The sequence below is a fragment of the Littorina saxatilis genome, linkage group LG1 (assembly GCF_037325665.1).
Source record: "Littorina saxatilis isolate snail1 linkage group LG1, US_GU_Lsax_2.0, whole genome shotgun sequence".
Lineage (NCBI taxonomy): Eukaryota > Metazoa > Mollusca > Gastropoda > Littorinimorpha > Littorinidae > Littorina > Littorina saxatilis.
In genome coordinates this window covers 80824775-80896863 of record NC_090245.1, presented here as the reverse complement: position 1 = coordinate 80896863, position 72089 = coordinate 80824775, and the positions used below count along the sequence as shown (strand labels likewise).

Here is a 72089-nt window from a genome sequence, read left to right as displayed (position 1 = left end):
GTGTGTGTGTGTGTGTGTGTGTGTGTGTGTGTGTGTGTGTGTGTGTGTGTTTGTGCGTTTGCAAATGTGTCAGGGTAGGTACAAGTGTACAGGAGAGTCCAGGTGCGACAACCGATTTCAACCAGTGTCATAATGTTTATGGTTTGGAAATGTTTTCTCTTGTTCCATTTATTATCTCTTTTTTTCGCGCTCACCCGCATATGTGCGTTCGTGAGTGTGCGCGTGCATGTGAGTGAATGTGTGTGTGTGTGTGTTGTCGTCTATATGTGTCATTAAGTTATTGTGTGTTGCTATTAGGGTGACCAGTAGTGATGCGCAGAAAAAGAAGGCCTTATTTTTGTAAGGCCATAATTTTTTAAGGGCTTATTTTTCTTAAGGCCTTAAAAGGCCTTATTTTCAAAATAAGGGCTTATTTTTTTAAGGCCTTATTTTTGGGATTTTTGACACGTTGTGCCAAGGATAGGTTTCCCCGTTTGTATTTGTAATTTGTACGTTTTCTTGTTCTCTTCTCATCATTACATATAGTCGCGGTGTTACCTATAGGGCATTAAATTTTCACCAAAGCCGAGGTTACTAAAAAAAATATGGGAAATTCTGCGGAAATTGTCCCGCTTTCGTTTCTCTCTGTGTATCGTACTCAATTATGCAACTTTTTTTTATTATTTCGATTTATTACATCATCCAAAACGTTTGGAATGAAGCAAATGAATAAAATACGAGTTCAGAAAAAAAAATTTAAATAAAATTGCCGTCGAAGCGGATCGAACCCGGGACTACAAACGTTTAGACTAGCGAATAATCGGGCGCTTTACCATCTGAGCTACTCTGTCAGCTCTGTAGGCGAGGGAGATTTTAACTTCAAATATGACACGTACTTGAGTTCTCGAGTTTCCGAGTCTCTCCTTTCGTATTTGTGTACTGTTCTCTTTATCTCACTGTTCGAGGCAAGTTCAGCTAATAACTGACCCTATGCTCCCGGTCACTTCGTAAAAGTTTGAAAGCAATATCGAGTAGCGATAATTTCAAGCGTGACAGACATTATTGCTACGAAGTGCATTGACCAATCGCCGAAAGGCGCTGACGTTATTGCATGAAAGGATTTCCCTACCCAAAATCTTCTATTCTCGATGACATACTGAGGAGTTAGTTCGGGAGAACGACGATGTCCGGGAATTTTGATGTGCTGCTGACATAATGGTCCGGTGTTTGCTTTTCCGTGTACGGGGTTTCTACATTTACACACTCATTCACACATTTTTTACTCACACAATCATACACAGACATACTCGTGCACACGGGATGGTGACAACACGCACTCGAACAACACACACGGCACACAACGAACGAACATTTCAAACATTTCGCTATTAACTCAAATTAAAAGATGATCATCGTACAAATACATAGGTAATAACCAAATACCTCTCGTCACACAGAACACACCGTTCGGCACTGTACCAACACACTTCCTTCTGAATCCTCCGAATGTCTACAACACAGTGAGGAATCATAACACTGCCGAAAGTCCTTGAAGTTACACACAGTCCGAACCGGCGAAGCACACTGCTTTACTGTCCTCCGACATGCACAAGATAATGTCCGCTTCCATGTTCCTCTTGCCGCAGGCACTAAAATAAAACCTAATTACTCTAATTGATAAAAACACTTTCATCCCACACCACAACAAACACATCCGCTCGCATCAGTCATCAAGTCAAGTTCAAGTTTTATTAGTCCATAACCCATGGGGGCATTTTGAACAATAAATACAATCAATACAATCATGATATATGCTAATATAGTAAATTAAAAAAAATTAAAAATATGAAAAACTGTTACAAATTCTATTAATAAAGTCCAAAATATTCTTTAGCAATTTCTTTTTCTTAGTAGCAAACAACTTTTTAAATTTAAGTGCATTAGGTTTTTTCCAATAGTAAGGTGGTAACAACTCAGCTCTTTCTTCTTTGAAAAAATCACAGACAAATAAATAATGGAATTCATTACCTATGTCTAGTGATACACATTTGGTGCAAGTTCTTCCTGACCTCCGGATGTTAACCCTTACACTGGTGCAATTCTGTAACACATGTTACATAGCCACTGGTGAATTAACAGAGAGAAAAATAACAAACAATGGTCATATAGGTTTTTGCATCCATGGGGAGGTAATCGGAACCGACCAAACAGACTGAGCCAGTAGCGCGACATATGTCGTGACAACCAGGTGACAGTATACGTAAAGTAGCGCGACATATGTCGCGACAACCAGCCTAAGGGTGATAACGTTTTTTTCTGTACAGGCAAATTGTTGTTTAATGTTCTAAACTTCATCATTGAAACACATTGCTGATATGGCAGGTGTGTGACATAGTCTTCACATGCAAACCGCCACATTGTGGAGATTGGTTATATGGAAGTACAAATTTGGTGTCGGTCTCCGCCACAAGTTGCGGAAAAGTTTTGAAACAAATTTGGAAAAAAGAACATATAACGTGCATGCATACAAATAATTATATGGTATGCAAAAGTCGCTGAAATAAAATTCAGCGGCACGAACAACAACTCCAGGTGTGGGCTACATGATGTGTGTGATAGCGTGAGGAGTGTGAACAATATGTTGACGTGTGTTAAAACATCATGTACAGGTATCAGCATTGCCAAACTAAACTTTGAAACCTAAATGACTTTATGACAAGTCATAAATATCTTTAAACATTCGATAATTCCAAAACATTTTTTTTTCAATTTCTGTAAACCATTTATGGATATACTGGTCATACAAGCTTCTTTTTACTTTCTTTTTAAACCATGCGCTTGAGTATTGGACATTTTCTTGAGAGAATGCCAGAGAGACCAATTTCATTTAAGTTTTTTTCAATAAATAATTAGATTCAATCATCTTGTTGATATACAATTTATAAGTAAAGCAATACACAATACTTGAAAATTTATTTTTATGAATAGGACTAATCAGTTTATACCAATAGCAAAGCATTCTACATTTCATATTAACATCTAGTAGATATCTTCCAAGTTCACCAAATATCATAGCATTTGGAGTTGATTTTTTTAGTTTGAAAACAATTTTATAAAAACGCAATTGAAGTTTAGTAGCATCCCATCTCTCTCTGACGTATCACGCTTGCACGGTCAACCTCTCGACCACCGCATTTACACAGAGGGGTGACAACATACAACGCATCGCACAGCACAACTGTCCCTCGCTAAAACAAAACACTGATTTTACCTATTCAAATTAGGCGAGTCGGCTATTCCGCCAGAACATTTCAATAGGGTTTTAGAGGCTGCTCGGAAATAATACTTATTCTACGATAGCTCAGGGGTACCGTGATCAGAAAACTATACCACCAAATTTTCCCTTGACAGACGATCTATGGACGGTTTATCATAAAGGGCGTCGATAAAGCCAATGAACTGCAGTGATTTCTACTTGTAGTATTTCATTCACTTGTGGGTGGGCCTATTTATCTCACAGCGGAACCGGATTCCTAGCTACATAATTCAACTTTCATTTCATCGATGTTTCGCCTTATCCAAGATGTGTTCCAAACTACTGCTTCAATGTGTGTCTTTCTCCTTTTGCATGTGTGTGTAGTTAATGACAGTAGACCAGCACACCTCAGCAAAATCGTAAAAACAAATCGAAGCGAGAGAGGTTAATTTTAAGACAAATGTTCTCCGTTTGCCAAACTTTACAGCAAAGATTTATCGGGATTAACTGACCTGGCCGTATTAAGTCACCTGCGGCAGAGGGTTTCCTGTGCCTCAAAAAGAGACACTCATCCATACTGGTTGAACTTGCTTTTCTGGGACAGTATACCCATATAGCACATAATGTACTATAAATTATTCTCTTCCATGGAAAGAAAGACAATGTCAACGACAGGGTGGCTACTCATCCCATTATGGGTTTGTTTGTTTGTTTGCACGCCCAGCCGACCACGAAGGGCCATATCAGGGCGGTGCTGCTTTGACATTTAACGTGCGCCACACACAAGACAGAAGTCGCAGCACAGGCTTCATGTCTCACCCAGTCACATTATTCTGACACCGGACCAACCAGTCCTAGCACTAACCCCATAATGCCAAACGCCAGGCGGAGCAGCCACTAGATTGCCAATTTTAAAGTCTTACCACTAGGCCAACCGTGCCGGTTCCAATTTGGGACTCTACTGGCATTTAAAACAAAAAGCCTTGAACCCTCACATAATACACACACATAAAAAATATTAAAATCTGGGGTGCTGTACACACACAAAATGTATAATTAAGTGAGAACCAAGCGCTTGGTCGGATTCGTTGTGTCAGTGAAATATTAGGTTTGCATATCTGTAGTCCTGCATCGGACCTTCGTACACGCGGTTTGCATCATACACACACTTAGTCACACATGTCTATAGGCTCCAAGCCAGCTAGGCCTACCGTGCACCCCCCTCAGGATCCAGCTTCATTAGGCTAGAGATATTCATTGGGGTCTACTGAACACGTTTTAACAAGTTCGCCACGAGTAAACTCATTCCCACTACTACTTATGCCCCTTTGTTTAAGGGTACCCCCTCGAACGCTAAATGTATCTGTGCAATCACAACAATGCACAGCTGCAATGAATGAACAGAGAACCACTTTTTTGAAATCAAAACAGTTAAGTTGATCATTACTCTTGTAAAAAATACCTGTTACAGTGTTCAATGTTTGATAGGTTGGCTGTAGTGATGCTTGATAGGCGCGAACCGTCATTTTCACAGTGCGCAAAGCTTGTCAACTTTGATGAGTAAAAGGTTTTAACAAATTTGGGTTTTTTGTTTCATTATTTAGAAACTACAATGCCTTTGGATAATTTCAAGCCCCATTTGGAATTCCTGAGAGGATTTGTTGCGACACCAGATGAGATATTTCTCCCCTACCCCCTAAACGTGAAATTTTAGAAAAATGTCAAAAAACTTTTTTCATCAAATATTCATTATAACTTCTCACTGTTTTCCAATCAAATAACCAAAGTAATCACATTGGCGACCAAAATAGTTCCTTTGTCCATCTTTTAACAGAACTACAATATTATTATTCTCTTCTCAAGACTGAAATGTAAAAAATAAAACAAAATGTTCAGATATAGATAACTATTCTAAACTGTCGCTTAAATATAGTGCTCTTGCTTCGTAGTTTCTATATTAAAGGTAGATTAACATAAGAAAGACAATCTAAGAACTAATGTTTCTTCATGTAAGTGCAGAATGTTTGCTCATAAATGCAAATGTCTTATGAATCAATTTAAGCTGTATAGAAATAACATAAAAAAAGTAATTGCAAAGAACTATGTCAACATTTCTTTCCAAAACAAAACACACACACACACACACACACACACACACACACACACACACACACACACACACACACACACACACACACACACAATCTTAGACTGTTTTTGGAGCAAGAAAGTCAAGTTCACAGGATAAGTTCGTCCGATTCACAGTCAGATTCAGATTCGAGTGAATCGTCCAGTCCATTTAGGAACAGTGGTGCCTCCTTCTCCTTCTCTCCTTCCTTGTGAACCTCAGTGAGCAGGCTATCAATAACTGTCAGTGAGAGAACCAACTCTTCATTTTCCCTCAGTCCAAAGAGGCTCAAGGATTCAATTGTTCAGCATCCTTCCATGACCATCAGTGGGGTTGGGAATCTCTGGGAGTGGCAGGTGAGCGGCGTCCATGTGGCTGTCTCACAGTCTGGTAGTTGGCCCTTCTTGCATGTTGTTTGAGGCTCTGGTGGCATAGAAGGCGCTGACTGAGTCACAGTCAGTAAAGGCGAAGAGAAAGAAAGACAGAACAGTGAGGTCGCGTGAGTCCTTCTGCAAGGGCAGCAATAATGAGCAAACGTTTCCTATTTGCTTTGCCCGTGTCAAAGAGCAATGTGATTTCTCCTTGCTGGCCAGCATAATGCAAGAGAATGAAGAACACGTCGCTGTCTGGGCTCTTTACTTTGATAGTTTGGTAGCCTTTTTGATGGCCATACTGACAGTACACGATGATTCTTGAGTCCGTGTTTTCTTGGCTGGATGTCAGATCATTTAGTAGTTCCCTTTCTGTCTTGATGCCACTAGATGACGTGAGCTGACCAGAACAACATTCCTTCTTTTGAGGTTGTCTGCCATGGCGTCCCTGCTCCAAACCTCCAACAGAAAGTTTATGATTTGCGACTTCTTTTCGTCATTTGACAAGAAGGCTGTCTCCAGAAAGATTTTTTTTCTCACCAGATTGAACCCCTCATCTGTGCTCAAGACGAAATCTGTTGTCTTTGCAAGAACTCAAAGACTTGCAAGCAGATCTGTCGAAAACTTGTTGGTACCAGAGCCTTCACAAAGGCTACAAGACCGTCAAATAAAGAGCCCAGACAGCGACGTGTTCTTCATTCTCTTGCATTAGGCTGGCCAGCAAGGAGAAATCACATGGTTCTTTGACACGGGCAAAGCAAATAGGAAATGCTCAACATCGCTACCCTTGCAAAAGAACGAACGCGACCTCACTGTTCTGTCTTGCTTTCTCTCTTCGCCTTTACTGGCTGTGACTCAGTCAGAGCCTTCTATGACAATGGAAAGGTATCCGGTCACAATCCTGCAGCAGAAACCCAAGTTTGTGAAAACGTTCAGAAGAATGGGTGAATCATGGGAGATGAAGAAATAGCTGCTGGATGTGCTGTAGTTCAAATGCCCAATCTACGGTGTCACAGTGTCGAAGCAGTGCGCCACCATATAGTGGTGGAGAAACGTGACTCAGGTGGAGTCATTCGAGCGGATCTGAACATTGACCTCGCCACATTTCCGCAGAAGCAGCTTCACTCAGCAGGGGGGGCAGCACTGGTTTCCACTCAAAACAATATCCGGCTTTTTGTGAAAGTTGAGGAGAAAGTTGAGGGTTGATACCCTCATTTGTTGATCAAAAGACCATCAAATAAAGAGTCCAGAGAGCGACGTGTTCTTCATTATCTTGCATTATGCTGGCCGGCTAGGAGAAATCACATTGCCACAAAAGCCTCAAATAACATGCAAGAAGGGCCAACTACCAGACAGCCACATATGGAAGCTCACCTGCCACTCCCACAGATTCCCAATCCCACTGATGGTCATGGAAGGATGCTGAACAATAGAATCCGTGAGCCTCTTTGGACTGAAGAAAATGAAGAGTTGGTTCTCTCACAGACAATTATTGATAGCCTGCTCAATGAGGTTCACAAGGAAGGAGAGAAGGAGGAAGAGGCACCACTGTTCTTGGAAATTCACTTATAATGAAGAAACATTAGTTCTTAGATTGTCTTTCTTGTGTTAATATATCTGTAATATGGAAACTATAAAGCAAGAGCATTATATGTAAGGGACAGTTAGAGTAGATGAGCCTATGTGGACTGAAGAAAATGAAGAGTTGGTTCTCTCACTGACAGTTATTGATAGCCTGCTCACTGAGGTTCACGAGGAAGGAGAGAAGGAGAAGGAGGCACCACTGTTCCTAAATGGACTGGACGATTCACTTGAATCTGAATCTGACTGTGAATCGGACTAACTTGTCCTGTGAGCTTGACTTTCTTGCTCCAAAAACAGTCTAAGATTGATTGTGTGTGTGTGTGTGTGTATGTGTGCGTGTGTGTGTGTGTGTGTGTGTGTGTGTGTGTGTGTGTGTGTGTGTGTGTGTGTGTACGTGTGTGTGTTTGAAAGAAAAAGTTGACATAGTTCTTTGCAATTACTTTTTTTTATGTTATTTCTATAAAGCTGAAATTGATTCATAAGACATTTGCATTTATGAGCAAACATTCTGCACTTACATGAAGAAACATTAGTTCTTAGATTGTCTTTCTTTTGTTAATCTACCTTTAATCATGAAAACTAAGAAGCAAGAGCATTATATGTGAGGGACAGTTAGAATAGATGTCTATATCTGAACATTTTGTTTTATTTTTTACATATCAGTCTTGAGAAGATTATAATAATGTTGTAGTTCTGTTAAAAGATGGACAAAGGAACTATTTTGGTCGCCAATGTGATTACTTTTGTTATTTGATTGGAAAACAGTGAGAAGTTATAATGAATATTTGATGAAGAAAGATGTTTTACATTTTTCTAAAATTTCACGTTTAGGGGGTAGGGGAGAAATATCTCATCTGGTGTCGCAACAAATCCTCTCAGGAATACCAAATGGGGCTTGAAATTATCCAAAGGCATTGTAGTTTCTAAATAATGAAACAGAAAACCCAAATTTGTTAAAACCTTTTACTCATCAAAGTTGACAAGCTTTGCGCACTGTGAAAATGACGGTTCGCGCCTATCAAGCATCACTACAGCCAACCTATCAAGCATTGAACAATGTAACAGGTATTTTTTACAAGATTAATGATCAACTTAATTGTTTTGATTTCAAAAAAGTGGTTCTCTGTTCATTCATTGCAGCTGTGCATTGTTGTGATTGCACAGATAAATTTAGCGTTCGAGGGGGTACCCTTAAACAAAGGGGCATAAGTAGTAGTGGGAATGAGTTTATTCGTGGCGAACTTGTTAAAACGTGTTCAGTAGACCCCAGTGAATATCTCTAGCCTAATGAAGCTGGATCCTGAGGGGGGTGCACGGTACGCCTAGCTGGCTTGGAGCCTACTACACACTGCAGGCACGCACTGTCGCACACCGACACACTGGGCGATGACGTCACGCACCCATACGGCCACAAACACTTTGGTAAACAAATAAAACTTCGAAGATTTTGCTTTTCAATCAAAGAACAAAAGGCAACAACAAAATCATGGGTATAAAACAAAATCACAAGCTACTGTACTCATAACTGAAATATCCAATTTCAGCACAAGTATGTGTTAAAAAAAATAACTAGAACAGAATAACTGGGGTTGCGCAAGATTTCAGCCGTTATCGGAGATACAAGTGGTTGGCCAATACAGCTGCTGATGATATTTCATTAAACGGGTTACAATCCAAATGCTTCGATCGACTGCTGACGTCAAGGAAACGACAGTGTATGCGTGAGATTTCTTCACTTGAAGCAAGGGCAAACAAAGCATCTAGTCTGCACTGAGGACTATTTGGGCGAGTCCACGGACAAAATGTGTAGCAGTGCATGTTGCCTTGTGCCAGGTGTTCTGGGTCGTGCTCAGTTATTGTTCCTTCGCTGCATAGAGCTTGATTAAGCTGATCCTGTGCAGAGATTAGAGATCCTTGCACACACACACACACACAGACACACACACACACACACACACACACACACACACACACACACACACACACACACACACACACACACCACCACCGAGCGATTAAGGCGCGATATCTGAAAAAGAACTGGGTATAGAGATGCATTGTTCACTTGGTCAGGTACTGTTCAATGCCGTCAACGCCTAGCATGGCACAGAAGAAACTGCAGATGGCGTTGATTTCAGTTTCAGTGAAATACAAAGAACCGCTTTTCGGCAGGCGGGACACAAGCTCTGAAGGACACAAAGAAAAAGGATAACCGCACAAAACTCGAGGTAATTGACTCCCTTGTTGGATCTGAACAACGAACAGCCTTGGAGCTTTGTCTGTTTGAAGTGAGGTGGGAGAAAGACATGGCGCCAGGTAACCACAGAGAAACTCTTCCGATGGCTCTGTGTTTCCTAGAACCACCATCAGCAGACGACAGTTGTCGGCTTGTTCCAACACGCCGAACAGTTCGGTGCAGCCAGGGTGAACATCGTCTGACATGCAGGTGACACGCAGTCCGCAGGCCTTCGTCAGAATGACCTTGACGCTCTGAGCTGCCTGAGCAACGTCTTTGTCCTGGGGATCGTGCAGAATGGTCACGTGCCAGGCGTCACTGTCACGTGCACCCTTCGCGGGCTGATCAGCGAGGGTTGCACGAGGGAACATGTAGTCAAATGCCCACAGGAAAGAGTTCTGAGCCATCTGCCAGTAAAAGTCGAAGTTGATCCAATTACCGACCATCATCAGTCTGCGCTGACCAGCAAAAACGTAGACCAAAACTGGCAGGTCTGTTTTTCCAGTCCCTCGGAAGTTTTCAAGTTTCCCAGTAGCATCCAAGTAAGCGACGATGTACAGCGCGCTCATGTAGTCTTTCGTTTTAATCAAGCAGCGGAGATCCATTTCTAAGATATCAGGACTAGCCTCATTCAACCGCTCCTCATCTGGGACTTTGCTCAACTCGTCTACAGCTTGCTCTTCGTCGCCTATGATGTAGTACAATCTTGCTTTCCTCTTCAGTTTCTCTACGGGAGACAAAGAAGAGTCCTGACAAATGGCATCTAGTAGTATCTTGAAAGAATATCCACGACTTTGCAGGTGTCGCGTTAGCTCCGGGTTTGTGACAGAATTGTGGCTCTGCATGTACAACGCCTGTTCAAGCAATTGCAGTCCTTTCTCCTTTGTGTTCGGCTGAGATGGACTGGTGTCCATCTGGAGGTAAACCAGACCTGCCATTTCATAGGCTTTAATCTGATCAAGTGGACTGTTCAGTGACTTGTCCTGAATGAGGATCTGTTCGCACTCATGAAGCGCTTCTAACAGATTGTTTTTTCGTTTGTGCATTTTTGCAATGAAGAATCGAGCTTGTGTGCTTTCTCCGTAGGAAATTTCAACACATTTTTCAAAGTGACGTAGGGCATTTTGGTTCTGCCGTGAGGATTCACAGAGTTGACCTAACTTAAGAAGTGCTTTTGCTGTTGGTCTAATATCAACGGACTTTTGGAGCAGTCTGCGTGCTTCATTTTTATTGAATTGAAGATAGAACTGTCCACACTCTGTCAAGACAGAAACATTCGTCGGTGCCAAACTCTCAGCAATTTGAATACATTTCCGCGGAAACTCCGGAGACTCGAAGACACCACCAAGTTTTTTCTTCAGATCCAAGTGCCGGTAGATGAGCAAACATCCGAGTTTTGCTGCTGCTAGTGCCTTTACAAAATCAGGCGCGTTGGAACCTTGGACTTCATGCAGCAACATTGCTGCCTTTTCTCCCATTTTCAAAGCATTGTCTGTGTCAACTGCATGACACATTCTGGAATTGGTGTACAGTGATCGCTGCAACGCGATAGCCATTCCGAGTTTCCAGTCCATCTCCTCAGGCCTCTGTTCCACCACTTCTTCGAAATACTGTACGGTTAGCTGATCGTAAGCAGGTCCGAGGCGCGAGCAGCAATACGCAATCTCAGCTATGCCCTCAACTTCCCTTTCTCCGAAGAAAGCTTGTTCTTTCAGCTTCTTCAGATGCGCAATCTGCTCTCTAGCTGTGGGTTTGTCGCCCATGTTCCACAGTAAGGTGGATCTGTTCGCATTGGCGACAAGATTGAGACCATCCATTTCCAGCACCTCCTTTGTTTTGTCCAGGGCCTGCTGGAACTTCTTAAGCTGGAACAAGGCAAAGGCGACGAGATTGGCGTCTCGAGACAGCTCCATGACGGTACCCCCTCCCTGCCCCCTCTCGGCTTCCACTCTGTCTCTGACGCTGCACCAGCGGTTTGTGTTGATGTTTCTGTAACCTGGCACATTAAGCATGCTGGGGAAGCACTCCAGCTGTCTGTAGAAGTCTTCGTTTTCCAGCTGGACACGGTCCCGCCATGGCAGTGGCGCAACTTGGTCTGCACAGACAATTCAGACTTTAATGGCTGCGATATTTTTATAGGTCATTTGGGACCCTCTAATTCTTGTTCTCCCAAAACATTCAAAAAGTGTGCATATGCTGCCTTGTGTTTCTCTAAGAATCAATACACCAACAAATTAAATGTCAACGCATGTTTTACACGTTCACACAGGGCGTGTGTCCATATGTTCCAAGAAAAACTGTCATATTAAGAATGTCACGTGATTACCTGGCGACCCAGTATAATATATTGCATTAGACTCATTAGACGCACATTTTTACTATCAAATTTGGTAGCTTTTAAGAAGACCTAAATAATATGCTTTCAGACAAAATTATTCATTTCACAAATGTTGATGGAACAAAAAATGCAAGCCACTAAAATTTGGTATATCAAACCAACAATGTACGTCCTTCTAAAAAGAAAAGATGACAATTAAACGAAACGCTCGTACTTAAAGCGTCAACTCTTGACAGAATTCTTTAATGATGGAACCATGACAGGGTAATATGAAATATGGAAAAATAAACTGGAAAAGAAAAGGGTTGGGCGCATCTTTATGGCTATAAAAATTACAGGTTAAACTTGTTCAACTTAAAGGGATATAACAGACCGAAACACTGCCTCTGACTAGGAATACTTTGAAAGTAATGTTTTAACGCGTAGGAATTCAAATTTAAACCAGCAGTGTTTGAGTTATGTTTTCACACGGTGATTTCTCCCAAAGTTCTTCCGCCGTACCTCGGCTTTGTTTTTTTGGTTTAAAACTTGATGACACCGGGCTCGAGGATATGCCTCAGAATAAGTAGTTTTATCGTTCGTTGCATTATTCAATCAAAATACTGTGTTGGGTAGTCAGTGTTGAGACAGCCTATTCCAAATGTGTTTGTTTACTTTGTGTCACTAACGTGTCGCATCGAATGTGCGTGCGCTTGCAAGATTACCGATTTGACTTCCTGAGTCCAACGGTTTTCATCTGTCTAGGCGAATGCGTACCCGCCAGCACTGAATAAAATATGACGACGAAAGAAGGTCGGGGTTTTTTGACACAGGAGAGTTTGCTCGACTACCCGTTCTCTGAATAAAAATTATTTAATCAATTAGCATTGTTACGGACCACTTTGGAGCTAATTACTGCTGGTGTATCTAAATTACAGCACAGCAAATGTTCCCTAAACTTTGAAAGGTCTGATTCGCCAGAAAACTGTCCTAAAATGGCGCCTTAGGTGTAATATCTGCATAGAATAATGTCATGTCATGCGCGCTGGGCCGTATCTCTTCCTCTAGTGTTCAAAACAAAAAATAGTGTGTGAATGGATTGTTATACGTATCAAATCAAATCCATACCCTTTAAAAATGACAAGTTACAACAATAACAACAAAGGTCACTTACAAGAAGTCTGCATGCTGATCAGCGACTTCTGGACAATCGCCCCGGACATCAAGACTACGACATTCCTTGTCTTCTGGATTCAACGACAGAAGAAATCTCGAAAGAACATGCAGCAAATTTAAGCAGAACGCTTATGTCTGCGTTCCTCCGAACTACGTCGAACTTTCTGGACACCCGTTCACTCAGTGTAAGGTATCTCTGTGTTTACTGTGAATCACAAATCAATAGCAAGCCAGGTTTTGCTAACCAGCGACAAAAATAAAGGTGTGGGTTCTTTTCTGCTGCAGCCGTCCATGACAAAATCAATCTAGTCACAGGTAAGGCTGCATTGGGTTTTTTTCCACACAACCCCTTATACTGGTGCAATTCTGTAACACATGTTACATAGCCACTGGTGAATTAACAGAGAAAAAAATAAAGAAAAACGTTCATATAGCGGGTTGTCGCATCCATGGGAGGTAATCGGAACCGACCAATCAGACTGAGCCAGTAGCGCGACATATGTCGTGACAACCAGGTGACAATATACGTGAAGTAGTGCGACATATGTCGCGACAACCAGCCTAAGGGTTAAAGGCACAAAGAAGCCTATAGAATATTAGTTCCGTGTTCGGTGTTGAACTTCAAAGCATAGCCCCGGTTACAAGGGGTGGTGTTCACGACAAAGTGGTCTAATCTGTGTGCATATTAAATGAATTTGCTTTTTTTATTAACAAAAAACGTCATTACTCTTACACAACTGTGTATCCATGTGAAAATTGCTGTAAATGTCGTACCTTTTGAGTTTACAGTTCGACACACCTGGGTGTTTGACCCCTGTACGTTCAGAAGCTCGGAATTAAACAACTAAGAAAGAAAGAATAAATCTCAGTGGTTCAGTGCGTGTGTGTATGTGTGTGTGTGTGTCGTTATATTTTTGTTGTTGTTGTTCTTGAAATGATGTTCATAATGATTTGCTCTTAAAATTACACTTTGTTAGAAAAAAATCCATTGTAAAGGATTGTCTGGCTTACTGCCACATAAAGGTATTACTCAGAACCAAATTAAATACAGCATATATCCTTCTTCTTCTTCTTCTTCTTCACGTTTATGAGGAAATCCCTTTACAGGGCAACGATCCTCATTTTGGTTGGTGCGCCTAATTTCCCTAGAGTGAAAGATAAAGTGGATAGTGTACCTACGAAAATCAAAACAGTGGTGGATTGGTAGGCAAGCTATTGCTTTTCGCTATTTGCCGTGGCGCCCAATTTCAGGCCCTGGGCTGAGGGGCTAGCCTATACCACCCAGCGCAGCAACTGGGCCGCGACGAAACAATCCATCAGGTTCAGGCGTAAAACCAAGAGTCCTGTTTCATTAAAAAAAAACACTCTTTTTCGTGAAAATAAGTTCAGCTCACCATCTCAGATCTGGCCAAGATTTTACAAGGGAAAAAAAAACATCTCTCCACTTGGACTCATACTAAATATCAACACCCGACTGCTTGCTATGGTGATTCTGATTTTTGTAATGAATAATGTTCTTAAAAAGCCACAATTCAGTGGCATTTACGAAATTAATTCGTCCCTTAAAAAATCCCTCGTGCACAGAGAGCATCGACGCTGTTCATTTTTTGTATGTGTGACCAAGTGGAGGGGTGTTCTTATCTCCTGTAAAATCATGACCAGATCTCAGATGGTGAGTCGACAATATCAATAAATGATGCTTCATGTCCCACAGGTACACGTTTACACGGGAAGGTCTGTGCCTTTAAGTCAAGTTCTTTCGCTGGTGTCCTTCACATCAGTCTTCGAATGAGCATTTCATTATTTTCTTAGCTGGGACCCGATTACAAAATGTCACGGGTGCCGGGTTTGGAATTTAGCCAACACGGAACCGAATTCTATATTTTTCCCTTTGTATCTTTGTCTGCACAAAGGGACCATGTATCTGCATAAAGAGGTGGGTCAGTGTGCATGTCTCGGTGGGAATTCCTAATAACACACCTCAAGTTCTACTTTCATTTCATACGATTGAGCTTATTTTATCCCAATTGTGTTCCATATATATGTCTGCATGAAGGCGTGTCTGTCTGTCTTATTTATTTGTTCTCCCTTGCATGTGCACATGTGTGTGTCTGTGGTCAAATAGAAGTGACAACACTCCGCAATAATATTGTACAGAGAAAGAGAGAAGGGTCGTGTCTAAAATAGATGTCCTCTGTTGTCCAAACTGCCTTTACGCTATTATTATTCTCAGGACTGAGTCGAAGGTGTGATCTCTAGCCTGCGTGCATGGCGGCTTGCAAGTCCTTTTGTTGGGTTACATTTGCACATCAATCTCGGAGGAGTATTTAAATTATTTTGAGCTGGGGCACGATGAAAAGTCACAGTTTTACAATCTGGGATAGTATGCACAAAGAAGTGCTCAACCGGGCGGGAACCAAGCCCTTGGTCGGATTGGTTGCAATTGCTATATGTTGAGGATTTCAACCAATCCAACCTGGTGCTTGGTTCCCCATCCATTCGGGAACTGTGCCGTGAGCACTACCCCTGTTCTTTATGCTTTGAAGTTCAGCCAACACCAAACACGGAACTGATACTCGGAACTGATACTCTATAGGCTGCTTTGTGCGTGTCTTGTCATAGTCCTGTTGCATATCAAGTGCTGTGTGCTGAGGTGGTCCTATTTGTGTCTCTTAGCAAGAATTCAAGGTAAACAGCTCACGACTACTTTCATTTCGCCTTTACCTAAGATGCGTTTCATATGGCTGCTTGGACGCGAATCCACTCGAACTTTTCTCCGTTGCATGTCTGTCGTAGAACAAACGACTATTAGCCAGCAACGCCACATCTCGACAATGTTATAGAATGCAAGTAGGAAAGGAACAAAGTAAGAAAGAAAGTAAAGAAAGAACAAAGCAAAGGTACAAACATTTTGTGAAAAATAAAATGCAACAACAAAGTGGTGCTCACGAGTCACCAGCTTGAAAGCAGAGTGACAGACAGCCATAAATAAAATAACAACTGACAACAGCTTTTTGGTATCATTATTTTATTCTTCTGTCAGGGGGATGTTTGAGTTGCTTGCACAGCACAATGTTAACACTAAACATTTGTTTGTGTGTATCCTGGCAAGTAGTTTTATTTTGAGAGAAAAACAAAAAAACAAAATCTGTTTCTTTGATGCACACATCATCAATCATTCCCTCAGCAGTCATGGCTGGTAGCATAAACATGTTCTTTGAACATGGTGTTATAACTTTTTACATGCAAATGTACAGTCCTAAAATGAGGCAAAGCAAAGCCAACAAAAATGTTAACCCTTAATAAACTATAATGCAGCAAATTAACATCAGAATTGCTGATCTGACAAATTGAAATTACCTAGTTCAATACACAAATGTATGTAAGCCTGATGGCTTCCGACACCCTGTTCTTTAAAAACTATAGTCCAGCTTTTCTGTCATCTTCAACTCATTAACTTAAACAGCAATGAATATGTTATAAATATATTTAAAGTCAACTGCACAGAATGTTACCAGTACTCACAGCAAGGTCTGTGTCCCAAGTAAGGCCAATGTGGCTGACAATTCAAAATTCCGAATGAGCCTTGTTCTACCTGCTTATATGAACGCGACAGAAAGAAATACACAAAGCCTACAGAAAACAGACCTCACTGTCACTCGTGCAAATGTCACAGAGTGGGTGGTGCTACACTTTCAGAAGCATAGAGTCATTCGAGTCTTCAAAGCTATTTCACACTTGCTGCTAAAAAGGTTGCATGCATATGATCTATGAATATACAATGGTATACATTCTGAACAATTTAATCTGTAACAGTGGTTCTATTCCTGAATCTAAGACTTTGCAGTCAAACATCACAGACTGTAGAATATATTCCTGGGAAAAAAAATCTCTCAGGTATAGTCTTATTCCAACAGATTAAAAAGTTGTCAGAAATTGTGTATATATGCACTACTAAAAAAAATACCATACCCCTGAACCATCTAATGTCTGATAACTGTACGCTATCCATATCACCCTTTGAACCACTTTCACCGTTGATGCTTTTGTGTTTTATTTTGTTGGTCTGTAACAAACATCAATGGAAACACACTAACTTAGCACATGATGCACAATGAGCACATAACAGGGAAACATCTTGAGAAGATAAAAAAAAATACAATTGTGACTTTTCTGTAGATGAAACAAAGACATTCAGCATCATCTTGTGTCTTGGGTCTCCTTCTCCTCTTTTTTTTTGTGCTTCTTTTTTTGGTTTTGTTTCATTAACCTGCCTCTGATAACACCACGAACTCATAATGCCAACTGTTTAGAGATTCAGGCAGCATGACGAAAGAGAAGTCTTCAGGCGTTCCTTCAACAGCATCTAGGGCTTGCAGCGATCGACGAAGCGAGGGTATAGGCAGGCCTCGCGGATGTGGTATCTGTTTAGAATCCAGCACATAAAGCGCTCCACGCCCAGGCCATATCCACCATGAGGACAGCTTCCGTACCGTCTCTGATAACAAAAGATGAATCATATAAATTAGCCATACCAAAAGTATAAATCTATAAATCTCAATTCTGGTTTACACAAAGAACACATGAAGTTTAAATTTGAGGATATCATGATGAATAACATTCCATCTTTTCCATCGACTCAGAACTGGCAAAAGCAGATTCAATACTCAAGTCATCTCTATTGAGAGGTCCAACAGATCAATGCGTACAAATACACATTATGGGAGTGCAAACTAAAAAAGTTGTACCGACCTGATCGATGTACCAATAGTAGTTGGCGGGGTCGATTCCCTCTCGCTTGAAGCCAGCCTCCAGCTGCTCCACATCCCAGATCCTCATGGAGCCTCCCGTGATCTCGCCCACGTTGGGCATCAATAGGTCCACCTGTAATCAACACAGTTCTCCTTCAACCTCCGCCATACCCACTGACTATTATCAGTACTTGACAATGATAGTGCTTGTTCGTTCAATGTTTTTTGGTCTGAGGTGCAATGAGATTGATTCAGCATAACTGTTTTATAATACTGGTGGTATTATGAGCGGTTGCATCCCTCTGGTATTTCTTAATTTAAACTTTGACCAGGATTACATTTTGTTTCCTTCATTTTCTGAGGAAGGGAAAGAATTTGACTCACATAGATCATTCTTCAGCCACAACTCTGATATCAACAAAATTACAACTCACTCTCACTCTCTCTCTCTCTCTCTCTCTCTCTCTCTCTCTCTCTCTCTCTCTCTCTCTCTCTCTCCCCCCCCCCCACTTTTAATATGCTATTTTACCTGTATAGGAGAAAGGGGTATCAGATTTTCACACCTCTAAGATTCATTTTCAAAGCTATTGGAGAAGGGTTTCAACCAAAACTTGGACAAATGTTTATCTCAGTGACAGATTCCTTTAATGGTCTCAAGCCTTCTAAACACGAGAGGGTCTTAAGTGTTGTTGTACCTCACAGACGTACCTAAAAAAGAGAAAATGTGAGGAAACGTCAGGTCATATAAAAAGCTGCTGAAGTAGGATTGACTGTGCTACCAGTATTAGCAGTACAGTGGACCCCCCAGTTTAAGACCCCTTCCTTTTTAAGACCCTGTTTTCTCAGATCCCATTTTCATAACCACTGTAATTTGACCGCCGTTTTAAAACTCCCTCCTTTTTAAGATCTGATTTTCTGATTTTTCAAGGGATTAAAAGGGAGTTTCCACTGTAGCAGCGACAACGAAACCACCGACATCACTAAATGCACCACAGCTGTTCACAGTGCTTCATTTCTGCTACTTTAGCTGCAGGCAATTTTTAGCACCCATTCTTTTCCCACAGCAGAGAATACAGCAGCTAGTATAGCTCTCTCAGCGCTATGCACTGAGAAGGCCAATCTCCCAGTATAGCGCGGAAGCAGTTGGGTTAAACAGGTAAGCGAGTCTAACGGTTTGCTGGCTGCAGCTGTTGGTAGCCGAAACTATTCTCTCTGCTGGGCTATTTTTAACTCACACTAAAACACAAGCTAGGAACAGCCGTGGCACAGCAGTACTTACGGACTCAGTGAGGCGATTGTCTTCCGGGCAGCGAGGCATGTAGAAAGACTTAATCTCAGCAGGAAAGCGGCACAGAAGGATGGGTTCGTTGATCGCATCCGTCATCTTTCTCTCTGGAGCTTCAGGAATGTCCTGCAAACATCAACAACAAGAAGGGCAAAGCCCATACGACTCACATGCTTGACCTTGACCTTTACATGACCTTGACCTTCAGGGTCAAGGTCAAATAACTAAACCTAGCAATGACATCATACACTAAGAACTGCTTTACACATTTTTCCTACCAAAATACATGACCTTGACCCAAGGTCAAGGTCATCCAAGGTCATGCAACACAAAGCTGTTAATTCAAGACATAGGAAGTACAATGGTGCTTATTGGCTCTTTCTACCATGAGATATGGTCACTTTTAGCGGTTCACTACCTTATTTTGGTCACATTTCATAAGGGTCAAAGTGACCTTGACCTTGATCATATGTGACCAAATGTGTCTCATGATGAAAGCATAACATGTGCCCCACATAATGTTTAAGTTTGAAACAGTTATCTTCCATAGTTCAGGGTCAAGGTCACTTCAAAATATGTATACAATCCAACTTTGAAGAGCTCCTGTGACCTTGACCTTGAAGCAAGGTAAACCAAACTGGTATCAAAAGATGGGGCTTACTTTGCCCTATATATCATATATAGGTGAGGTATTCAATCTCAAAAACTTCAGAGAAAATGGGAAAAATGTGAAAAATAGCTGTTTTTTAGACAACATTTATGGCCCCTGCGACCTTGACCTTGAAGCAAGGTCAAGATGCTATGTATGTTTTTTGGGGCCTTGTCATCATACACCATCTTGCCAAATTTGGTACTGATAGACTGAATAGTGTCCAAGAAATATCCAACGTTAAAGTTTTCCGGACGGACGGACGGACGGACGTCCGGACGGACGTCCGGACGGACGGACGGACGGACGGACGGACGACTCGGGTGAGTACATAGACTCACTTTTGCTTCGCATGTGAGTCAAAAATGTAAATGCAAGAACGAAATAAACGGCAATGACACAATGCTTCAAAGATGTGAACTACAATATAAAATAAAGCTCTTTGAACTTCGGATAAGGCGCTATATAAATAAAGAGAATAATAAAAAAAACACACACAAAAAAAGAAGAAAGAAAACAAGATAAAAATCCACAAAGTTAGAAACAAAGTTTGCTATCCTCCTTATTGTCTAAATAGCATTTTAGTGCAAATATGCCACAGAAATAGCTAAAACACAGAGCAAGAACATCTTCATATAAATATTTTTTCTTCCTGTAGCCATTTTAAAATAAACCGTGTACCTCTATTCATTTCAAACATTCAAATGACATGTACACACGAAAAGATAAACATGCTTTTTAAAATAAATTCAATACATATGAACAGGATTTTATATGTCATACAATTTTGTTTAAAACAAGAGCTAGTACTACTTTACTTACATCACCAAACTCGTAAAATGTGCCGTCATCTTTTGTGACATTGTTTTCTTTGAGCCACACAATGGCGTCTGTGTAGTTCATTCTCTTAAATGGTCGCTTGGGTGGTTGGAATTCCTGTTGAAGAAACAATAAAAAGAGAATAAATAAACAAAGATTTCCAAGACATAAACCCACATGACACGTATAAAAAATACTGAAAGTCTCACTGTCTATTTACACAATGGATACACACTGCTCATAAACCTTTGAAAAGTGTTTTTTCAGGTTCAGAAGCACAACTGGTTGTCATCAGCTTTCAAACTGATGACAACTATCCCACATTTTTTTCAGATACACATGGAAAACAATAATAATGATCAAGACACAGAGGTCGCACAGCCATCTGCAAATTTGACTTGCTGCATTAAAAGTACAAAGTATAATACACAACTACAAACAAAGATGTCTGCCCCTTCTTTATGTGACTTTCTTATCTCTCTCTCTCTCACACTCTCTCTCTCTCTCTCTCTCTCTCTCTCTCTCTCTCTCTCTCTCTCTCTCTCTCTCTCTCTCTCTCTCTCTCTCTCTCTCTCTCTCTCTCTCTCTCTCTCTCTCTCTCTCTCTCTCTCATGCAAGCACACACACACACACACACTTAGTGCATACTTACAGGGTGCAAGTCTTTGACGAAGGAGGCGAAGGGAGACTTGAGTATTCTGTCGACCACGTCGCACACAAGATCCTCAATCTTGTCCAGCAAGTCGTCAAAGGTGATGAAGGGACATTCTGCTTCACAGTGAGTGTACCTGATGACAGTAGAGAATAAACACATCAAGACATGCTATGGTCAAATGTTGCTATACAGGCTCCGAGTTACCACCAACATGATAGGACTCAAGACCTAATGGATACAAAAAACCGACAGTTTTGTCCACACACACACTGGTAGATTTTCTACAATGATCTGTTAAAAACTTCTTTTTATATTTAGTCAAGTTTTGACTAAATATTTTAACATCGAGGGGGAATCGAAACGAGGGTCGTGGTGTATGTGCGTGTGTGTGTGCGTGTGTGTGTGTGTGTAGAGCGATTCAGACTAAACTACTGGACCGATCTTTATGAAATTTGACATGAGAGTTCCTGGGTATGAAATCCCCGAACGTTTTTTTCATTTTTTTGATAAATGTCTTTGATGACGTCATATCCGGCTTTTCGTGAAAGTTGAGGCGGCACTGTCACGCCCTCATTTTTCAACCAAATTGGTTGAAATTTTGGTCAAGTAATCTTCGACGAAGCCCGGACTTCGGTATTGCATTTCAGCTTGGTGGCTTAAAAATTAATTAATGACTTTGGTCATTAAAAATCTGAAAATTGTAAAAAAAAATAAAAATTTATAAAACGATCCAAATTTACGTTTATCTTATTCTCCATCATTTGCTGATTCCAAAAACATATAAATATGTTATATTCGGATTAAAAACAAGCTCTGAAAATTAAATATATAAAAATTATTATCAAAATTTTTTTCCGAAATCAATTTAAAAACACTTTCATCTTATTCCTTGTCGGTTCCTGATTCCAAAAATATATAGATATGATATGTTTGGATTAAAAACACGCTCAGAAAGTTAAAACGAAGAGAGGTACAGAAAAGCGTGCTATCCTTCTCAGCGCAACGAATACCCCGCTCTTCTTGTCAATTCCACGGGCACTGCCTTTGCCACGGGCGGTGGAGTGACGATGCTACGAGTATACGGTCTTGCTGCGTTGCGTTGCGTTCAGTTTCATTCTGTGAGTTCGACAGCTACTTGACTAAATATTGTATTTTCGCCTTACGCGACTTGTTACATTTAGTCAAGTTTTGACTTAATGTTTTAACATAGAGGGGGACTAGAGACGAGGGGTGTGAGTGTGTCTGTGCGTGTGTGTGTGTAGAGCGATTCAGACCAAACTACTGAACCGATCTTTATGAAATTTGACATGAGAGTTCCTGGGAATGATATCCCCGGACATTTTTTCATTTTATTCGATAAATACCTTTGATGACGTCATATCCGGCTTTTTGTAAAAGTTGAGGCGGCACTGTCACACCCTCATTTTTCAATCAAATTGATTGAAATTTTTGTAAAGCAATCTTCGACGAAGGCCGGACTTCGGTATTGCATTTTAGCTTGGTGGCTTAAAAATTAATTAATGACTTTGGTCATTAAAAATCTGAAAATTGTAATAATTTTTTTTTATATAAAACGATCCAAATTTACGTTCATCTTATTGTACATCATTTCCTGATTCCAAAAACATATAAATATGTTATATTTGGATTAAAAACAAGCTCTGAAAATAAAACAAATAAAAATTATGATCAAAATTAAATTTCCGAAATCGATTTAAAAACAAGTTCATCTTATTCCTTGTCGGTTCCTGATTCCAAAAACATATAGATATGTTATGTTTGGATTAAAAACACGCTCAGAAAGTTAACACGAAGAGAGGTACAGAAAAACGGGCTATGCAGCACAGCGAAACCACTACCGCGCTGAACAGGCTCGTCAGTTTCACTCTGTTATGCACAAGCGGCGGACTACGGTCATTGTGAAAAAATGCAGTGCGTTCAGTTTCATTCTGTGAGTTCCACAGCTTGACTAAATGTAGTAATTTTGCCTTACGCGACTTGTTTTTAATGTGGTTTCAATTTATTTATGACAGACGCAGAGTCAAATTAAACACAGCAATTCCAATTTTCTTATTTGAAACCTGTCAATACAGAAGTTAATCCACACTCCTTTTCGTTTCTGGGCACAACTTACTCTGCTAGATGTCGCCGTGTGCGTGAATGTTCCGCTCTGTAAGACTGTGCCATGCAAAACACGTCTCCCATTGCTGGCATGGCCGTCTCCAGATACAGCTGGGAACTCTGGGTGAGGTACGCCTGACAACAAGACAAAGATTCACACTCAAACTCCTCATGTTATTCATTTTCATTTTCATTTTCTTTTTCATTTTCATTACTTTATTGTCCCATCGCTGGGAAATTCGGGTCGCTTCCTCCCAGTGGAAAGCTAGCAGCAACGGAGTCGCGCTACCCAGGTGTCTGCGTGTTTAGGTGTATTCAGCCACCTGCACTTATGGCAGAATGACCAAGGTCTTTTACGTGCCATTGTGATGACACGGGGGTGGGACATGGCTTCCGTCTCTGGGTCTGCACATAAAGTTGACCCGTGTCCGTCCCGGCCCGAATTCGAACCTGCGACCTTTCGATCACAAGTCCAGTGCTCTACCAACTGAGCTACCGGGCCCCTCAAAACGCATGTGTGTGTGATTGTGTGTGTGTGTGCATGCGTGTTTCTGTGTGTGAGTCTGTCTGTGCGAGTGCAAACACATCCATGCAGGCAGATCAGCTTTTACTACACACACATACATACTGTACTTCCTCCCACCAACAGGTATGCACATGCCTGTATGCACTCGCACAAACACAAACACAACATAGTTTTCAAAGGAAAAACGACAAAGAGTTCTCACCTCCTGTCCAAAGTAGTCCAGTTTGAAGAGAGTAGATCCTCCTTCTACCTGTGTCTGTACCAAGGTTGGAGGATGCACCTGGAAAATGGAGAAGACATAAATAAAACCATTCCAGCAGTTGGCAACTGGGGCAAAGAATTGGGGGCAGAGGTTGAGTCACATTATGGGCTGAGGGCAGGAGGGAAAATGTGTCCTTATACTTGTTCTTTTCTGCAAATGAGGGTGTTTTTTGTGTGTAACATGTTCATGATCGTTGTCTTTGTAAGAAAATGTAAAAAAAAAAAAAGCGTACTTGAATAAATCGTTTTGAAAAAAAGCTAGGCAGGAGGGAGAATATATATTCATGAACATCTCACCTCAAAATATCCTCTGTCAAAGAAATGTTCCCTGAAACACTGGATGATGACAGACCTCATCTTGAGCACCTTGGATGTCTGAAACAGCAAAACAGCAAAATATGGATAAAACACACAAAAATAGAATTACACATTAACTCTACATTAGAGAAGTGTTTATCAAGCAAGATAAGGACCGAAAATCCTCATTCTACCATCCCAAACACTGCTCCTATGTGATACTTATCATGAATCTTTAAGTTCCTGTTTTTCTATCTTCTTCTGTTTCTTCTTTTGGAGAGCTACATAACTGAGTTATTTGGTTCCAGAAACTGAATTTTCATGCATTTTCTCCAGGGGAAAAATACAATAAATTTAACATGCTTCATCACAAAATACAATTATGTATTTCATACCTGGCATACAAAGGATGGGAGACAATCAGAACATAGATCAAAATACATATTCTTCAAAATAACTCATCAACTCACGTTTTTGCCTCGGATCATCATGTGACGGTTGTCCAGTTGAACATCTGGATGAGCATCCTGTAAGACAAAAGAACCAACATAAAACGCTGACCATTACAACAAGCGTAGGCTTGAGCATAAAAAAACCTTACCTTATTTCCTGTGAATAAGATGTCTAAAATAAATGGTCACATGGTAAACTTGCCATTTTCCTAAAAAAAAAGGAGTAAATCTTTTAATCGCCAGCAAGTTATTGGCATATTGTTTATATATATATGAATCTGAAACACAGGCTAAAGCTACACTTCCTCTCCAAAACTTCTAGTTCAAATGAATCCATACACATCACAATTTCTTTGTCCTCTACAAAGGATCTAGCTTGCATAGTCTTTTATAACTTTCACAACCAAAGAAAAAAGCTGTTTCACAGATGGTTATCAATGATATCTTATACATGTATATCTAAATCATTTCCACATAAAATCAGACTCCTGTTTTCCCACAGCAGGGAACATACGTACCTTACAAGAATAACATCAGAAATATGCACACAAAAGAGTGTAAAATGCCAAAAGCGCAGCATATTAAATTATTTGAAAAAAAAGGTCAATATGTCCTGATTGCCTGACCTCGTTGAGCAAGTTTTCAGCGCCCCCTGGTGGAGCGGCACCAATGACCTCCCAGAAGTCCACCTTCATCTCATGGTTGTCAGGGGCCTGAGGAATGCACAACACATCTTACTACAGTATTACTGTACATACAAGTGTACATGCAATCTTATTTTTCTTCTGCATTCGTGGGCTGCAACTCCACAGACACTTGTGTTTTTGCACTAGTGAGTTTTTTTGTACAGGTTTGCTGTCTCTTTTCTCTGCCATTTTAGCGGTCATACTACATTTTCGTGGGGAAGTAGATATATTAAAACTGAAAATACTCAAAGCACAAGTTATATGTTCATTTTTCCACACATCAGAACCATTATATCATATCTCATTCTGAAAATACATTTTTATTTTAAGACTTTCTCCCTTTTGAGACTTTATTTTCTACAACGTTTAGCAATTTTTGATTTTAAAAAAGCGGGTACCACAGTAGTAACCATACGGTGGCATCCTTCAGACCAGCTTAAATTGCCCTTAGGGTAATTGTTCTCTCTGGACACACTTTGGCCAAGCCAGAATACCACTAGTAAATAGCAACCTTACACATGTACATGCACAACTGGAGAGACCTCACACTGAAGGTACTGCTGCACTTGCAAAGTTACTGTTTATTCCAAATGACGAGTCACTATAAATAAATAAAATAATGTTCACCTACCTGCTTTCCTTCAGGCAACTCGCTAATGACACCGTACACAGCAATGGCAGATTCCAGAGCCAAGGTCAAGGCATCGTAATTCTGACACTGTAAAACACAGAGAAATTAATGTTTATTCAGTTATTCAAGAGTTGGTATGATGGGTCTGTTAATTTTGGACTGTTATGTGTCTCTCTCTGAACCATGATACCAAGCATCGGCACACAATGCATACATCTCATTAAATACTTTCAGTGTATTCACATAATTATCATTTTGAATTAAGATTCCAGTACTGAGCAACAGAGACACCAATTTGTTTTTTCTGCTTACCAGTTTGTCCGTAAGAACACATTGTAGGTACCCTGTTCCATCCCTGAGAACTACGAACATCAAGTTCTTGCCTGTTGAGAGAGTGACAAAGAAATCCAACTTTAATTTGCAAATCAGTACAGACATAAATGATCGCAGTCCTTATTAAATTAATTAACAATTATTCTTTTACAAAAAAGAACCTTTGATACCAAATCATAACTACACACGCATGCAAACCCACACACACAAAAGAAAAACATGTCTTCACACACCTTGGCGTCTACACTCATGGACCCATCCAAAGACCTTGACTCTGACTTCTCTGTTGGCCACACTGTCTCTCATCTTGATCTATAAATAGAAAATTTCACACTACTACACGACCACACATACATCCATCCACCAACACACCAAAAATCACAATACATTCAATAACTGTCCATGTGATTCTCTCTCTCTCTCTCTCTCTCTCTCTCTCTCTCTCTCTCTCTCTCTCTCTCTCTCTCTCTCTCACACACACACACACAGCGACACATGTGTACAAGTTCTCTCTCTGTATTTCTCTCTTTCATTCGTTCTCTCTCTCACTCACTCACACACACATGTATGCATTCACACACATATGCCAACTCACATTATGTGTGTCAACTTCACTGAACTTTTGATCAGAGCTTTCGTTGTTTTATTTAGCAATGACTTCCAGACAACAAACAAGATATGACAACATTTGGACTCACCTTTTTTGGTGCAGGGAGACTGGCACCTTGTTCAATGACAATTTTTTTCGCTTCGTCTAAGTTTTTTTCTCTCCTCTCAGCCTTCTCTGTCTGCACACAGAATAATTTTGAGTCAGTGTTCATCATAATTTCACATTCCATTTCTTATCAAGTTTATAACTTCTGCATTGTACTGTAAACAATAAGCTATGATAACTCTCACAATTTGTATATCACTTATAAATTGGACATGACACTGTACAACAGAAAACCAAGAGCATTATCCAAACATGTGGACTCATGAGACCACCAAAACTTGCTTAGACTGTCAAATTAATATTGCTTTCACATACTTTAAATTATTATCATAAAGTTAATTATGTCTTTTCGAACAAAGTGAACATTTCTGTGTGTGGTATAAGTACTAATGAAGTACTAATTAAGAGGAAAAGAATCTTACCTCCAGACCAGCTTTCTTGTTCAGTTTCTTCTGCTCAGTCTGCCACAGACTTGTCACCTTTTTCTTCTGGCTTTTGGACAAAGGTTCATAACGCTGGGAGAAAAACACAAGCAAAACTTTCATGAGCAAAAAAATGTGTGGAAGTGTACCTGGTTTTCTAAATGTTAGCTGTTTCGTATGCTTGTGTACAAAAGACCTGTTGCATATTTGTCAAGTTCAGTTTTGCAGACCAATGGAATTTTTTTATTTTTGCTCATTTACTCGAACATTTTTTTATAGCACATAGATCTGTCACTATAAGGTTAGGCCTAAAAAAAAAAAAGGTGTGGTTACGGTAACCCGACCTACCCTATTTTTAGGGGCCGACCCCATAACTTATTACATTTGTCACAACAACAAAAAAAACAAAAAAAATGAGTGCAGAAAACGCAATGAAAGCGAAATCGCCCGAGTCGCACACTTATTTCCCTGTCAAGTAGGTTTAATTTGTACACATTAGAAAAAAAAGTTAAAAAAACAAAAAAAGTGATTGCCTACCTTCCTACCCTATTTGTTTTGGCTATGTTACCGTAACCACACCTATTTTTTTTTTGGCCTTACCAAAATCACATAAAGTATCACATGTCAATTAGAATCCCCTTTGTACTTGAATAATCAAGAAATACTATAGAACAGTTTTAGAAATCGTAAAAAATAACAATAAAGATAAAATGTGTAATTATATTCACCTCTCCCTCTGTTTTGCCGTCCACAAAAATTGGAGGAAAAGGTTCTTTGTCAGCCTTTCGCATTGCCTGAAAAAAAGTAAAGTTCACCAGTAATAAAATGTACTCATTGACTGTATTCACAAAACAGCTCACGTCACAGTAATCAGTTTATTATAACAAAAACTGTGACGATGCTTGTGATGACAGTTACTGGTAGTGGTGTTGAAAAACATTAGAAACACTGATAAATTCAAAGTATTGTCTGAACAATTTTTTCATTTTGATTGTTTCTTAATCTGCTTTTAATACATATGGCCAACGTTCACTCGCCAAGCAAATCTGAAAAGGATTCACTCTCGTCTTAGCAACTAAGTATGTTTCACCAAAAAATTATTTTCGATTCACTCTCACCCTCTAAGCACAGGATGCATAGATCTTATATTCAATCACTGTAACTGTATAGTTGAATCCTTCCATACCTGGATAACAGTCTTGAATGGGTTGTCTTTGGAGCCATCTCCAGTTTCATCACTACCCTCTAACTCTGACGTGTAAATTTCAACTGAAAATGTAAAACAGATGAAAGAATCTAAATAAATCAACAGTATATATATATTATATGCATGAAAAATAAAAGCAAAGGCAATGTTATGCTGGGACTTGACCATCCTGAACTCAGGTCAAAATGAGTTACTTCCCTTCGGGTCTCATTTATCCCTGACAGGATGCCTTTGTTTTCTAGCTTTTCTGGAGAGGAAATCAATTTATTTTTTACATATTTAGAGCTTTTCGTAATGTGTTATTGATATAAGCAGATTCGCGATCGTCGATAATGAATTTTCATGGTGTTGTGTAATTTTTTAATTTCAAAGGAATTGATATATGTAAGACAGTTTCAAGCGAGCTATCTTTCGCGGGTGTATTTACTGTGCAAACAACTCTAAATATGGCAAAAGTGTCACGTGATAATCAACTTTGGCTAAGAAGCAGACGACACTTTTTCCGTAACTAGTTGGGAGTGATGCAACAATATCACGGTCTTCTTACCACAGCAGTCTCAACATTTCGACTTGTTTTGACCTTAAAACGATGTCTTTATCATAACTGTGAAGAACAGAACGAAGATCACTGTCGAAGTCGGCCATTCTACAATGACGTTCGTCTTTCGTCTGTTCATCAGAAACATTAGCGAAAAACATATGGGAGATAACTCTGTTTTCTTGTTTTGATAGATTTCCCTTTAATGCGCGTAGTAATTATTCATCCTGTCAGAGAGACCACAGAGCGATAGCGTGGACCGATGATAATCAGAATGGGACTTGACATGTTCATAAACTCAAAGCAAGAAGAGGAACTGTGGACCTTGCTGTGAAAACAGAAGAACCAAGCTACAGAATTTTAAAAACCTCTACTGCAGCTGTAAAACTATACCACAATAAAACTTTATCAAAAGAAAGTAATTCACAAAAGTCTATGAGTCAGTATGAGAATACACTGTTCTAATGTGTTTTTTGGTTGTATTTTTTTGCAGCAGAACAATCAATATTTTCAGGTAATCTCTGCATGCTTACCACATCTATTTAACAATACACCAGTTAACAGTTTCGGCACTTACATGGTCCAAAGAAGGAAAACTCACGTGATACCCAAAGCGATTCTGGTTGGACAAGAAATTTCGACGAGCAAACGCTGCATTGTCTGCTCAACGTGATGGAAGCAATTGAACGGGACGGTGTGTTTTCCTCTACGTTATAATAAAAACCTCACCGTACATCCAAATTAGCGATGGCGTTAACATGCTGTGTTATTGGTTGCAGTAATGGGAAAAACCGACTTAAAAAAATGGTGGTCGGAAGATTGCAAAATTCATTACGTGCCTCGACGGTTGTTAGTGTGTGGTTGCAAACCACCATTCAGGTGGGCATTTGTTATCGCCTGTGTGTCGTGTTTTGACAAACTTTTAGTACGACTGATGTGAGCCGAATTTATTGGGGAAAGTTCAATGAATGCAAAAAGGTATGCCAAATAGTAGTGTGTCATGTTTCCTTTGCGTTGGGTTGTGGTGAAGTACACAGCGGTTATCTGTTTGCGAGTTGCCTGGAACACGTTTTTTTTTAATAACATCTCTCGATATTCACATATTTTGTCATGTGAATAAGAACAGAACAAGTTCGTCAAACATATTTCTTATTTTATCTGCATTGAATGAATTTACAACGTCCTTCTTGTTAATTGTTTATTCATAAAGACTACTTGTACTGAAGAAAATGTTTCCCCCTTTCAACGGGTGGAGTAGTGTGCCGGAGTAGTGTCCCTTGTGTAGAGACGTGGGCGAATAACATAATCTGCGCATGCGGTGAAATCAACCGGAAAAGAAAAAAGACATAAACATGCCGAAAAACGATATGCGCATCACCCGGAAAAGGAAATAGGTCGAATCTGCTCGCGATAAAAGAAGTGCGCATGTGCGAGATCTAAAATGGCCGCGGAACTGTTAACTGGTGTATACTCCAAGTAAAAATCTTTATTTTCATGAGATTAATAATGCCTTCTACCAAATCCGAAATAACCCCCACCTTAAGTTTTTTCCCAGATAGTTCCACTCTGTTCAATCTCTTTTTCAGCTTACATGTACTCAATCTCTCCTTGTAATGTGATCCTGCTGCAGCACAATTAATTCAAGAATGGTACATGTCACGTATACTGTATACTTCTACACTTACTAAGACTTGATGTGTCTTTTTGTTTGGACATATTAAGTCAACAAGAGAACACACATGTTCTTGTTTTGTTGTTGTTTTTCTAGTGGCATTTTTCGTTTCTGTTCTGTTTTTTAATTGTTTTGTTGATCTGACTGTTTTTGTTCCGCATTTGTCTGAGAGGTGGTAGTGTGGCGCCTAGCTTTGTAATACATCATTACATGTACATGTAATACTACTTCTCTTTCATCTTTCACTGGCCTGAGAACAGAATACGAAAAACTTTGTACAAATGACAAGAAATTGGGCACATTCATGGACACACCTACTAGTATAAGTACTATAATAACACACAGCACACTTCGTCACTTGACACATGCACACACGGAACAACACAATTACCATTTTTGCCAATGTTAGTTTCTACAGACATGCGGTTTTCTGAAGGATAGTCAGCGTTCTGAGCAGTCCCAAATAAAGAGTTAATGATGTCACAGATATCATTACGAAAATAGAACAGCATGTGGTGCAAAAACGTGTCAAGCCGTGAAAAATACTATTTGAAGTATTTCCGTCTGCTGTTTTACCAAGCAACATTAAACAGGCAATAAACATACCCAGAGTTAATCCTTCCAATCCTTCAGCTACACCAGCCATCTTTCTCGGCTCGGGATATTTCTGATCGTCTGTGATCAACAAACAGCTGTGAATAACTTGCGTGTTCCTGGTTTAGGTATCCCAAGCAGCCGCTTCGAGATGATGAAACGCCGTGTAGACGACGGAAAAGATCTCACTTAAATTTAAGAACGGATTCTTTCCGGAATGTATGGGTGTTTATTTTTAGCTCAAAGAAAACATTCATAATATTAAGAGCCTCCTACACCAGCACATATTTCAAGATAACAACATAGAACCAACTACATTAAATTTTAACAGTTTTTTTCATAAGATGTAATGTCTGAGACTGTGGAAAAAAGCTGCGTTGTTTTCCGTTTACAGTTTTTGGTAAACCTATCAATTCAGAATCGAACTGTTTGAGGATAGCAAAATATTAGTCATGCCGAGTACATGTGCACCTTCGCTGTACACTCCAAAGCAATGTTTTTGTGAAGTGGGGGTTGCATCAGCCAGTCCCACGCGGAATTTTCATGTACTATATTTATTTATTTTTATCGGTGTCTTTGTTGTTAATACTGCGTGCCTCACATCTGTACACTACATCAGTGACGGTGTACACTACATTGGGGTGTGCATGTTAAAGATCCCACGATTGACAAAAGGGTCTTTCCTGGCAAAATTGTATAGGCATAGATAAAAATGTCCACCAAAATACCCGTGTGACTGGGAATGATAGGCCGTGACTTGAAAAGTAGGATGATATGCGCCGAATTGGCTGCGATCTCAGTCAGTGCTGGCCGATGTGAATGCGTGATGTATTGTGTAAAAAAAATTCCATCTCACACGGCATAAATAAATCCCTGCGCCTTGAATATGTGCGCGATATAAATTGCATAAAATAAAAAATTAGAATAAATACCTGCGCTTAGAACTGTACCCACGGAATAAGCGCGAGTAAGCCTCAATATTGATTGATCTGTGTGTGTAGTATGTGTGTGCGGAGACTGACTTGAAGGGGGGGGGGGGGGGGGGGGGGGGCGGCGATGTGCTGTGAAGTAGCCATGCCTATTGTGCACCACAATGGGTTTGTGTGTCGGTTATGTCTGCCTGTCTGGATGTGAAAAGGGACGTGAAAGTGTTTGAGGCCGGCTGGATGTGGTTTAACTTTCATCTTGAACACGCGGCCAGTACAACTGGCCTTGACACGGAACGATTCAAGGGGGGCAATCTCAAGTCATCTGAAAGAGGGAAATCCAAACGCAATCCGCCTTGTTCGATTTTATGGGCTTGGACGATAGAGAAAAATAAGAAAAGCAAAAGCTGGAGTCCAGTCTGGACGAAACTGCTATCAAGAACGCAAAATTGATTTTTTCTGAGGTTTTTTATTAGCCGTAAGCGCCATTTCTCATTTCGAATTTCTCATAACTGCTGTTCACCGCAGTGAAACCAACAAAGGGGCTTCACTCTGCTCCGATAAACATGGCGCTTACGGCTAAAAAAAACTCAGAAAAAATCAATTCTGCTTTCTTGATAGCAGTTTCGTCCAGACTGGACTCCAGCTTTTGCTTTTCTTATTTTTCTCTATCGTCCAAGCCCATAAAATCGAACAAGGCGGATTGCGTTTGGATTTCCCTCTTTCAGATGACTTGAGATTGCCCCCCTTGAATCGTTCCGTGTCAAGGCCAGTTGTACTGGCCGCGTGTTCAAGATGCAGAGGCCAAGGCTTTGTACTCCAGTATATGTTATCAGACATTTTCACGCCGTGGATGGTGGCACGCCTAGTTTTGTCCACCGCAGGAACAACACCCAATTCGTTCCCCCGCACGCGGAAGCAAAATTGTTATCTCGCAAAGGAATTGCCCTGTGAAGGTACGTTGTGGCAAATCACATTATCAAGTATAGATATTCTGAAGCAGAATTGCCTAGGCTATATGTATAATATGTAACTTATGTCTTGTTGTGTACTCGTGAACAGTGGCGTTCGATTTTCTGCTGAAGTCCGTGAAAATTATACAGAGAGGTCTCACTGAATTTCGTACAAATTAACCTAGAACATGGTGTGTGACCATGTTTGAATTTATTCGGATTTAGTTCTCTTTCCTTGTTTGTATTATGATTATGTAAGTGTAAAGCGCTCTGGGCTCGTCACCACGAGGTTTACGCGCTATATAAGTAATCGTTATTAACTACCATTTAAAGCACTATTTTAATACTCACAGTTTAATCTTCGATACCTTGCAGCCTTGTATGCGCGTTTTTGGGCACCAGCATCGTGGATAAGCTGCTCTAATCTAGCGTTATTTTGTGGTACTCGATTCTCAGTGGGTAAGGTCCCCCGCAGACACCAGATAAGGTCCCCCGCATTTTTGCCGGAGTGCCTACTACGCCCCCCCCGCACATGCGCGCTGAAAAAGCACATCATGCACAGCAAAACTGACCCGTTTGAAGCGTTTTTATTTGACAGATGGAGACCAGCGACCACACGCTATCTGCCGGGGAGGTGTCTGGGGAAGTAATCGACAGCTACCTAGACATCAGTAGTGAGGTGACTATAGGTGAGACAGTCCCTTTACAGACTTCTACACCGAAGAAGGTTGGTCTCCTCCATTTGTGTGACGAATGCGGATCAGCATACAAACACAAGCGAACATTGGACAATCACAAACGTGAGAAACATGGCAACGAATCTCGTTTTGTATGCATAGTTTGTGACAAGAGGTTTGGTCGACAGGTAGATTACCAGTCTCATATGAACAAGCATGCAGGCACCAAACCTTTCCAGTGTGGTGTTTGCAAAAAATCGTACGCACACAAACGCAGTCTGGACAAGCATATATGTCTGGGTGAAAAGCCGGGGTTTTAGTGCCAAACCTGTCAAAAGTCGTTCATGAGAAGAAAGTATCTTCGTGACCACCAAATCACCCACTCTACTGGCTACGCTTATTTATGCAATGCGTGCATGAAGCGGTATAAGCATCGCTCTGGTCTTGCCAGGCATAGGCGTCGGGCTCAACAAGATGTAAACTGCATATAACACATAAAATTATAGGCTACTATAATGCCTACATTCACACACTTGCAGAGGAACAACTTCTTTTGATTTCCATAACATTCAAGAATAAGTGTGCTCGACAGTTTTATATGACACGCAGTTAATCAGGTTTGTTTTGTTTATGACCACAAAAAAAGAAAAAAGAGACAGAGAGTTGAGTGCTTTTTGTTTTAGTTTTATAATTCTGCTTGGTTAAAAAGCACAATCCTTCAAGTACAAACGATTCTCCTCATCATATGAAGTCTTGCATGCCTGTCAGAGTATATCTCTGGACTCAAAGCAAAAAGTAACAACCTCACAGCTTCCTGTGTAAAGTGGACTTATTTATGTGCAATTCTTTCACACACACACACACGCACACACTCACACACACACATGCACGCACGCACACACTCACAAACACACACGCACGCACGCACACACAAACATACACATATGCACACATACACACACACACGCACGCACGCACACACACTAAACCAATGGTTAATCGGTGACTTATTGCTCGTGCCAAATGTTGGAGTACATCTGAAGATGTCAGAGTCCAATCAAATCCATAATTAGTGGATTTACACAAAAAATTATAGCTGTATGTCATTTTTTCTGATAAACATAACGGCGGGGGATCTTACCCTAGTGTTGCGGTGGGGCGTAGTAGGCAAATCGACCAAGCTGCGGGGGATCTTACCCCGTCAAATTTCACTGTTGATCTTTGAACCGATCGTGAGTCTAAACTAAGGTAAGCTTAAACTTCAAAATGAAGAGCAGTATCCACAAGTAGTTTGACTTTGACCAGCAAAAAGATTTAAGCCCTTCTGTTGACCGTGCTTTGTGTTATTTCAACATTTTTAACGTGGGAGACAGTATTTCTGACTTGTCTTGACGACATTTCTTCTCTTATGTAGTACACGAGAGTGTAAATGGTAAGACAACTAGCTGATCCAATGCAAAATAAAGTACAGAACAGTATGATATAAACTTCAATACTAGAAAGTCTGGTTATCTACTATTTTAAGGCATTGATTTGGAGACACCTACCATGTTGTTCGTCTTGCGGGGGAACGAATTGGGTGTTGTTCCTGCGGTGGAAAAAACTAGGCGTGCCACCGTCTACGGCGTGAGTATATGTTATCAGACATTTTCACGCCGTGGATGGTGGCACGCCTAGTTTTGTCCACCGCAGGAACAACACCCAATTCGTTCCCCCGCACGCGGAAGCAAAATTGTTATCTCGCAAAGGAATTGCCCTGTGAAGGTACGTTGTGGCAAATCACAGTATTAAGTATAGATATTCTAAAGCAAAATTGCCTAGGCTATATGTATAATATGCAATTTATGTCTTGTTGTGTACTCGTGAACAGTGGCGTTCGATTTTCTGCCGAAGTCCGTGAAAATTATACAGAGAGGTCTCAATTTCGTACAAATTAACCTAGAACTACCATTTAAAGCACTATTTTAATACTCACAGTTTAATCTTCGATACCTTGCAGCCTTGTATGCGCGTTTTTGGGCACCAGCATCGTGGATAAGCTGCTCTAATCTAGCGTTATTTTGTGGTACTCGATTCTCAGTGGGTAAGGTCCCCCGCAGACACCAGATAAGGTCCCCCGCATTTTTGACCAAGCTGCGGGGGATCTTACCCCGTCAAATTTTACTGTTGATCTTTGAACCGATCGTGAGTCTAAACTAAGGTAAGCTTAAACTTAAAAATGAAGAGCAGTATCCACAAGTAGTTTGACTTTGACCAGCAAAAAGATTTAAGCCCTTCTGTTGACCGTGCTTTGTGTTATTTCATCATTTTTAACGTGGGAGACAGTATTTCTGACTTGTCTTGATGACATTTCTTCTCTTATGTAGTACACGAGAGTGTGAATGGTAAGACAACTAGCTGATCCAATGCAAAATAAAGTACCGAACAGTATGATATAAACTTCAATACTAGAAAGTCTGGTTATCTACTATTTTAAGGCATTAATTTGGAGACACCTACCATGTTGTTCGTCTTGCGGGGGAACGAATTGGGTGTTGTTCCTGCGGTGGAAAAAACTAGGCGTGCCACCATCCACGGCGTGATTTTATTTGAATGATAAAACACATCTCTAGAAAATAGTTTTGTGTTTTCCGGCACTGCACAATTTAAAAGTTTACCCAGATGAATGACAACAGCAAGGAAAGGACTAAAAAAAGAAACATATGAGGAAAAGACGTTTTAATCTGGATGCCTTTGATGTTAATAACATGAAAGATTTTAAAAAATCGGCCAAGCAAAAAATTGCAATCTGCCTCTATCTCTCCATCTCCTTCACACACACACACGAATATATCAAAACACATGCACATACCCAGTTATGGACACACCTAACAAAAAATCAAAAGATGACAGAAAACAACTGAACTGCTGAAACTACAGCCGACTCAGTGACTAAGAAGGACTTAAAATAAATGTCTGCTCAATTGAATTTTGCTGAGACAGTCTCAAATGTATTTACCCCATTGATCAAGAAAAAAACATGAGTAAATAACTTGCCTCGCACAAAGAACACCTGGACTTTTAACTGTGAAAATAATCTACAAGTACAAATCTTTGTAGCAATTTCAGTAAAGTGATCACACACAATTTATTCACCAGAGACCAGGAAATACTTGCAAAACATATAGCAAAATATTCACATTCATTTGTAAACATATAATGCGTTATTTGTATTTTTGACAAAAATACAGCTGTATGACATTTTACACAGATCGAGACAGTCAGTGTTCCTCCGAGACCGCGCGAGCGGTCCAGATCTGTGTAAATTGTCATATTTTGGTCAAAAATAGAAATAACATTTATGTATCGATTGATTCTGGTTAGAATTCCTTTTAGTTTTTCCGATTGAACGGACACTAACATGCACTATTTTAATTGTAGTCTTGGCTGGCCGCCTCAATATGAATTTCTGTCGGACTCTGCTGACGTCACATGGCTCAAAGAAGGCCGAAAATCCAATGTTCAATCGATACATAATACAATGCACCTTACTCTAGATAAACGCCGTTTCATTTCGGTAAAACTAACGTCTGCATTTTCAAAATAAGAATAAAAAATAAAGGTATCAAAACACTGCTTTTATTGACGCCCCACTAGCTTACATCATGATTTACCTGATGCTTTCATGCGACGGTGAATGCATGAGAATATTACAATTCTTCACTGATGTCTCATTTGCATCATGGCCAGGCTTATACATAGTGCAGTCATATTAGTAGATGAGGGTGTTACATGTGGTAAATAATAATACAGTACTGAGTGAGTACTGCGACGTAAGTGCATGTGTGCCGTTGTAACAGCTTTAGCATCTTGGGGTTTAGTTTCTTACAACAATCCAGCTAAGGCCAATCCCCCCGTGGGTTAGGGGGAAGAATTTACCCGATGCTCCCCAGCATGTCGTAAGAGGCGACTAACGGATTCTGTTTCTCCTTTTACCCTTGTGACAGGGGAGGCTACCGCTCCTTTCACAGCAGACTCTGCACCCGAGTTGTTGGCCTTTAAAAGTCAACACCAGTGGATTGTAGAATTCTGTTTGTGATGGGGTCTGGTGGTTTCCGATTGTCTGTATGTTCATGGAAACCTTCGGGTTTGCATAACAGTTTTTATAGGGCTAAGAAATTAGCCCTAACATTTTCAATCCTGTTTGATTGCACTTCGCTTCCCGAGGTGATCGTAGTGTTTCGGCACTCGGTTACACCCTTGTTAAGTGTTTCTTGTATAGCCCCGAATATAGTCAATGTTTGTAAAGATTTTAGTCAAGCAATATGTAAGAAATGTTAAGTCCTTTGTACTGAAAACTTGCATTCTCCCAGTAAGGTAATATATTGTACTACGTTGCAAGCCCCTGGAGCAATTTTTTTTATTAGTGCTTTTGTGAACAAGAAACAATTAACAAGCGGCTTTTATTTTTAATTCTTTATTAAAACAAGGTTAATTATCATTATATTAAAATATAGCATTTTAGTCATCAAGTTTTGTGTGTGTTTGTGGTAGTTATTAGTAGTGCAAATCCACATGTATGCATAATAAGTATGAATGTACGTCTTTTGTGTATGTGGTTAGCACGCGACGAGCCACTGGGGCGGTTGTAAAAAAATCCCGGCCGGTTGGGGGCCGGTTGGGATTCAGTTTGGGGGGGGGGGGGGGGGGCAGGTACACCCCTGCTACACCTGCAACGCTGATCACTTTTTTACCGTTCCATGATTGCAGGTAGACAGGTTTGTCCGGCAGGCTCAAATAATAATACTGAATAGCTTGCAAACGTTGCCATGAGTTGTCCTGACCACAATGTTTTGCGTTGAATCAAAGTTATTTGGGAATGAAAGGCGAACACTTTAGGAACCACATTAAATGCTGCCCTCACGGCTGACCCCATGGATTGTGTGATAGAGTAAGAGTGACCTGCCCTTGATGTGGGCGTGTCCAGTTGACAAGTTTGAGAGATAACAATGTCTCTGTGGGTTTTTTCTCTCATTACTTTTTAATGTCAATAGGCTTTGTTTTTGCTTTATTTTATATTTTCATTACTGCCATAGGCTCCTTCGATTTGTTACGCTCATGCCGTTTATACAGTATTGATGTTAATGAACTGGTTGCGCACGCGTGCACACTATGATGCACGCAGTGCTCGCACACACACACACACACACACACACACACACACATACCATCACACACACACACATACCGTCACACACACACACACACACACACACACACACACGCACCGTGACACGCACACGCACACCGCGCACACAATCAGCCTGATACAATCAGAGACACAACGTCTAACAACTGCCGTGATACATTTTCATATGAAAGGCTGGGAAGAAAGTTCGTGGCCCCAGAAGGAAAAAGTTATCGTGTTCATTTCTATCAGGCTGATTTTGCGTGTGTGTGTGTGTGTGTGTGTGTGTGTGTGTGTGTGTGTGTGTGTGTGTGTGTGTGTGTGTGTGTGTGTGTGTGTGTGTGTGTGTGTGTGATTTCCCTTGTGGATCATCTGACAAGCAAGAACGGGTTAGATAACATTCACCTTATGACACATCTCACTTAAAACAATATTTGTACTTGTGGAAATGAGGAGGCAGACAAGCTTTTAGTGCATGTTTTCTTACAAGCAGATTTCATGACACGCGGCTGTTAACAGATTTTTTCCAAGAATTAACCCTTTCGATAACCTTTTCGGTAGCCACGAACTTTTGCAACCCTCATATGAACGAACACATAACTCTGACAAAAGGTAATACACAAAACCCGAGTCAGTACAGGCTCCAGACTAAAGGGTCACTGTTAACTCGAATGTATTTTAATCAATCCCGGGTGAAAAACAAATAAGTCCAGCATAAAAGGAATATATCTTATTAACGATTATTGTTTATGATTATTTAAACGTTTGTTGGTGTACTTCCAGAGTCTTTCAGATGACAAAAAAATGCGAAAACAATCGCCGGTTTCATCCCTTGTATCGTGAATGCAGGAATCCTTGTGATCACTTTCATCTTTGAGCGAAATAAATATAGCAAAATGAGGTATTATAAAAGAGTGAGCGCATACAAGTAGATGCTTGGCTCTGGAGACAGAGTACTACTGCCAGGAAAAGCAATTATACTGCTAATTAAGTTTATACATACGATATAGACGTATTAATATGTAATTAACATGCGCCTTGAGTCGCCTCGTGTGGTGAGATATGTGCGCGATATACATTCTCGTAAATAAAAATAGACAACCAGAATCAGAACGTGATGAATAAAAGCCTCATTGCCAAAAATGGCTGTGTCAATGAAATGCATGGTAACTCAAGTGAAAAGTGTGGTGCACCAATTTTACATGAACGAAAAAGAGCAATACTGCTAAATATGGTTGTGTCAATGAAATGCAAGGTAACTCAAGTGAAAAGTGTGGTGCACCAATTTTACATGGACGAAAAAGAGCAATACTGCTAAATATGGTTGTGTCAATGAAATGCAAGGTAACTCAAGAAGTGTGGTGCACCAGTTTACATGGACGAAAAAGAGCATAACTGCCAAATATGGTTGGGTCAACTGACATGCATGGTAAGTTTGGTAAAAGGTGTGGTGCAACAATGTTACATCGACGGAAAAGAGCAATACTGCTGAATATGGTTGTGTCAATGACATACATGGTAAGTTCAATAAAAGCTCAGTAAAAGGTGTGGTGCAACAATTTTACAAGAACGGAAAAGAGCGTACATAAAATGAAATACAGCACTTTGAGCAGGGTTAAACCCTGGATACATGCGCTTTATGGATATTATGCATTATTAGTATTAATATTATTATCATTATTAAAGGGCAGCTGTTGGGTTGTGGCTCTCAAAATCTGTTCATCAGAATGAGTTCTCATGTAACTGAAACTGTACTTAAAAGTTACTTGGTGATTTTAACAGCTTGATAACACAAGTCCGAAGATTTTAGACATGCTACAATGTCTTTAATCGAAGAAAGTTTGCATTCTTGGCTGAGTCAACTTGCAGCCCGCTCGAAAATTACTTCCCTTGGACGCGTGACGTCAGCCGAGGAATCGGCCGGGTTGAACGGCGCTCTCTTTATGCCGTGAAATGAGCGCAATCGAGTTGTCTAGTCAAGCCCTCAAGCATACTTCACGGGTAGGTGAAGAGAAACTTAGGATGAGGTGTCTTCTCCCAGGCCAACATTTCGCAGTAAAAAACGGAGTTTATAAAGTGTCTTCCGTCCCCCTCCTGCTTTTGTTCAGGTGTTCCCACTTGAACCCTGTTTTTGTTCAACTTATTGGCATATAATGTCACGCGTCGAGGGACACAAACACACACACACAAACACACTCACACACAGACACACACATGCACCCACAAACACAAACACACACCCACACCCACACACACCACACACGTGTAATCACACACATACACAAACACAAACACACACACACACATACATGTTATCACACACACACACACACACATACGTGTTATCACACATACACACATACGTGTTATCACACACATATGTGTTATCACACACACACACACACACACACACACACATAAGGACTGGGTGGCCGAGTGGTAACGCACTTGCGCTCGGAAGCGAGAGGTTGCGTGTTCGATCCTGGGTCAGGCCGCAATTTTCTCCCCCCTTTCCTAACCTAGGTGGTGGGTTCAAGTGCTAGTCTTTCGGATGAGACGAAAAACCGAGGTCCCTTCGTGTTCACTACATTGGGGTGTGCACGTTAAAGATCCCACGATTGACAAAAGGGTCTTTCCTGGCAAAATTGTATGGGCATAGATAAAAATGTCCACCAAATACCCGTTTGACTTGGAATAATAGGCCGTGAAAGGTGAAGGCTCGCCTAACAGGCTTGAGGTTTGCTGGTCGATGTGAATGCGTTATATATTGTGTGTAAAAAAATGTCTGTTTGTCTGTCTGTCTGTCTGTAAAAAAATTCCATTTCAAACGGCAGAAATTAATATGTAAAGCGCGGAGAGCACAGTTAATTGTGGTTCGCGCTATATAAGCTCTTCATCATAATAATAACACACACACTCACACACACACACGATAACCATCACAATCACAGTTTGACAAATTCATCTTTGATTTTTTTGCGGCCGAACCCCCCTCCCCCATTTTCCACACTAGATCCACTGTTTCATCTTTGTCTTCGTCTCTCTTCCCTTTATCTTATCTCGTCTACCTACTTGAGTGAGTAACTGAAGAGGTATTGTCATCATCTCTTTCCTAGATTTTCCCACCGACAGAGTTGGTTTTTGTCTTGAATTCAGTACCTCACACGTACACGGTAATTGGCGTGACACCTCAAGCGGACCTTCTTCAGTGTAAAGTGTCTGCTGACCAGGGACACGAGGGTCTGTGGTTGAGCAACTTTATGGTTTAACCGGGTGGACTGGGGGAGTAGCAACAGCATGTGAACCACTTTAGAAATAACTTGTGAAGGTTGCAGTTGGTCAGATCAAAGAAGAGAAGATGGGAACGTGGGTCCTGAGAAGATACCACCACCCTAATACTTTACTTTGTGCAAGAATCAATCACGCGTACAGCATTACAGATGCCCAGCTGTACTCTGCATTGTACTGTAAACTTCGCAGCGGCCTTATGGGGTTCCTCGGATGACGTCACTGCCAGGCTAACGCTGCGGCGTCTCTTCTTGTGCTGACAGAGTTGTCGGTCGCGGATTTTGAGTCGTTTCGGCCTGCCAACTGCTTCGTTTTCTTGCGGATTGTGAGAACTAGCAGAAAGTTTCACTCATTTTCATGGTTTCAAACTAATGATAAAAGTATCTTCTTCTGGACCAAATCAACAGTCTTTAGTTGAATCAACTCGGAAAACTCTTAAACGCGTGTTTGCACGCGACTCCGCGCATTTTTGAGGCCAGGCAACCCGACAGCTGCCCTTTAAATATATCTGATATCATTTGCTTAAAAACATGTTACTTCAATCCGCAGAAAAGGCAGATTATGTGTAGCAAATCTGAAGAAAACAGCCTTAAACAAGATCCAAGATTTAAGAGCTTTAAGAATTTCAAAAATGCAGCACAAACACACGCTTGCACGCACGCACGCACACACACACACACACACACACACACACACACACACACACACACACACACACACACACACACACACACGCATACCCATACAATGGCACATGCAATCAACATGTATACTGACATTCCGTGGAAGAAAGGTACAGATCATGTATCAATACAAAAATCGATTTTAAACATCTCATAATAATATTAAAAACAAATTGTACGCGCAAAATCAAAATGGACGGTCTATCTGATCACAGTATCATATTTAATTGTGCTGAAGTAAAGCGACGAAGCGAAATTAAACATGCAAAGATGCCTTCATGTGTGAACCAACATCTGAACCATCACAGATCTGTCCAAGCTTTAATACGAAATGAGAGCATCCTCCCACTTGAACACACACCAGAAATCAACAGCCTGGTTGCGTTCTGGAGAGCATCCTCCCAATTGAACACAGCCTGGTTGCGTTCTGGAGAGCATCCTCCCAATTGAACACAGCCTGGTTGCGTTCTGGAGAGCATCCTCCCAATTGAACACAGCCTGGTTGCGTTCTGGAGAGCATCCTCCCAATTGAACACAGCCTGGTTACGTTCTGGAGAGCATCCTCCCAATTGAACACAGCCTGGTTGCGTTCTGGAGAGCATCCTCCCAATTGAACACAGCCTGGATGCGTTCTGGAGAGCATCCTCCCGATCCCAATTGAACACAGCCTGGTTGCGTTCTGGAGAGCATCCTTCCAATTGAACACAGCCTGGTTGCGTTCTGGAGAGCATCCTCCCAATTTAACACAGCCTGGATGCGTTCTGGAGAGCATCCTCCCAATTGAACACAGCCTGGTTGCGTTCTGGAGAGCATCCTCCCAATTGAACACAGCCTGGATGCGTTCTGGAGAGCATCCTCCCAATTGAACACAGCCTGGTTGCGTTCTGGAGAGCATCCTCCCAATTGAACACAGCCTGGTTGCGTTCTGGAGAGCATCCTCCCAATTGAACACAGCCTGGTTGCGTTCTGGAGAGCATCCTCCCAATTGAACACAGCCTGGTTGCGTTCTGGAGAGCATCCTCCCAATTGAACACAGCCTGGATGCGTTCTGGAGAGCATCCTCCCAATTGAACACAGCCTGGATGCGTTCTGGAGAGCATCCTCCCAATTGAACACAGCCTGGTTGCGTTCTGGAGAGCATCCTCCCAATTGAACACAGCCTGGTTGCGTTCTGGAGAGCATCCTCCCAATTGAACACAGCCTGGCTGCGTTCTGAAGAGCATCCTCCCAATTGAACACAGCCTGGCTGCGTTCTGGAGAGCATCCTCCCAATTGAACACAGCCTGGTTGCGTTCTGTGCAGAGTGGAGATTTTCTGCTGAAATAATTTCGCGTGTTGACACTGGTAACGAAATCAATTCAACAACAAAATCCCACTCCGCCCTTCATAGAAAGTAGTTAGACTCTTGAATTTTAGTACTGTTCTAGTTGAAGGATGCTCTTATCTCATGTAAAAGTCTGGACAGACCTGTTGTGGCTATATAACAATAATATTTAATTAGAAGGAAGGTACCTTTGAATACCCGTCGCGATATAACCTTCGTGGTTGAAAACGACGTTAAACACCAAATAAAGAAAGAAAGAACCTTTGAATATTACGAATCAATTATCACAGATTAGGCTTGGATATATCACAGTTACATGATTAGACAGTCGCCTTGTGTCCCACATTTATGTACAAAGAAAGACAGAAGAATTTGAGTTGAATGAAATTCGGTCGTTTAAGGCTATCTCTTCAGTCTTCTTCTTCTCGATCTCTTCAGTGAATGCACCAAAGCTTTTGCAATAATGTATACGATAAGCTTTGATAAAATCCTGCAAGTATTAAAAAAAAGAGGTATTCACAAGGAAGCCTCCGTGGTTTGTGCGTGTGTGTTTCTCTCTGTGTGTGTGTCAGTGTGTGTGTGTGTGTGTGTGTGTGTGTGTGTGTGTGTGTGTGTGTGTGTGTGTGTGCGTGCGTGCGTACGTGCGTGCGTGCGCACGTGCGTGTGTTGGTGTGTATGTGTGTGTATGTGTGTGTATCCATCTGTCTATCTGTCGGTCTGTCATTTTAATTTTTCCTCCGCTGTTTTCTCTTTTGACGAGGTTTTTCTCCGTGTCCTGCGATGAACCCTGTGCGCAGGAGTTGAGGCTCGTTCGCTATGCAAGATAACGTTTCTCGGCTACAAACCGAATTGTTCGTTGAGATCCATTTGGTAGTAATGGTGATGGCTCAGGGGGTGGTGATATTAAACTCATCAATCGCAGCATTTTTTTAGGGTCTTATGTTGTCTTGTGACATCTTTGGAAAGGTTTTCTGTAGCTTTTCAGTCGTAAACACGAAAAGTCTTGGCTAAATATATATGTTTGTTGTTCGTTCAAATTGACTCCAACAATATTTGTGAATATGTCAATACTGCTTTAACGAATGTGCCTGTATTTTACTCTCATTTGCGTAAAGATCGTAAGTGGGCTATACCACCTAGGACAGAAACATTATTACTATGGCACAGTACGTTTCCGTAGTCACTGTATTGGAAAAGAAATAACTGCAGATATAGCAACATCGATGAATTTATGTTATGTATTTCCGTTTTGATCTCTCTTCCCTTCTGCGATGATATTGGAGCTCTGAAAATAAAGGAACAGAATATGTCAGTATAATTCATTGTACTTATACATACATTCTGAGTTAAATTTGTTCATCTTCATATGTTCATGAACGTGTGTATTAAAAAGAAGAAGAACTAAAAATAATCGGCATTTCAACAATACACTTCGATTATTATCCGCAAAATCAATCATTCTCATCAAGTTGTAAAAGAGTCCTGGACAACTGAACAGAATCTTCTTAAAATGTACAAAGTCGCCATTGAAAACCATCCTTGGAAAGTGTGCCGTAGCATAAACTTCAACCGTATATTCACTTATTGATTTCCACCGATAGTTAAAGTGATATTATCCACGGAGAAAGGCGACATGAAGCGATTTCTTTCGCCTTGAAACTTACACATGTCGTTGCAATCATTTAGATTTAAACTTATACAAAGTATATTCCTAGTTGCAGAAGGGAAACTCTAAATTTCAGCTGTTTCTTTCACAGCATTGATCTTTTACAAAGTAAATTCTTCACGCTAGGAAGAAATGACGGGTAAAAATCGACGGTTGCAGACTCGTCAGAGTTAACAACAAAAAATCTCTCATCGCCCTACTTCGCAGCACTACCGTAAGAAAGGCGTGGAATTCAAACACACATCTATATAGACTGTAAGTTTGCCTACACAATAACATAAACATTTAACCTACTCAGCAAGAAGGTGCTATAAAAAAAAATGTATGGTTTTAACAAACGGCTACGTTTCTGTTTGCGGACAATGTAACTTTAAAGCAACACTGAACATAATTTCGGTGTCCAAAATTTGTTTGATCACGACTTGATCTGCTGGATACACGTAATGTTCAACGCCTGATGTTGACCTCAATAAAAACTGTTCCATGGTCTTATTTATGGACGCCGGTTGTCAGCGGTGAGAATTCATGGTTGGGCACAAATTAAGCCTTTCAGTCAGGGATTCGTAGTATTTGCCGTGCGAAGACAATAGTAAACGATGCATGCATGGTTCGAATACATGTGCTACGTGACCATGGCAACTACATGTACTTCAGATGACTATCAACTCTCTGTATACTCGCAATATGTCTCAACAGTCTCGGTTTGTAATTGCATGTAAGATCTATTATCCCTTTTTCTGCAGGAAGATGATTACAAACAGTTAAGTATTCAAATCATGACTGCCCCGTGTCATATTATTAAAACCCGAAGGCCGAACTCTGTAATTGTCGATGTGCCTTGTTGCAGTGTCTTGATGGAGTAAGTCCTTTAAAACCTACAATGCGCTCTGCGGTAATTTTCTTTAGCTGAGGACGGAATGTTCCTCTTTTGAAATTATATCTCCTTTACTCTTGATACGGTTCGTGTGGGACTGTGTTTGGGTTGTCTGTTGGTTGGTTCTAATATGTTGTGTCAGTAACTAGATTAATATGCATCACACATGCATATATTTTTTATGAATTTTCTTCTTTTATTCTTTTATAGTTATTAATTAATGACCTATATGTGCTAATGACTAATTTAATTTCCTTTGTTGGATCAATAAAATGTTATGAGTTATGAGTTATGAGTTATTTCTCATTCAAGATCAGTTGTCTGTGTGTATTTGACATCGTTTTTTGGTGGGGATCGACCAGATGCACTCGCATTCATGCATCATATGACAGTATCATAATTGTTTTCTATGTCCCGAGAACTAGGTAGGCCTACCCACAGACACACACTGATCATGCAAGTTGTCTCCTTGGCAAGCAACATAGCAACATAGAACACTTTAATATCTCAAGACGAGAAACTCAGGTGTGGTGTATCGCAGCAAAAATATACTATTACGGCAAGCCCTAACACTGTCAGGCTAAAACGTGTGTGCAAATCATCCAGACACTCCAAAATCAGTTTAAAGGGTCGGTAATTGGCAAACAATCGTGACAGTTTTAAAAGCTAAAATTATTTGCCGTTCTTTCAAAGTGTGTGACAATTTACAGCTATGTCTTCCAAAAGTCAACCTCTGCCATGGAAACAGCGACCTCAAGTCAACACAGGGTCGTATAATGTTCTCCCACCGTGAGAAAAAAAGGCTGAAGAGTAATTGTTAGGAGAAATACGCATTGTTTGATGAACAGCTCTGTATCTCTAAAGTGTGCTGTGCAAACTAACTTCCATTTTTAATTTGTCCCCGTGTCAAACGACTGAACTCACTTTGTTGTGAATGGGCGCTTCGTGAGTCACACAGAGAACTCATTGTATGACTGGATCGGGATTTGCACGCATGATTTTGAGGACAGGGACTGACTGTGTGTCGGTGGGCAAATGCATGTGTCCAGTTTTAATCCTTTCATTCAAGAACAATTTGTTTAAAAAATTGTTTAAACAGGACAAAGGAATAGCGCGTTCTTTCAATCTAATTTCATCTTCACTGAAATATATTTTGTCGTTTCATGTCAATAAGATATCCCGCTTCCTCTTCCTCCTCCTCCTCCTCCTCCTCCTCCTCCTCATCATCATCATCATCATCATCATCATCATCATCATCATCATCATCATCATCATCATCATCATCAACAGCAACATTCGACACCATGTTATTATTTGCACCCTTTCTTTTTACTAGGAAAACGTGAGTATGTACTATTTGTACTGCTACGTCTTCTTGTAGCCTGATTCCGTAAAAAGGATAAATCACTCCTTAAAGAGTCTGCACGTATATATATTAAGCCTAAATACACTGTCTTCAGGCCTTGCAGAAGATTCCCTGCCTGCTGTTCACGCGCTTAATGCATGAAAAACAGGCACCAACAAACATGTACACAACAAAACGTTTGAAACGGCCCAGCACCGGAAGTTTAACACACAATAAAGTCTTATATGCTAAACCTCACTTCAGCTGTCGATGCCTGAGACAGTCTGAACTATTTTCAAGGGCAATATCATCAGCGTTAAAAAAAATAAAAATTGGTTTCCGGTATGCGATACTGTCGTCTTTATATTTCATGAATATTTTGCAATGCAGAGTTTCTGCTATTTATTGAAACAGCATTAAATTAAAAAGCTAAAGTACCACTGACAGAAGCATCTTTGTCATCGTTGTCGTCGTTATAGCCGACTTCTGAAACCATTCTCATTCTCGTGAATGCTACCATCTACACACTCGTACATCACTCCTGCAAGGCTATCATAAACGTCATAAACGTTACCATCATCATAATCATCATCATCATCGTCGTCGTCGTCGTCGTTAGTCTTCGTCGTTGTCATACGTCAATACCACCACCACCACCATCATCTTCATCATCATCATTCATCATCATTCATCATCATTCATCATCATCATCATCATCATCATCATCATCATCATCATCATCATCACCACCAATATCACAACCACCATCGTCATCAACACCAATATTGCCACCACCACCACATTCGCTCAGTGACTAACCCAAACGTAGAAAGTCCCTGCCCCCGCCGACACCTGACGGACAAGGTCCTTGTTGCAGTTCTTCAGATGGGTATTCGCCCTCCTCATGCTGTAGGGCTTCATGTGAACCGTGTCGAACTCCCTGATACGTCGGATGATGCTCTCGCGGCCCTGTCGCCTAAGCAACGCCTGGATGTACTCCCATTGCTGGCGGAGAAAGAGTAAGGATGTTCTAGTTACAGCATAGCGCTCAAATTGTTGTGGTGGATGTGACTGCAAAGGAGCGAAGTCATTCTTTCGCAAACTATCCTTATCCTTTAGCAATGACTGGGTTTATTCCCAGCGCTAGGTTAGAGTGAATGGGTCGGAGTATGTCACTTCAAATGTAATAATGTGAAAATGAAGGGTTCACATGCAGTGAACGTAAATAGTTCAGTCAGTCTTAATTCGATAGTCTTAATTCAAATGTGTGGACCATTGCGAGAAATTCAGGATGACTGTTAATGTTACAAAGAAGACGCATCTGCTTTTCCTCAATTCTCAGACGATATGTGACCCTCCACCACGAAATGAGTCGCATGTCATCTCGCGCGGTTCTGCGCTAGGCTTAATATAAGTCCGGGGAGTGTCTGGTAACAGTGTGAGGGTCACCTTAGTCACAGGCTTATAACTCAAACAATTTTTGCTCTTTTCTAAAACGGTTTTCACCACTGGATAGAGCATAAAAAACTATGTAGGAAAATGTAAAAATATGAAAATCATGTGTAGCCAAGTGCACTTCGCTACCCTAAACACTCTAATCATCGCATAGCGAAACAGTATTGTGTACAGTACAAACGGGATCACCCACCCCATAGCAGACGATACGATGATGCGCGCGCACCTTGCTGGCGCAAATTCTAATAAAATACCTTTCTTTATATATCTACCTAACTTCTATCTTTCAAAGTCCCTTTTATCTTTGATATTGTCCTAATTATATTTAGGTTTGCATAGAAGTCACTGATTAGGCTGGATGGCTGCATATTATTGTGTTATTTACGATAATGCTTCGAACTGACCAAAGCGTCACTTTGACCTTGACCGGTTTTCATGTATCGTCGAGAGAAATTGATTCTCACAAACTCATCTTTGTCTTTTCAATCATTGTTTTGTCATTTTTGTATCACTATTACATATCCCGTACCTCTGTTGCATATGATTTTAGTTTGTTTATAAGGATTTGGTTGTGATGAGTGATGCTTGGTTTCTCTGCAAAGATTGCTAATTTATGCAGACAGGTACTCGCGCCGGAATTTAGCCGATTCCATTTACTTTCGGACTTTGCCGCTTCGTACTAAGTCACTGCATAATTTTCCCCCAAGTAACGCATATCATGATGTTTGTCTAGGGTTCTTCTTTTTATCTGTATAATTTATGAGTTTGTCCATTATTCCAGTTTAGAGAGTTTTGTAATTTTCCGCACTGAAGTTGGTTCAGTGCCTTCACTAGGACCATTGTTTTTGTATCCTACTAAATAAATATAAGATTTTACGAAATGTTATTTATTGTAACGGAAAGCTAAAGGTCGTAGCTTTAATTTGATGTATTGTTTGTTAGGATTGGTTATGTATTTGTTTAAATAACGTAGGGTAAAACATGTGTAAGAAACACAGATTCCGTGTTTCTGGCCGTATTCAGGCGATTTTTATTCTCGCCGGGAGGCGCTTTCGATGCAGTCCGCGCCGGGGCTATAAGTATAGGCCGAACACCGGCATAAGTATGAAGTATGCCTTAGCGTATCACCAATTCTTGTCCCAAATAGAAATATTTTCTGAGAGGACGTTAACTCCCCCCCCTTTAGTTCGCATAAGTATGCATTCGCTCCTAGCAGCTGAACACGGCACTACACTTGCTTCGCTGTCTACGGGTTTCGCCTTCGGCCTCTACGCTTACTTGCATTGTTTTCTTGAATAAAAAGTTGAAACAAGACGCTTGGACTTGGGCTTCGATCCTACTACCTTCCACTCCTCCACTACACATGCAAAGGTGACATGCGACTCATTCCGTGGTGGAGGGTCACATATTTAAAGGGGATCGGGAAGGAGGAAGAACGAAGAAAAAGCAACGTTAGTTATACATTTATTTTGGTTAAAGACTTCTTTTTCTTGGAAGAAATATTTTAGTCATGATGAACCATAGATTCTTTCAGAATCCTTCTGTATGGGTGACGCAATCCTAGAAATTCAAAACAGATTTTGTCAGGGAAAGTTTTAGAAACAAAAGAATGAATCAAACAAGCACACCACCATTGCACACACACACACACACACACACACACACACACACACACACACACACACACACACACACACACACACACACACACATTCACACACAAACACTCACACAAACACACACACACACACTGACCTTCAGCTGCTTCTCTTTCTCTCCCAGCAGTAGGTAGGTGGCCTTCATCACACTGTGCACGAGAGGCCTGGGTCTCTGGTAGCTGTGGATCTCAGAAACCGTGGGCTGCCTCAGCTCCAGGATCTTGTGCATGTAGAGCTTGAGGCGCCGCAACAAGCTGCGCAAGGACTCGGCCTCCCGGTACGTCTCACTCTCGTAGAGCTTCCTAGACACTGTCGACTTGTTGGCGGCGTCCACAGCCTTCTCCAGGGCGTCCAGGTCGCGCTCCTTGATGGCGGCTTTGAGGGCTGTGCAAAGAGAAAGAGATGTTTGGTTGATTTGATCATCACTAATCATGTGTCTTAATCCCCCAAAAGCGGCGTTTGGCTGCCTAAATGCCGGGGTTAAAAAACGCTCATAAACGTAAAAACGCACTCGTGCAAAAAACACGAGTGTACGTGGGAGTTTCGGCCCGTGAACGCAAAAGAAGAATAATGTATTTAATAGGTCACAGCTACATGTAAAGAAGTTAAGCAGAATAAGTCTTTCAATCAATCGGCTGATTTGTCGATGCACTTCGAGTCGTACAACAACGGTCATAAACAAAGAGTATTGATTGTTACTTGAGAATGCGCAGTACATGTAATTCGTACAATGTAAGGCCCCTACCATGTGAGGACACCTCTCACGAAGGGACTCCTTCTGTTGTCCGTTTGTCTTTTAACTATACCAAAATATACCACATCTCATCGCATAAGCAGTTTTGATACTCATACGAGGTCAATCTTTTCAAAACGAGGCGAAGAAAGTAGTATCGCGCTGCCGATCGGCTTCAACCTGCGATCGGGACGAACAACTAACTCTAATGTGTACGTGTACGTTTAAAACCCTGACAGAGTTATTTCCGGAAAACGTCTATAATAATTAAGCCGAAACAGCATATGACGACCATGCCTTCATTTCCGAAATGACTAGTGTTATGATTTTTTTAAAGTCACCTTTCTCGTGTAGAGAGAGGAGTTTACGTCTGGCCTTGGTGAGATCGCCATCATCGGGCAGGCGAGCGCGTTCAAAGTTTTCGATGGCCTCTTCCAGTCTCTGTATGTCCCCGCTCTCCGTGGCCGCCCTCAGTTCTGTTCGAAGTTCGTCTTCGTCTGTCTGAGAGTGATACACGAACATCGTAAAATTCTTACTGGTTTTGACGGTGAACAAAAGATAAAAAAGAACTGATGCAGCACTGATAATAGAATGGCATGTCTTTTGGCTCTACTTCAATTGTGTTTGTTTTTAAAATGATAACTACCAAACCAAAATTCAGCTTACCTCAGGCTTCGCTTTGTGACTTCTATCTGTTGTACTTCTATCTGTTGTACTTCCATCCGTCTCATCCCTGCCGTGCGTTAACAGGTAGTTAACAATGTTGTCGTAGGAGCCGCTAGACCCTTCCTGCCGCGCGTTCACCTGCAGCGCGTACTCCGGGTTCTGCGCATGCTCGGGCACCGTGACGGTGATGGTGACGTCATCGCCGGAGCGGTCGTTGGTGACGTAAGACGAGAGGTCCTGATAACTGACGTCCTGGTGAAGCAGGCGGGTCTGCAGGTCCAGCTTAGTACGGCACTTGAACTGGATCTTGACGATCTCGCCCTGCCGCACAACCATGATGCCCTTGACCTGGGAGGGTTTGGTCAGCCCCATGTCCTCCGCCATCTTGTTGTAGCCGAAGCCGATCTTGGGGTTGTCCGGGTAGGGCTGCACGTCTTTCAGCACGTCGTCACACACCAGCCGGAAGGACGCCAGGTGAGTCCGGTAGTTGGCGCTCCCGCTGACCTTGACCTTGAAGATGCCTTGCACGGGGAAGCGCACGCGCAGGGATTTATCATTCTGCGTGCCATGCTGGATGACGTAGCGGTCCAGCTGCAGGGACTTAGGCAGCTGCTCCTTGGAGTTCTTCTCGTCCATCAGCAGCGTGTAGTCCAGATCCGCGTCCACGTTCTCCGAGTGCTGGAAGCTAATGTCGCACTTTCCTTTGAAAAGATAATTGAAAAGAACAAGCAGGGTGTCATATTTGTTCTGATATGATTGATCCAATGGATACGTAATTCTACTTTACATAACACGATTTGAAGGCCACACTCGAGCTTGACTGAATATTGCCCTTTTAATCCACCTACGAATCAATATAACAAAAATATCAGCTACTTTTCAGAAAACTGTTCGAGACAAAGCAAGGCATGTAGGTTTTATGAATTAATTTCTCAACTTCTTTTTTGAATGAATTTCTTAATAGCCACTAGTGGGGTTTTTAAGAAAGTAATTCATCAAAAAATCCTTACTCACGACAACAAACAGACCCCCCGCGGGTTAGGGGGAAGAATTTACCCGATGCTCCCCAGCATGTCGTAAGAGGCGACTGACGGATTCTTTTTCTCCTTGTATAGAATATAGTCAATTTTTGTGAAGATTTTAGTCAAGCAGTATGTAAGAAATGTTAAGTCCTTTGTACTGGAAACTTGCATTCTCCCAGTAAGGTAATACATTGTACTACGTTGCAAGCCCCTGGAGCAAATTTTTGATTAGTGCTTTTGTGAACAAGAAACAATTGACAAGTGGCTCTATCCCATCTCCCACCTTTCCCCGTTGCGATATAACCTTCGTGGTTGAAAACGACGTTAAACACAAAATAAAGAAAGAAAGAAAAAAAAAACAAAGAGTCAAGTTGCTGAATTTGAGTCAGTGTCCAAGTGGAGGGATGGTCTTATCCCCATGTAAAAGCCCGGCCAGATCTGAGATGGTGAACCGAACACGAGAAGGTGTGTGCCTTAAATGATGAATCCCTCCCCAAGATCTCACCTTTCTCTGAGTGCAGTATGGCAGCATGTTGAGAGGTCAGCTTAAATCCAGAGTCGAAGTAGTTGAAGGAGAAGTAAGGCACGTTGAGGTACTTGTCCATGGACCAGGGGGACTTGAGCAGCTGCCACTCCGCCCGCTGGGCTCGGCAGAAGTAGATGAACTGGTCAGGGTCCGTCAGGAACCAGAAGTCCTCCTGTCTGTTCACCGTTTTGCCTTCGGATGCTTTCTCTCTGAGGGAAATGAGGGGTAATTGTGAACGTCCATGTTGTCGCTGTCGTTGTATTCATCATCATCATCATCATCATCATCATCATCATCATCATCATCATCATCATCAGCATTGTTATCGTCGTCGTCGTCATCGTCGTCGTGGATTCATCATCATTGATTCCTCGTCGTGAATGAGTCACAATCACCTCAACATAGGTTTCTCACCATCACAATTATTGATTCATCTACTTATCATCCTATTAAATCATCACAATCTTCATAACCAATATTTGGTAATTACCACCATAATCATGGGCTTGCCAGGCGGGGGTTTGAGGGCCAAGGTCCCAAAGATGCTTTTGAAATCTAGCATTTGAAAGGGGTATTTTGGATCTCTCCTTGAGAAAAGAAATGGTACATTTGCCGGGTAAGAGAAGGAGGAGGGGCTTCCGGAACCGATGAAACCCTCTCAGATCTATTTTAGACTCAAGACTCAAAATGCCATGCAGTGTCGGGCGGTTGCAGCCATGCGGTGTCCAAATTGCTCTCAAATCCACCCCTGAACAACTACGACTCACTTTTGCCTCACAGCTTGACCTCCCTCTTCCACCTTGGTCCAGCCGCCCTTGTTGAAGCCGGCCAGTCCGACCAGGGCCCAGAAGACGTGCACCAGTCGCCACGACCCGTCCACGTGCACAGCTGTCCACGCGCTGTTCACTTCGGACATCTCCTGATCTCCTACCTCGTACGACGCTGCCTTGCCCGAACCTCGGATAATCACGCACGGGATCCTGGCAGCTCTGTGAAACATGGAATAAGTGCATGTATATTATGTATTTCATGTATATTATTCATTTCATGTATATTATTTATTTCATGTATATTATTTATTTCATGTATACTATTTATTACATGTATATTTTTTATTTCATGTATATTATTTATTTCATGTATACTATTTATTACATGTATATTTTTTATTTCATGTATATTATTTATTTCATGTATACTATTTATTACATGTATATTTTTTATAATTTACATGTGTATATTATATCATTAAAACGGGGGTTCTCTTTATTAGGGGGAAAGGTTCCATTGTATATTATTTGTTCTTCCTGCTCTTCTTTCGTACGTTTATTTTTGTGTCGTTTTCTTTCCTTCCTTACTTGTGCAATCTGTAAGGCAATCAATCAGGCCATTGTTCAGTCATTCCTTCGACAAATACCTCGCTTCTTGATTCCTATTATTAATTATACTGGTTGTCTTCAATCAATCAATCAATCAATCAATCAATCAATCGCATCGGCAAGTCAGTCAGTCAGTTATCGATCAATCAATCAAATGATTTATCCATTAATGGATCGATCAACCAGTCCACCAATCTATCCAACAATTCATCACTCAATCAAGCCAATCAAACAACCATTACCAAAATATATTAATGATAAGGCCAAAAAAAAATAGGTCTGTTTACGGTAACCCGACCGACCCTAGTTTTTTCGCGCGACCCTAAACTTTTTTTGGGCATTTGGGGAAAGAAAAAAAAAATCTTGGTTTTTTTTGCCAAAATAACGTAAAAATATGGTTTTTTGGAAAAAAAAAATAATAAAAAAAAAAAATTAATCCCGACCTACCGACCCTATTTTTTTGGCCTATGTTACCGTAAACAGACCTATTTTTTTTTTTGGCCTAATAAAACAAACCTGCAGAGCAGGGCAAAGAAAGCTGTGTATGAACCATCCCCTTGCTTGATAGTCTTCATGTATCCTTCAGGAGTGTTGGCATCCTTGACCTTGGAGGAGTATGACCTCTCCATGATCTCCTGCGCGGCCAGCCAGGAATAGATGGCCCTGACCTTTTGCACGTCATTGCGCGCGTCTTGTGTCACGAAGTCGATGAGCGCTTTGTAGTTACTCAGTAAGGATGCAGGGGCCTGAGGGGGTAGGGGGCAGATTTAGGTGAGTTTATCATTGTTATTAACAAATATGTGTTTACAACAGAAAGAAAATCGTACAAAAACAAATGTACAAAAGAGTTAGACCATGCACGTCCCAAAATCACGATTCAAACAGGAAAGGTTGGTGAATGGAATATTACATTTAAAGCAAAGCGAAAAACATTCGCAGATCTTCGTGTCAACAGTTTTTAAAGAAAAAACACTCAATATACCGTCAAATTCAGAAGAAATAGAGAGAAAATTAAAAGATGAACGGCATTAATGTAATATATCAACTGCTTCAGGTATCTAATAAATATAAAAATGAAAACAATTGTCTGGTTGTTTTCTGTTCAATTTTTTGCTGAAATAATTAAGCAAAACAAATTCCTCTCTGCACAGAAAAGCAGGTTAAGCTTTCCGTTTTGGACAAATGGAAGGGTGCTTTTATTCAACTTAAAGACTGGACAAAACTGTGGAGGTTGTGGTGGGTAACATGATCGTTTACACGGAAAGACAGCTATCTTTAACATATTTTCTATTTGCACCCCCTCTCCTCCTCCTCCTCCCCCCCCCCCCCTAATCAATCCCTTCGGCGTCAAATCAACCAGCGGCTGCTCCAAGACACGCAAGAGGCTAATTATCATAATTACTCTTTTGACCGCATCGAACAAAAGCCGACTCGCAGCACAGTTGCGCCCTGTGTACCACATGTAATCTAAAAACCAGCAAGGCACTCCTGTTCAATGAGAAAATCAACTGCAACCGTGATTTGGAACCCACCGTGGGGATCGAATCATTCCACTTTTCTAAATGTTTGAATGCACCCGAGGCACTGCGCATTAGATCATATACACCTGACAATTTACCTATATACAAGAGAGAACTATTTACCTGAATTGACAAAGGGCGCAGAGCATATTATTGGGAGGGAAGCAAGGGGAGGGCTGTGGGTAGGTGTTGACAGACTTAATAGTAAGGTTCACAATTCAAGGGGGTGGATTGGGGGTGGAGGAATCTAAGTAGGTGTATGAAAGGTCCTAAAATACCTGAAGGAATAAAAACGGTTCGATCGAAGTAGTCGTGCATTTTAAGACTCCTCGATAACTCGAAGAATATACATGATTGTGGTGGTATGAGGGTGACGATTGAGGCGTTTAGCTGGCTCAATAACAACTTGAAGAATACAGGGTTTGTGGAGGGGGTTGGATCGGTGGTGTTTTTTTTTTAAGGCCTTTAAATGACAACGGGGAAGGGGGTGGTGGGGGGCGGGTCGGGCGGGAGTGGAGTGGTGAAAGGGATAATTGTTTAAATGGTGTTCCCTCTCTTTAAAGACCTCTAAAAATGTGAGAAATGTAGGTTTCAACAGAGAGGGAGTCTTACGAGTGAGGTTAATTTAGTGCCACTATGGAGACGTCTGAGAAATGTAGGTTTCAACAGAGAGGGAGTCTTACGAGTGAGGTTAATTTAGTGCCACTATGGAGACGTCTGAGAAATGTAGGTTTCAACAGAGAGGGAGTCTTACGAGTGAGGTTAATTTAATGCCACTATGAAGACGTCTGAGAAATGTAGGTTTCAACAGAGAGGGAGTCTTACGAGTGAGGTTAATTTAGTGCCACTATGGAGACGTCTGAGAAATGTAGGTTTCAACAGAGAGGGAGTCTTACGAGTGAGGTTAATTTAGTGCCACTATGGAGACGTCTCAGAAATGTAGGTTTCAACAGAGAGGGAGTCTTACGAGTGAGGTTAATTTAGTGCCACTATGGAGACGTCTGAGAAATGTAGGTTTCAACAGAGAGGGAGTCTTACGAGTGAGGTTAATTTAATGCCACTATGAAGACGTCTGAGAAATGTAGGTTTCAACAGAGAGGGAGTCTTACGAGTGAGGTTAATTTAGTGCCACTATGGAGACGTCTGAGAAATGTAGGTTTCAACAGAGAGGGAGTCTTACGAGTGAGGTTAATTTAATGCCACTATGAAGACGTCTGAGAAATGTAGGTTTCAACAGAGAGGGAGTCTTACGAGTGAGGTTAATTTAGTGCCACTATGGAGACGTCTGAGAAATGTAGGTTTCAACAGAGAGGGAGTCTTACGAGTGAGGTTAATTTAGTGCCACTATGGAGACGTCTGAGAAATGTAGGTTTCAACAGAGAGGGAGTCTTACGAGTGAGGTTAATTTAGTGCCACTATGGAGACGTCTGAGAAAAAGAAGTCGTATAGTAAAGGAAGTCGTATAATGGAGAGTTTTAAAACAGATATTCCGCTGTAATATCTAACAGAAAACAGAGATATGGGGGGGGGGGGGGGGTAGGAGTTGGAGGTGGAGGTTCTTTTAAAGGATCCCATGCTAAGCTAAGCAAAAATTAGGGAATGGGGTGGGTGGGATGGTTGAAGGTAAAGCTGTTAAAAGGTTGTATTTTGACTTGAAGAAAAAAATGGTACTTTGAAAGTAGATAGAAGTTGTGAAAGGGATCATTATCCGAACCTACAATGAGTAATACTTCTAAACGAAACAGAATAAACACTTCACTGTATGGTCGAAATGGAAAGCTAGGGCGTGGACCGAAAAGAATTTTTTTTATAAAGAGGGAAAATAACCAGGAAAGACATATTACATGTACCAACAAAACATTTATGACGAAGTGTGTGAATAGGCACTGTGACCTTACTACATTATAACGTATAACAGGGTGGCACCACGAATAGAGACTGCAGAAAGTTCTATACAGTATCAGGTATATGAATGGAAAGAGGACGGGGTGAACGACGAGGGGGGCGGGGGGGTGGGGGTGGGGGGTAAAGAACACCGTTATTGTGGGGTCGATCTCTGGTATTTGGAGAAGGGAACACAGGCACATGATGTTGGTCGTGGATACAGCAACAGATAGGAAACTCCCTACGAACCCATTTTATCACCCGCAGGTATGTCTGGTGCCTGTGGTACGAAAGAGTTCTATCTTTAACTCAAAGTAAACAGTGGTCGAAAACTCAACCTAAACATTCTCCATGACATATACGTTTGTGCGATTTCTAACTGGTTCAACTCCTTATTTAGTTAGTTAGTTAGTTAGTTCGTTAGTGAGTTATTTATTTATTCATTTATTTATCTATCTATTTATTCATTAATGTATAAATATATAAACTAATTATTTCAATTAACTACATGTATTTAACTAATAAATTAATGAATAAATAAAATAATTAATAACTCAATAAATTAATGTATCAATTTAGTTGTCATCAACTCTTTTACTCTGATTTAGTTGTGTATGTTTACTTCGTGTGTTTTACCTATAGTTTCTTATTTTATTGATTTATGTGATGTTTTTTTGTTTGTTTCTTGCTTGCTTCCTTTTTTACTGTCTTTCTTTTCTGTTTTCTTTCTGTTCTGTTATCTTGCTTTCTGTCTATCTGTCTCTTTCTGTCTTTTCTGTTCTTTAATTCATGCTTTCCTTCTTTCTGTCATTTTTATATTTAGTCAAGTTTTGTTATATTTAGTCAAGTTTTGACTAAATATTTTAACATCGAGGGGGAATCGAAACGAGGGTCGTGGTGTATGTGCGTGTGTCTGTGTGTGTGTCTGTGTGTGTGTGTGTGTGTGTGTGTGTGTAGAGCGATTCAGACTAAACTACTGGACCGATCTTTATGAAATTTTACATGAGAGTTCCTGGGTATGAAATCCCCGAACGTTTTTTTCAGTTTTTGGATAAATGTCTTTGATGACGTCATATCCGGCTTTTCGTGAAAGTTGAGGCGGCACTGTCACGCCCTCATTTTTCAACCAAATTGGTTGAAATTTTGGTCAAGTAATGTTCGACGAAGCCCGGACTTCGGTATTGCATTTCAGCTTGGTGGCTTAAAAATTAATTAATGACTTTGGTCATTAAAATCTGAAAATTGTAAAAAAAAAAACAAATTTATAAAACGATTCAAATTTACGTTTATCTTATTCTCCATCATTTGCTGATTCCAAAAACATATAAATCTGTTATATTCGGATTAAAAACAAGCTCTGAAAATTAAATATATAAAAATTATTATCAAAATTAAATTGTCGAAATCAATTTAAAAACACTTTCATCTTATTCCTTGTCGGTTCCTGATTCCAAAAACATATAGATATGATATGTTTGGATTAAAAACACGCTCAGAAAGTTAAAACAAAGAGAGGTACAGAAAAGCGTGCTATCCTTCTTAGCGCAACTACTACCCCGCTCTTCTTGTCAATTTCACTGCCTTTGCCATGAGCGGTGGACTGACGATGCTACGAGTATACGGTCTTGCTGAAAAATGGCATTGCGTTCAGTTTCATTCTGTGAGTTCGACAGCTACTTGACTAAATATTGTATTTTCGCCTTACGCGACTTGTTGTTCTTTCTTTCCCTTTCTATCGAGATCTTGTCGCGCCAAAGCCAGCAATCTGGATGCTAGCGACGTACCCTACAGATACAGACAGAGATCTTTCTTTGTTTATTTGTTTCTTTCTTTGTTTCTTTCTTTTTTCTCATTTTTTGTTTCTTTCTTTGCTTGTGATACGACAGTGTTGCAAGTCTCATTGAAGTACCTAAACGAGTGTTAAGGTCCGATCCGTCCTCTTCAAAAACTATTTCTTACATACTATTTAACTTGAGAAGTTCAGGAACAAGTGCAGAGATATGGTTTCGAGCATTCCAGGTGCAACTTTGAGTGGGTAGGGTTTTTTTACGCTTAGTTACAACCATTTGATTTGGTCCTACGTTCTTATCTGAACTCTCTGGCATGATATCAGTCATACGGCATGTATTTTTTTGACTAAGGTTTCATGTGCATGTTTACTGTCATAGCGCCAATCTTTGCACAGAAAATAAGTATTAAAAAAAACTGCATTCACACATGTAAATATGCAGTATGTGCTGCTCACTGAAACTTGAATTGAAAAAAAATTGACAAGGAGCCAATGTAATCACGAAGAAAAATAGACAGGCTCAAGAAAAAGGAGAAAGAGAGAGAAAAGGGCTATGACAGGCAGACAGGGGAGACCAAAGGGTGAAGGGGGCGGGGGGGATAAGGTGAGGGGTGAGACCGAGTTAGTTCCTCTTCTTCTTCTTCGTTCATGGGCTGAAACTCCAACGGTGTTTACGTGTATGACCGTTTTGAACCCGCCATTTATGCAGCCATACGCCGCTTTCGGGGGAGGCATGCTTGGTATTTTTGTGTTTCTATAACCCACCGAACTCTGATATGGATTACAGGATCTGTTTCGTGCGCACTTGATCTTGTGCTTGCGTGTACACACGAAGGGAGATAAGGCATTAGCAGGTATGCACACAAGTTGACCTGGGAGATCGGAAAAATCTCCACCCTTAACCGACCAGGCGCGGTGGGCGAGCTAGTGCCAAAAACCAACGGTGAAAATAAATGGCACAACTTTGAGTCATATTCACTTCCAAACACAATACCGGGAGACACGTATCAGTTATCTTGGACGAAAAACATGTCACCCTCAAGGATTTTGGGTTGAGAATGTGTATGAATGGTTTTCGGCAATTGTATCAGTGATTGTATATTATTGGCACAATACGCACTACGCTGAAAATTCACGAACTGTGGAAAACTACGCTTATGGCACATTTCACTTACGCGTTTGACGTTGGCATCGATGCTGGCGCAGTCTGCTTCTTTGAACACTTTCTCCTTGCGATCTCGGGGTGGCTTTGTAGGAGGGTACCCATTCTCTGCGTCGGGCACATCGATCTGTATGCAAAAATCATTGAACCAATCATTCATTCAACCAATCATTTATTCAACCAATCATTCATTCAACCAATCATTTATTCAACCAATCATTCATTCAACCAATCATTCATTCAACCAATCAAAAATCCAAAAACCGATAGAGACCTAACGTTCCGAAATCATTAATATAAATAAAAGCAAGAATAGTAAGGTACTGGAACGTTTTAATTGTTTTTAGTCTTATTTTGTTAAAATGAAAACGTTTCAGTAACTTATCATTCTTATTTTTTGTATCAATCAATCAATCAATCAATCAATCAACCAACCAATTCATTAATCAATTAATCAAGCAAGCAAGCAATCATCAATTATCAAAAATAGGAAAGCTAAGTTTATGTAACGTTTAAATTGTTTAAAAAAAACAACCACCCGTTACATTCATTAGAAGCTCGATCTGTCAATGCTTAGATTCGACAAACAAGATACAACAGATATAATAATGAAAGGGTGATCTTCTTCTTCTTCTGCGTGCATGGGCTGAAACTCCCACGTACACTCGTAGTTTTATGCACGAGTGGGATTTTACGTGTACATGCCCATTTTTTACCCCGCTATTTGTCACCTGGACGCACACCAAAAATCAACAGCTTTCTGTGCAGAGAGGAAATTTTAATTTCTTGAAAAGCCACTGGTGTGATGGCCTTTTCACAGGTAAAAGCCTGACCAGCCGAATCGTTTGCACGGCCGGTGCCTTCCGAAGGTGATACATGGAGCTTCCAACAACCAGTCAGAAAATCAGCATTGTACTGTATGGGAATATATGTTTTTCGACTATTTTGTATCGATATGGCCAAGAAACGATTGATCAATTAACAGTTCAGTTGATATTTCCGCAGTCTAAATCCTGTCATCCCAAAAAGTGAGTCATGAGAAACAGGACTGACTATTATACTAATGGCTGCATGAATAAATGAATGAATAAATGAATGAATGAATGAATAAATGAATAAATGAATATATGAATGTATGAATGAATGAATGAATGAATGAACGAACGAACGAACGAACGAACGAACGAACGAACAAAAGAACGAACGAACGGCCTAACACACACCCCAAAGAATAACAACAAATAAAAGGTTGGTTGTGTTGACTTAATAAGCGCAAATCGACAAAATTGCCCATTGACACAAAATTAAAAAAATCGATTTATTCTGGTTCCACAAAAAATAGGCCTTTCAAAAATCAATTCCGTAAATCAACCGCATTGTCACCAGAGATCGAGGGTACAGAATCACCAAGGCTACAATTACGAGACGGAATCTATGCATTAAAGGAACATTCTTTCTCGTGTAGGTGATAATGTCAATCACAACAAATCTGATTGGACTTGTACAAGTGATACGAACGTTCTTCCACTTAGACAAATACCAAAACTCCACACCCTGGCTGTTTCCTGTGCCAAGTTGGATACTTTTAACAAATTAATTTTATAACTGACACCAGTGGTCAACATATATTTCATTCAGCAGAAAAGTCAAACTTCGCAGTGGCACAGAATGCTTCGAGTGTTGTTGTTTTTTTTATTGTTTTTTTTTACCTCGGCTGCATGCACACTGCCTGAACCGGCCTTCCTTTATACCTCTCTATCTTTTTTTCTTTTTTCGAGGGGAGCATCCTTCATTGGCATTTTTCTCAATAAAAATCACAAAACAACAACTCTCAGCTGCCAGGCTATTGATTTTTGGAATGTGCATAAATTAAAAAATTCTGTTGTTGTTGTTGTTGTTGTTGTTGTTGTTGTTGTTATTGTTGTTGCCCTTACCCCATGTAAAAGCCTGGACAGATTGGTGACGGCTTGCGTGAATGCTTACATGAGAGGGAACGTATCTTTAAACAAGCATTACAGAAAACACAAGAGTAAGGTCGGGAAAAAAAAGTCGGATTTGGCAGCAAATAAATCATGCAATGTCTCTAAGTTTGCTTTCTAGCAATCGCAAACTAAAAATTTATACGTGCACTTGAAAATACCAATCTCCAAGCAACAACGACAACGTTTGTGCAGGCTTCGGAAACAAGGTCATAGTCAATGTAGTGGTTGAGATCTCAAACTGAGTGCTAGTGGTGCAACAGACGGTTGGATTCAATTTAAATGTATGTAAACCAGAGTGGTTTCTCTTTAAACAAAATAATAAAACAGGGAGAGGGACAGAGACAGAGAAAGATCTTGGTGTTTATAATTAGGTGATGTTCATGTCTACCTTGCGTTAAAAAAAAAGGCTCTGTTTGTATGGCCTTTTTCCTACCCTTACAAAACACGAGCAAGTTATGTCCTTTTAAAAATCATAATCTGTGCATATGCATACACACTCGCACACACGCACTGAGACACACACACACACTGAGACACACACACACACACACACAAACACACACACACACACACACTCACTCACCTAACAGACTCTAATATATAATGAACACACATACTCGTCGCGATATAACCTTCGTGGTTGAAAACGACGTTAAACACCAAATAAAGAAAGAAAGAACACACATACAACCAGACAAACGGTATTGTGCAGAACGAAGACTTACAGGTTCAATGCGCTCCTCTCCTTTGCTGGCACCACATCCCATGATGCTTTGTCAGCCTCGATTTCGTCTCTTGCGCAGCACGTGCTGCCGTGGTTGCTATTACGTCACTTATTCAACGTAAAAACGAGCACTGAAGAATGAAAGAAAATTACTATGTATTAATATTTGGATCTGACAACATTCAAGATTTGTATTCCTGAGAATATATGAGATGAAGTAAATGCGGTCCTTACGGTCATTCATGAGTACTGGACACAGACACACGAAGACAGACCCGAAGAGATTGATGACAGACAGACAGACAGACAGACACAGACACAGACAAACACACACACACACACACACACACACACACACACACACACACACACACACACACACACAACCTTGATAGAATTAAATCGGGAAATCAAAATGTCCGTGATAAGACACATTTAAATGACAGTTTTGCTGTGCTTCTCAGATTCAGAGTACAAAAAAAGAAGAACAAAGAGTAAAACACAAAAATCATGTCAATTCGCAATTATTTTTGACAAAGCGTCCACTAAGAAGTGTGATTTAATATTTTCCTATGGAAAAGCCTCGGGTAGTGCCAGAATGTACACAAAACAAATAAAAATTAAATAAACAAATAATCACTCTTGAATAGCTGACCTGGTCTCCATAACACCAATACATTACCCATCATCAAACACACGTGCAGCATTGCATTCGAGCTTTTAATTTTCTGTGCACATATTAAAGATTTCATTGAGACGGCTTCCACGGGTCTAAGGATTTAACTGGGATCAAATAGAAAAGAGTGTTGCGCAGCTGCCTTGTGATTTGGTCATTTTCATGAACCTGTGTTATGCTGAGTGCTTACCTTCAAAGTTAAAAACAGACTCGCCATAACACAATATAAAACAACCATAAAAAGAAATAAAATAAAAACAACACCTACTGCATTAGCTCATCAATCTTACGAACAAGGTCTCCAAGACGCGTTTGTTGTTTTCAAACATTCAGACAGTTCAACAGAATACAAAGCAATCGAGATCAATAATCTGAGAAAGCAAAAGGGATGTGCACACTCTAAATCCAGACGACATAGGCAACAGAAGTAAGTGAGAGTTATGCCGAACCAATCTCCTGGCATCTGAGAGAATAACAAGCATGGCAATGCCGACAAGCAACTTTTTATCCTCAAAATAAATAATGTCCCAGTATCCCGATGTGTGAATGTTTAGAATTCTATCTGTATTGCTTTTATTTCTTGGTTTTAGACCGTTGGCAGTGTTATCTGTTTCGTATTACGTTTTAACAGCATTAGTATGCCCCCTCCTCCTCCTCCCCCCCCCCTCCCTTCCACCCCAGAGGAGGAAAATAAGGGGCAGATAATTCAGAATTGTCTGCTGTCTCTTGCCCACTGACTAAACACTATCTCACAACAACAAAAATCCAATTGTTTGTGGCATACGGTGCGGAAAAATATGCCCTTTTTGAAAGTGCAATTCTATCTCAAATAAACAGTCTTGTAGCAAAGATCTACGACAAACTTCACGCCGCGTGTAGCCATCAGTTTCCTTTGACGAGCAGCATAAGTTTTGCCTTCTGGGAAATCAAAGACGCCATAGCACAGTCGAATGCACCAGTTGCACTAGTTCATAGGATACCAGTCTACACAAAACACTCATTAGGCGTGTCTAAATAATTTCTTTTGTTACGCTTGGGCTGCAGACACGATAGATGACTAATTCGTCACAAGACGGCAACAAAAACGTGTCTTTGTTATGTAAGTGAATACTGTTTACACATGCTATTAATCATATGATATATCAACAGCAGTGCATATACGCAGTTTGACTTTGAAAGGCCGGATCCTTTCTTTTGTTCGGAGGTGAACGTGTTAGAGGCACCCACGCACGCACATCGACTGAGGGGACTTTTTAGAAGAGCTGACAGAAGTCAAACATCAACCACCTAGTTGTACATTGAATATGGTGTTCTTTCTTTGCTCTTTGCAATTATTTTTTTTAATTATAGTTTGTACCTTCATGGACAAGCACGCAATACCCAAGCACCTCGTTGTACATTGAATAAGTTGTTCGTTCTTCGCTCTTTGCAACGATTTGTTTCGTTTCCCCCTAGATAGACGCACAAGCAATTCGCAAACATCAACCACCTTGTTATACATTGAATATGGTGACCTTTCTTTGCTCTTTACAATGATTTGTTTCGTTTCCCTCTTCATAGACGCACAAGCAATTCGCAAACATCAACCACCTAGTCATTCATTAAATAAGTTGTTCTTTCTCTGCTCTCTACAATGATTTTTTTTAAACAAAGTTTCTACCTTCATAATTATACACACAGACAATACGCAAGTATCAAGCACCTGGTTGTACATTGAATAAGTTGTTCTTTCTTTGCACTTTCAAGTGATTTCTTGTTTTCCCCTTCATAGACGAATAACTCAATTACGCATTCAATGAATATATACCGGCACGGTTGGCCTAGTGGTAAGGCGTCCGCCCTGTGATCGGGAGGTCGTGGGTTCGAACCCCGGCCGGGTCATACCTAAGACTTTAAAATTGGCAATCTAGTGGCTGCTCCGCCTGGCGTCTGGCATTATGGGGTTAGTGCTAGGACTGGTTGGTCCGGTGTCAGAATAATGTGACTGGGTGGGACATGAAGCCTGTGCTGCGACTTCTGTCTTGTGTGTGGCGCACGTTATATGTCAAAGCAGCACCGCCCTGATATGGCCCTTCGTGGTCGGCTGGGCGTTAAGCAAACAAACAAACAAACAAAAAATTCAATGAATAGCTCGTTCATTACACGTTCAGATTTTTTTCTCAGCAGAAAAGCATCTCGAAGTAGGTGCATTTGTGGGTTTCACATGTTTACTGATCTAGCCACAAACAGAGCATGTTGGCCTGCAAACAAACAAACAGAGAGACCAACAATATATCAAGGCAGACAAATAACGAATATGTTAAATTGGGTCGATTATTTCTGATGCTAACAAACATGTCACAGCCACGCTCAGAGTATTCCTACCAGACACAAGTCCATCTTTTCTTCTCTGCCATGAAAACAGGGTTTCCCCAAACATAACATACACTGCGTAGCAACCGTACGTTCTGTTGTGCTGCCGCTGGTTTTCCGTGTGATGACAAACATCACAGCAGCATGCAATAAAAAAAGCTAATCATTGCGACTCTGCGAGCTTAAAGATCGTTGAATTCTATTTGTCAAGAGCATAATGACCATCTCACAATGAAAAATCAGTCAACGAGGAAGTTGTGCTGTAAGGAAATGTAGCATACAAGGTCAACAAGTTAAAATACAATGAAGGACGAAATGTATAAGAAGTTGTATGCAAAAGTAGGTGAGGTCGCCCTATATCGGGTATGTTCTCAGGGCACCCCATAGCGCGCGTCCCTGCGTCCTATTTACGCACTAGAAGCCGAAAACACGTACTAGAAATATATGGAGGGGGTCCCTGGACGCACTAGATTTTAAAAGAGCGGGTCCTAGGACGCAATAAATTTTCTTTATCGTGCGTACCGTAGATATCATTTTCAGACTGCAATCGACACTTCGCAGTACAATATACGTGACCACAATGTTTTAGAAGTACACTGGGACTGCTTGGCTTTTGGACCCTTGGGACCCTATAAAATACTGCAGTGGGGGTCCATGGACCCTCTAACATTTAAAAGTGGAGGTCCCGGGACGCACTAGGAGGGGCGTCCGTGGGGAGCCCTGGTTCTTAAGCATAGTGGACATGTAGATATCATTTTCAGACTGCAATCGACACTTCGCAGTACAATATACGTGACCACAATGTTTTAGAAGTACACCCTCTCCTTACGCTCTTTTAAGGAAAGACATTCTTGTTTTCACGTTGATTTCATTAAAGGTACCAGGTTTGGTATACCGACAATAGTTATTTCGTTTCTGGTTAAATAATCAAGATTTTTTTGTGTTTTGTACTGTTATGATTGCAGACAAAGTTTTATTTTAGATACAGCAAACAGGCTCTCGCTTCTAAAGAAGGCATAGAAACAGACAAAATTGTTTTTTCAAACAAGCAAGCAGCCATTTTCCAATTTGTTACTTCTCACAATCTCTTTTGCTATTCCAGGCACCTTACGCTTAACAAGTTCTGCAGATAAATTATATGATTGGTTCTATATGAGTTCACTCCATGGCCCCTATATCGTGCATATGATATTACAATTCTAATATAGGGCCCCCTCCCTTAATGTATCGTACTGATAATCCTTAGTGTACTCGAAACGATACAGTACAGAAAAACATAAGCGGGAAGTCTTATGCTGAATAGCCAGCCATTCATATGCAGAAACACATATAACTGTTACGTGAGCTGTGGTGTGCCACTCAAGAGTAAAGAACAGTTCAAAATAAACCGACTTTGGAACAAACAAACAAGTCGCGTAAGGCAAAATTACTACATTTAGTCAAGCTGTGGAACTCACAGAATGAAACTGAACGCACTGCATTTTTTCACAATGACCGTAGTCCGCCGCTTGTGCATAACGGAGTAAAACTGACGAGCCTGTTCAGCGCGGTAGTGGTTTCGCTGTGCTGCATAGCACGCTTTTCTGTACCTCTTTTCGTTTTAACTTTCTGAGCGTGTTTTTAATTCAAACATATCATATCTATAAGTTTTTGGAATCAGGAACCGACAAGGAATAAGATGAAATTGTTTTTAAATCGATTTCGGAAATTTAATTTTGATCATAATTTTTATATTTTCAATTTTCAGAGCTTGTTTTTAATCCAAATATAACATATTTATATGTTTTTGGAATCAGGAAATGATGTAGGATAAGATAAACGTAAATTTGGATCGTTTTATATAAAAAAAAGTTATTACAATTTTCAGATTTTTAATGACCAAAGTCATTAATTAATTTTTAAGCCACCAAGCTGAAATGCAATACCGAAGTCCGGCCTTCGTCGAAAATTGCTTTACAAAAATTTCAATCAATTTGATTGAAAAATGAGGGTGTGACAGTGCCGCCTCAACTTTTACAAAAAGCCGGATATGACGTCATCAAAAGTATTTATCGAAAAAAAGAAAACATATCCGGGGATATCATTCCCAGGAACTCTCATGTCAAATTTCATAAAGATCGGTCCAGTAGTTTGGTCTGAATCGCTCTACACACACACACACGCACAGACACAGACACAGACACACACACATACACCACGACCCTCGTCTCGATTCCCCCTCTATGTTAAAACATTTAGTCAAAACTTGACTAAATGTAACAAAAAGAGTGATTTGGTGGGTGTGTTCATGTCTGTGTGATTGTTAGTTCTTACATACATGTGTGTGTGTGTGTGTGTGTGTGTGTGTGTGTGTGTGTGTGCGTGCGTGTGTGTGTGTGCGTGTGTTTGTACGTGTGTGTGTGCGTGCGTGCGTGTGTATCTGTGTGTGTATGCGGTGAAGGTGTGTGTGTGTTCGTGTGTTTCAGTGTGTTTGTGCGTAAAACACTCGACAATTTCGGTTTAAGATATCACCCAGACTTCTTACTGCGTTAGTACGCAAACGCGACCAGTTCGAAACGTGCAAAATCACTCAAAACATGAGACAAGCGGTATATAGGTCACACCGGTGCTTCGGTAAATTGAAACACCAAGAGATCAAAACCTACTGCATTTGAGATTGTCAAAACAGGAAGACACAGACTGATACACTATCTCACCTCAAAGATATCAGTCGACGTGTAAAAGCAGCCAATTCACAGAAGAATCGATCAATCACTACATAGCCATTCCTCGTAAAATCACTGCCTGGAACATTGTACATCACAGATGATTACCGCTTTGTTAACGCCTGGTAATTATTCCGTCCATAAAAACATATTGGTTACATCACAGTGTCACTCCGACAGGGCACGCCTTTGCAAACCGATAGCACAAAAGTCTCCCCCGATCGCTTTATCAATAGCACAAACTGCAGAATGAGAGCATTGAGAATGCCACTCTATACTCCCGGCTCGCGTGAACATTCTCCCACACTTCGCGCTCTTCAGACACTATAGTCTGTGTCGTCGAAGATCAACCGATTTAACGTCCATCGGGTTTTTTTCGGGAGGGGGGGGGGGGAGTGGAGGAGGCGGGATTGGGGAGGGGGGGGGGGGGGGGGCATAGCTTCTTAGACACCCAGAAAACACACGAACACAATGAGAGAGACGGAGGGCAATTTGTCTATATTTTTTTTTAAAGGCACAGTCGTTCTCGTGTAAACGACTCGGCGGACCATCCCAGATCTGGTGTGGCTTTGTGTACGGGAAAAGGCCATCCCTCCACTTGGACATGTACCCAAAATCAACAGCCTGGCTGCGTTTCGTGCATGGCGGCTTTTATCCAATTCATTATAATAAAAATTCATCAAAAACTCTCACTCTGCACAGGAAGTAGTCAAGATGTTTATTGTTGGTATGTGTCCAAGTGGAGGGATGGTCTTATCCCGTGTCAGTGCAAGCCTGGCCAGATCAGTTCTGAGATAGAGAGCCCAATTGCTTACATAGGGAGGAGTGTGCGAAAAAGGAGACGCTAGTGACTGGTTTCCTGTACAAGTTGTGTCAGATGAAAACTGTCAATAGAAGAACAATATGTAATGATATCATACAAACTACAAAGCTGCAACGAGTATTTGTCTTGTTATTATTGGTATGTTTAATACATGTGTGTTTGTGTTTGTGTGTGTATGTATGTATGTGTGTGTGTTTGTGTGTGTATGTGTGTGTGTGCGCACGTACGTGTGGGAGAGAGAGAGAGAGAGAGAGAGAGAGAGAGAGAGAGAGAGAGAGAGTTCGTACGTGTGTATGTGTGCGTGCGTGTTCAGCGTTCAATCTAACTGACACACCCAAGTGGTTGCCAACACACAAAACATTGGTGACAAAATGAGAATGCGCTTTACACAGGCGCCACAAAAAGTTCATGAAAACAAAATTTGACAATGGTCAGTGTTCATCGCGCAGTCTCTTTCTTTTCTTTAAAT

At 40.8% G+C, this 72089-nt stretch overlaps 4 protein-coding genes across 4 annotated transcripts; all 4 read right to left on the bottom strand.

Annotated features, from left to right (window-relative positions):
- Positions 1–8665: 8665 nt before the first annotated feature.
- LOC138981213 (uncharacterized) lies at positions 8666–13200 on the bottom strand. The gene is made up of 2 exons (XM_070354063.1): positions 13046–13200; positions 8666–11649 (listed from the first exon to the last, which is right to left on the bottom strand). The coding sequence occupies exons 1-2, from the start codon at positions 13092–13094 to the stop codon at positions 9380–9382; spliced, it is 2319 nt and encodes a 772-aa protein (XP_070210164.1). The 5' UTR covers positions 13095–13200; the 3' UTR covers positions 8666–9379.
- A 2858-nt stretch (positions 13201–16058) lies between these two features.
- Positions 16059–31857, bottom strand: LOC138981203 (asparagine--tRNA ligase, cytoplasmic-like). The gene is made up of 18 exons (XM_070354051.1): positions 31674–31857; positions 28837–28919; positions 28379–28444; positions 27651–27743; positions 27212–27301; positions 26747–26825; positions 26493–26563; positions 26181–26267; positions 25490–25576; positions 24882–24938; positions 24412–24489; positions 24056–24133; positions 23341–23462; positions 21204–21339; positions 20555–20668; positions 19078–19209; positions 17800–17931; positions 16059–17545 (listed from the first exon to the last, which is right to left on the bottom strand). Exons 1-18 carry the CDS (start codon positions 31711–31713, stop codon positions 17414–17416), a joined length of 1677 nt encoding a protein of 558 aa, XP_070210152.1. The 5' UTR covers positions 31714–31857; the 3' UTR covers positions 16059–17413.
- Positions 31858–43415: 11558 nt separating this feature from the next.
- LOC138981196 (lim and transglutaminase domain protein ltd-1-like) lies at positions 43416–71125 on the bottom strand. Its single transcript, XM_070354039.1, has 11 exons — positions 70789–71125; positions 65066–65195; positions 62372–62485; positions 56520–56749; positions 55392–55613; positions 54604–54833; positions 53077–53777; positions 52752–52911; positions 51775–52061; positions 49384–49569; positions 43416–45964 (listed from the first exon to the last, which is right to left on the bottom strand). Exons 2-11 carry the CDS (start codon positions 65105–65107, stop codon positions 45914–45916), a joined length of 2223 nt encoding a protein of 740 aa, XP_070210140.1. The 5' UTR covers positions 65108–65195; positions 70789–71125; the 3' UTR covers positions 43416–45913.
- LOC138949423 (putative beta-lactamase HcpC) lies at positions 43723–44619 on the bottom strand. The gene has a single exon (XM_070321286.1). It carries the CDS (start codon positions 44617–44619, stop codon positions 43723–43725), a length of 897 nt encoding a protein of 298 aa, XP_070177387.1.
- Positions 71126–72089: the final 964 nt, after the last annotated feature.

Excerpts from the sequence above, each read along its gene's own strand:
- LOC138981213 (XM_070354063.1), bottom strand. The coding sequence starts at position 13,094 with ATGTCCGGGGCGATTGTCCAGAAGTCGCTGATCAGCATGCAGACTTCT. Across the intron at positions 11,650-13,045 it reads GATCAGCATGCAGACTTCTT|ACCAAGTTGCGCCACTGCCA; the intron begins GTAAGTGACCTT and ends TTGTCTGTGCAG.
- LOC138981203 (XM_070354051.1), bottom strand. The coding sequence starts at position 31,713 with ATGGCTGGTGTAGCTGAAGGATTGGAAGGATTAACTCTGG. Across the intron at positions 24,490-24,881 it reads TGATGATCCGAGGCAAAAAC|ACATCCAAGGTGCTCAAGAT; the intron begins GTGAGTTGATGA and ends TTGCTGTTTCAG. Across the intron at positions 20,669-21,203 it reads TCGTCAAAGACTTGCACCCT|GAATTCCAACCACCCAAGCG; the intron begins GTAAGTATGCAC and ends TTTCTTCAACAG.
- LOC138949423 (XM_070321286.1), bottom strand. The coding sequence starts at position 44,619 with ATGCTCTCCAGAACGCAGCCAGGCTGTGTTCAATTGGGAGGATGCTCT.
- LOC138981196 (XM_070354039.1), bottom strand. The coding sequence starts at position 65,107 with ATGGGATGTGGTGCCAGCAAAGGAGAGGAGCGCATTGAACCT. Across the intron at positions 53,778-54,603 it reads CATACTGCACTCAGAGAAAG|GAAAGTGCGACATTAGCTTC; the intron begins GTGAGATCTTGG and ends ATCTTTTCAAAG. Across the intron at positions 49,570-51,774 it reads AGAAAGAGAAGCAGCTGAAG|CAATGGGAGTACATCCAGGC; the intron begins GTCAGTGTGTGT and ends TTTCTCCGCCAG.